Below are 62,224 nucleotides of genomic sequence, written 5' to 3' on the forward strand. Positions count from 1 at the left end.
TGCATGTCAAAAAGAAGAGACTCACAACACAACGTCAACAATCGTTACCCTATGCACAAGTATAAAATTTTTCATTCCATTATTAAATTTCAAAACCCTTAAATTTCTCGTGGCTGGAAAATCACATACCCTGGCCGTTAATCGAAAACTAATAGTAGAAAACTGTACAAAAAATATTAGAAATTGGCTAAACGGCTAAATCATATTTTCAGGTGAAATATGATCGCATAAAGCGTTTCCGAAAGCAATTAGTTGCTGTTACGAGCACAGAGGAAGGATCTGAAAAAAATTGTTTACACACTTGTGAAAACACGCGGCGTTCTTATTCGATAGGATAGATACAAACGAGAGATATGCTGTATCTATGTCGCAGCCAACTAGCTTAATTAACCGTTCAATTAACAGCCTAGCCTTTTAACTAAACGGCGCCGTTTAACTAGCGGCTTGAAAGGTATTCAGCCGTAGCGTTTGTTACAACATTTAATAAACTGGCTGGCTAATGCTAAGGCCATTCGTACCAACGTCATTATTTGGCAGAAATAAAAAAGGTGTAATATATGACAGAAAAATTATTTATTTTAAAATTAAATTGTACAAGTCAAATTCACAGTATTATCGTCACTACACTCTTGAATTGTACTTGTTGTTTTTCATGAAACTTTGGAAAAAACCATCAAAGTTGTGGTTTGCTGACACCATATTGACAGTTTGAAGAGTTTCGTTTCGATTTTGTGAGTGGCAGATAGTGGAATTAAATTTAAATTAACAGTCAACAGATAGGCAAGTAATTAAATGTCATCGATCCAAGTCATTTGCCTAGCTATTTGATCAACTGGCTGAACATCTTTCACGCCGATAGCTAAACGGCGCCGTTTAGTTAAACGGCTAGGCAGTTTTAATTGAATGACTAACTAAGCTAGTTAGCTGCGACATCTATATTTATTGCAATACTTTCAGCGTTGTAATTAACCAAATTTTATAAGAAAGCTCTTGTTCAGTTTTTGCCGTGCATCACCACTATGTGAAAACAACTGCCCACTAGAGTATTTCGGAAACAATTCGAATTAAACTTGGAAAAGAGCGTACCAATTCATAAATGGCTAGCAACTCACTCGCGAGCCTTCTGGCATTAAAGGTATCCATGGTCGGCGGTATTAACAACAGGTTAGGCCTCCTGCCAGTGTACCCACTATTCTATATTAAAAAAAACTGTATCTGGAAATCTTTTGTTAGAAGAATTCACTCACTTTGGTTTGGTTTAAAGTGATTTTTATTCGGTTTCTGTTAATAAAAACGCAGCGTTTAACAGTACAGTGAGTAGATAGGCAACGTAAAAATAAATACTGTAGTAACGTTGCAGGTTTACGATATGACCACAATAATTTAATGCTTGCCCGTGGATTAGGTATTTATTTAGCTTCCAATAAGGCTTGTGAGTTATTTAATGGGGCAATCGAGGTGAAATACGCGAAACGTTATTATAAAACCCAATATCCAGGATATTGTAATGAAAGCTTCTTGGTATTTGCTTTTATACTTACAAATATTTGTTTAAGTGTATCTTTAAAACACTTTTCAGAGAGACCAATATAGGAAGTCTAGAAAAAATTTGGATTCTTTTTTAAAGTTTTTACTGTTATTAATCTAATATATAAAATTCTCGTGTCGCGGTGTTTGTGGTTAAACCGAAACGGCTTGACCGATTCTCATGAAATTTTGTGTGCATATTGGGTATGTCTGAGAGTTGGACAACATCTATTATTCATCCCCCTATGTTAAGGGTAGTCGACCCCTAATTTTTTTTAAATCTTTAGATTAATTTTTTATTTTGATTTTTTTATGATACAGCATTAAAAATACATACAACCCCTAATTTTAACCCCTCTACGATCAACCCCAATTTTTTATTATAAATGATAAACTTGACAAAACGATGTTTGCCGGATCAGCTAGTATTCGTATATAAATGCAGCAACGTAGCAGCAGTAAGCAGTGTTGGCCTAGTGGTTTTGCGTGCGACTCCTCCTTGAGGTCGTGGGTTTGATCCCCGGCTGTACACCAATGAACTTTATATGAAGAAATTCAATATACTCAGTTTTTTTTAAATCTAAACATAACAATACAATATACAGTATTTACAATTTACTTAACCTACATAGTTATAATAATAATCATTAAAAAATAATAAATAAAATTTTAATCATATGTGGTTTGAATGTCATCTTTTCAATTTGTTCTTCTCATTCCCATTCTCAGTAGTAACCCTCGAAGCAGTCGCTCCGTGAAGCCTGTGAAGTGCCCAGGAAATGTATCCCAGAATGGTCCGCTCGCTAGAATGTGCAAGTATTATAATTCTGTGTGTTCTCATGTTGGCATTTTTCACTATAGTAGTTATAAATTTAGAAAGATTATTCGCGGTGCAGACTTGCAAACAGAAAAACCAATTTTTTGTCATTAAGTTTAATATAGTATGTACATATTATATACTGTATGTAATTGTTAATATTTGGTAAACCAGCACTGAAGATTCCACTAAAATGCTGTGTACAGATCTAATTGGACTTCAGGTTTACAAATGTTGTTCAGTATGTATTACTGTATGTATTTAACCAATCTGTTTTCTGTTTCTGTACCTTAAATGTAAAAATAAAATAAAATAAATGGGTTAGTTACGAATTGCATTTCTCAAAAGCTAGAACCAATCTTAAATTAACCCATATTAGCAGTTGTAATTTAATTCCTCATAACGGTAACAGCACTATGGAAATGTACTCACGTTCACTTAATAAATTAAAACTCCATCTGACATCGGGCCATGTCAGACATTTTAAATTTAATAAAGAACTCGTCTCCTGAGTGGAGTATGGGGCATAAATGTTTCAGCGTGTCACAGACAATTATTATGATTTGCTACTAAAATTGTTTGTTTATGTTTAAACACGATGCAAACTCTTTCTCTGGAAAAAATAATTTTTGTTTAATAATACGTAATAATTTATTTATACAGCATATGTAATATAGGCACCACAAGAAAATTCAAGCAACTTACACAACCCAGAACCAATGTCTATTCTCGATATCCGGCATAGGGCGTGATACAAACAAACAAACAAAATGTAATATGAAAAAAAACTAATTATAGTCTATATAGTAAATCTTATAATCTCTCTCTTTAATCGACATTATATCAATTGAATGCCAGAGAAAAAGCTAATGTATGTATCTACCTACATTAATTTTCTTATTTTTGAAGACTATTTATTATTATAAAACAATGTTAGGTATTGTTTAAAATAATAAAATTATTTTTATATGTTTACCTAGTTTCTTATCTGACATACCCAATCATGGGAAACTTTTATTAATTTGCAACACTAAAGCGACGGTGGCGCTACCATTCAGTTCACAGATAATTTCTTCTTCTTCTTCTTTTTATAGTGCCATCTCCTTGCGAAGGTTGGCGATCATCATGGCTATTTTAATTTTGGATGCCGCGCTTCTAAACAATGACAGATAAGTTGGTGGGACTAAAGTGGCTGTGGCCCTTGCTATCGTAAATAACCGTTGGCCGTCGAATATCCATTAGGTACAAGAAAACCGAGTTCTTGAAGAACTCTTAGATTGTTTACCACCCCCGCAAGACTTTAATTAGATAGCTACAATATGTACATATTTATAGATAGATTGTACGACCCCTAACTCTTATTGTACCTAAGTATGTACTCCGGTACTCGGGTTGACTCGTATTAAACTAAGGATCAGATTTTAATGATTGCTTTTAGATATTTAATTTTCCTTAAAATCATTATCATTTAAATTTAAATAGCTGAACTAATGTAATTTGCCACAGCCATTGGCTATGATATGAATTTAAAGTACCGCGTTGATTTATTTAAATGAGGATTTAAATGAATTTACAGCAAAACAAAGAGGCTATTAACGTTTTTAATCCATATAGATTAACGAAGCGTATCACGGAAGTCGATTCGTCATGATTTATTGGGTGTTAAGCTAAAGGATGTAGCGGGTAATGCATACAAAACACGATTTTTGATTGCTATTGCAACATTTGACAGCCATTCCATACTATTGAGTCTATGAATAGACTGGCTGATGGTTGAGCCTATGTCATAAGCAACATTCCAGTGCGTGAAATATTGCAAGCATTTATCTGAAATTCATGGAATTCCCGTGTCACAGTTGCAACCAAACTCCAAAAAGGCCGACATTATATATTATTTATTTATTTCATACTGTTATAGTTAACATTATATACAACAAAAAATAATTATACTAAACATATAGAGAGATCCAGAGATGGAATACATAATACATAATAGTTCAAAGAAAAAAAATCAAAAATAAATTAAATACGAATTATTCGGATGTGTTGTGTGATGGGGTGTGGGATGTGCTCACGATGCATGTGATTTGGATATTCTTAATATTTTAAGCATATTCTGCGATAGCTTAAACAAGTCAAGGTTTAAATAGTGGGCGTTGTATGTCCTACAATAGTGAGTTTTATCAATAAAGATTTTGTGTATGATTTTTTTTTCATAATATTATAATAATTATATTTAATAATAAAGAATAATTATTATAATCTATATAAATAATTATTATAATAATAAAGAATGTTCTTCCTAATTTAACTTACATCACTCTAATCGATTAACTTCTGTTTATTTCAGTAAACAAATTCTCGTGTTCTTCTGTATCTTGCACCAGTCATAATATACAATGATCCTGTATCCGGAACCATTTCCAAACAGCCAGAATTTACTGTGTGTCAGCCTTAATTTAAAAATATGCGAATGATTGCTTAATTGCCCACCGAAATGGGCAATAAATAATCGGACAATAGGGCTTATTGGGATATTAGAGACAAATCGAGAATGGGCAATCAATTATGTTAAGAACATTGGTATTGTGTTAATTTTTTGTTTAACTTATTTAAAATAATAAGGAAGTGGTCATAGTGTTAAATGATTTGAAGCCATTGATTTTGTAATAAGATAGATAGTTTTAAGATATTAACTGAAATGTCTCATGGAAAATCCAAATATAATAAAGCCTTTAATCAGATAGAAAATAATTACATAATTTTAAACTTAAACTTAACACTAGTGAGTCTGTGACACCGACAACCCATCTGTTTGCCCAACTTTGGCAAAGGCCTCCTCCACTTTTCTCCACTCTGCTCTGTTCTGAGCTTTCCTGGTCCAAATTTTCTCAGTTACGGATTTTATTTCGTCTTCCCACCTTCGAAACTGTCTACCTCGTTTTCTTTTATTATTTCTTGGGTACCAATATATGATCTTTTTGTTCCACTTTTCTATACCTCTTATTACGTGACCAGCCCATTTCCATTTGTTCAAAATCAAAAAAAAAAATCCAAAAGTTGCTTATAAGTAAAAAAAAAATATATACTGTAAAGAATATTTAAATTTGTTACCTATTTTATTTGCTGAATATACCTGCTAGCTACGAATTCGAAAGACTACTTTAGTTTAAAAAGTATTGGACTAAAACAATCACTAAAAAATACACTTTCACGCACATACCCTCACTTTTACACCATCACACAAAGCGAAATTAGGTATTACTTAGTTAAATGTATTGAATAATTTTTATTGTTTTTTCTCTTTTGTAAATGTAATTTTAAATTAGTGTAATATTTTGTTAGCTGTAGGATTACGAAATAAATAAAATACACACAATTATAGTTTTAATTTATTACAAGAGGCTACTAAAAGCTGAAGCTACAAAGCTGAAAATTATTAGAAAGATTAATTGTTCGCGGTACCAATACTTTATAATCACAATAGTGTTCGATATATGGAGGAAGGAAGTGTGTATTGTTACTCCAACCAACCTCAACCAATTTAATCACTGACTGGCCAGACAAAAGCCCTAGTTGCTGATCTCAAGAGGATCATACTTCGTTAACACAATTCCGGGTATAACTTCATGACACTGACTATAGCTATAGTCTCAATAAATATTGTATTACGGGACGGGATTTAATCGGAAACTATGGAAACCGTGTAACATGCATGTCCTAATAGATTGTGTGTAATACAAATTTAATGGACTCTTTTGAGCTGTCAAATTTACAATGACATTTAATTATTCGTTACCTCTATTTTAATTTTGCGTTTTAAACCAATATTCTGGAAATTTCTTAGTAAAGCTATTTTAGGACTAACTACCAGCTTTGAAGACACGAAGTACCCGCCCACTCCATGTTACCTTCCTTCACTTAAACTTATAAATCAAAAGACACTTAAATTGACCAATAAAAATCTGAAATGACCTTATGTTTATAAGATTGTACACAAATAATTCAAATACTAAATGTTGTTTGGATACTTAAATGTTTTGTTTTTTAATAATTTTTATGGGCAAATAAAAACAACGAATGAAACGCGCCATTTCAGTTGAATAATTCGACTATGTATATCAAACAAACTTTGAAACTGTTTAGTATTAATATAGTGGGAATATTTGTCAAAGCGCTGAATAAGGTATTCACAATGAAATACACACAGCCAAATTATTTTAATATTAGCCAAACATTATTATTTTCGCTATGGAAATTCGATTTAAGATACTAGGTACTGTTAAATAAGAGTAGCATGTAAATTTAAAGGTCAGTGAATAAAGGGCTTTTATTATTATTATTACACACAGCCAAATGTATTAATCAGAAAATGTTTATGTATCAATAATTCAACTTATAAAGGTTGAACCACCACTGATATTAGGCGACCTTTTAGGTGGTGCTAATGTAAGATTATCAAAAATGAAAAAAAAAATAGTTTTTTTATGTATGAACGGTAATTAGATAATTAAATAAATAATAATAAACAGGGTTGCGTTTGCATTATATTATAAAAATAAACGAAAATCAGAAGATCTGTTAACGGTGAATAAAAAACATAAAATATATTGTTTATGTATAACCTATTAAAACGTAATACTCGACGTAATGCGAAAGCTTTGTAAGCAATAAATAAAACAACGAAAACGACTACAATCAACGTCGTCGAAGAAAAACGTTATTTTAATAATAAACTTTATAGGTGTTTATAATTTATGGTTACAATGCTATTAATCTGGGGCGTAAAACTGTTAAGGTGCTTTCACATTGGATAATAAAGATAAGGGGAACTTAAACATGCAATTTAAAAGTAATATAACTTACAGCTTTATTGTTTCTAGCAAAAAACACATACAAATTATTAATTACGTTAAAAATTAAGCAATGAATGAAGCCTGTAATTACAAATCAAATAATCGTAATTTATAGCCTTTAAGTTTAACTTTAAGAGGACGTTGGTGTGCTGACTTCATCACTTGATGTTATTTTAACGGGATGGGACACTGGCGTGCTGACTTCATCACTTGATGTTATTTTAACGGGATGGGACACTGGCGTGCTGACTTCATCACTTGATGTTATTTTAACGGGATGGGACACTGGCGTGCTGACTACATCACTTGATGTTATTTTAACGGGATGGGACACTGGCGTGCTGACTACATCACTTGATGTCATTTTAACGGGATGGGACACTGGCGTGCTGACTACATCACTTGACGTCATTTTAACGGGATGGGACACTGGCGTGCTGACTACATCACTTGATGTTATTTTAACGGGATGGGACACTGGCGTGCTGACTACATCACTTGATGTCATTTTAACGGGATGGGACACTGGCGTGCTGACTACATCACTTGACGTCATTTTAACGGGATGGGACACTGGCGTGCTGACTACATCACTTGATGTTATTTTAACGGGATGGGACACTGGCGTGCTGACTACATCACTTGATGTCATTTTAACGGGATGGGACACTGGCGTGCTGACTACATCACTTGACGTCATTTTAACGGGATGGGACACTGGCGTGCTGACTACATCACTTGATGTTATTTTAACGGGATGGGACACTGGCGTGCTGACTACATCACTTGATGTTATTTTAACGGGATGGGACACTGGCGTGCTGACTACATCACTTGATGTTATTTTAACGGGATGGGACAATGGCGTGCTGACTACATCACTTGATGTTATTTTAACGGGATGGGACACTGGCGTGCTGACTACATCACTTGATGTTATTTTAACGGGATGGGACACTGGCGTGCTGACTACATCACTTGATGTTATTTTAACGGGATGGGACACTGGCGTGCTGACTACATCACTTGATGTTATTTTAACGGGATGGGACACTGGCGTGCTGACTACATCACTTGATGTTATTTTAACGGGATGGGACACTGGCGTGCTGACTACATCACTTGATGTTATTTTAACGGGATGGGACACTGGCGTGCTGACTACATCACTTGATGTCATTTTAACGGGATGGGACACTGGCGTGCTGACTACATCACTTGATGTTATTTTAACGGGATGGGACATTGGCGTACTGACTTCATCGCCTGATGTCATTTTAACGGGATGGGACACTGGCGTGCTGACTACATCACTTGATGTTATTTTAACGGGATGGGACATTGGCGTACTGACTTCATCGCCTGATGTCATTTTAACGGGATGGGACATTGGCGTACTGACTTCATCGCCTGATGTTATTTTAACGGGATGGGACACTGGCGTGCTGACTACATCACTTGATGTTATTTTAACGGGATGGGACATTGGCGTACTGACTACATCACATGTATCTACATTCTATTTTATCAGGACGGGATTCTGGCGTGCTGACTACTTCAATTGATTCCTTTTCCATTCGGGAGCTTAGAACCGAAGGACATACATCTTCCATTGATTTGCTTTGTAAAATTGGTATAATATATTCTAGACGATCCCTTCTTATCGTTATAATTAAATGTAATGTTACGTTATATATAAAATATTCACAATTATTGAAATTAAACAATAAAATATAATTTATAAGACAAACATCCGTCTATTATCGTTCATGCTGCAACCTTGGGTTTGTTTCAATTACACAACACGTTACAATTACGTTGTTTCAATTACACAAAAATACCTAAATAATAAAAATATTGTCTTTAGTCAATATATAACGAAATAACCGGAAATGATACACACGTATATATCATTAAAAAAATAACGACCAATAATTTCACCTTTGACAAATGCCTTTATACACCCACACGTTAGATTAACATATCAAAGTTTTATTATAGACAATATGTAATTATGAGCACGTCAGTTACAAGTAAATTATTGTATCATGATTTGTAGATACAAATTATAGCGCCCTGGGGCATTGCTTTGTGCTACTTAGATGTACGTTTTGTATATATGAACTTTGAGTACTCGAAGAATAGTCTTGGTTTAACAGGCATCGCTAAGAACGCTGGCAAGCTGCTACTTGTGTGGACTGTGTACTACTGTAGGATGCTACTTCTGTGGACACGTAAGCCCCGTCTCACCACCCTCGGGTTAGCATAAAAGCCGCCTACCACGCTAGCAGCCGCAGAGCAAGCGGAAATATAAGAGCCTTTGATTTAGTTTCTTTTGGAGTAGAGGTTCAAGTGCATAGGCGTTAATTAAAGCTTTTAGACATCTGGTAGACAGTACCGGTGACCCCAGAGCTGGTGCTTTCCTCACTCAACGAATAAGTTACGCAATACAGCGAGCTCTCAGCATTAAAGGTACCCTGCCACAGGGACCAAAATTTTTGAAATTTATTCCAGTGTTCTATTTATTAATGTTTAATTAATACGATGTACTAAATATTCTTTTATATTATTAAAATACTAGATCTCGTATTAACTAACGCAAAATACTCATCGATATGCCAGCAATGGCTTTCAATGGATCACTTGGACAAGCTGTTTGTTTGACAACTATCCACGAAATTATAGTCCAATGTCGTGCCGATCAAGTCCTTGAGCAGGTCAACTCTTAAAACTCAAATTCAAACTCAATATAACTCTATTCATATCGGTAAACAACTACACTTATGAACGTCAACAGAAAATATGTTAAATTTATTGAAAATTTACATTTACTACCTAGTAGAGTGGGCAAGAAGCACTAGCAAGAAACTCTCCGCCACTATTTTTAATCGCCAAGTTTTAAGTCATACAAATTGTTTGAACTGGAGCAAATCAATCCCAAGGATTAGGTTGATTTAAATATTCATCAAATTTATAAAAAGCTTTTATTCATTTAAGTTTAACTTACTTCATGTAAGTCCGCTGTCATCAAAGTAAACTTTCCCATGCTTCTTTAGCAGTTGTGTGTACATGAGGTGGATTGACAATTATAACTTGTTAGCGTCAATTTGATTTTTGTCAGTCGGCTCAATAGAACACCAAACGTTCTTATGCTGCAAATATGTCTTCACACTTTAATATGTATTTCTTTACTGACAAGTCATAAGTGTACAATGTGTTACCTATATGACTAAATGAATTTTGAATTTTGAATACGAGGCAAAATTCTCTCTTCCTATTCGTCTATATTGAGATGGCAGCTACCTCAGAGAAAGAATTAGTCAAGCTATTCAAAGGGGGAACGCTGCTAGTATCTTCGGAACCTTGCCGCAAGGGACGCCTTTAAATAATATATTTTAGTTACTATATTTTAATGTTAGTTTTTGTTTTTAGTTAAGAAAATTGTTAATAATAAAGTTTTTCCATTATTCTATCAATCTCAAACATTTTTTGAGTTATTTTTGACGGAGGGTTCTCTTCATACAACTTTTACTAGAAAAGCTACGTTGATTTCTTCAATTCCAAAGTCGTCAAGTACCTATTCCGCCAATATAAATTGTGTTCTCACTTTTCCGATATTTCCAACTACAGTGTAGTACACTGCAATCACGCTCTGCTACCTGTGTGAATGTACGTGGATGTTGTAATAAAAGGAATGTTTAGTGAATATAATTTATTTTGAGAATAACCAAGTACAAAATTTTTTGCATAAGTAGTAGAAAAAATAAAAAGGGCCTTGTAACAAAATTAGAAACAAAAAATGGCTTTCGTTCTAAAATACATACTTTAACACTAGCTTAATATATAGGTCTGGGCCTGGGATTTCTGAATCTGTTTCATGATCATTTGTCAATCTAATAGGCAAGTAGGTGATCAGCCTCCTGTGCCTGGCACATGCCGTCGGCAATTGGGGCTAAGGCAAGCCGGTTTCCTAACGATATTTTCCTTCGCCGTTCGAACAAATTAATGCGCACATAGACAGAAATTTCATTGGTCCACAGCCGGGGATCAAACCTACAACCTCCCTGAGGTTCGCATTTGAATCAGAGTCGCATGCTGAAGCCACTAGGAAACTTAAGCACTAGCTAACTTAATAATATTATAAAATATTTATTAATTTACAGCAAATAGTCAAACAATCTAACCTAACCTTACCGAACTTACATAATACATTTTGTAACTTACAAATTATCTACTATTAGATAATGAAACATTTTACATTTATGCCACAGCCTATCGAAATCTATCGCAAAAGTTAAAAATATGTTACTAATTCCAGCTCCTTAAACATCGATACCTAGATTCATGAAAGAATATTAAAAAAATATGTTTTATAAGATGTATTATTTGACAAAACTAAACTATTTTTGTTCTATTTTTTACATACTTTTATTCTATTTCTATACTTCTATTAGGAATGTATGTGTTAACGTAAAATTGTAAACACCGTTAGATTGTAATCTATCTCGCGAGATTATAAACTGTCGAAAGATTGTGAACCTCAGCGTACTGCTTACAATTTAACGTATTATTATTCGGTAGATTGTACTACACTAACTTAGTTATCATTCAAACTTCTTTGGCCAATTACAGATTAATTTTACTTCCCAACAATTTCATATAACTACCGAATAATAATACGTTAATTTGTAAGCAGTTCGTTGAGGTTCACAATCTTTCGACAGTTTACAATCTCGCGAGATAGATTACAATCTAACGGTTTTTACAATTTTACGGTGACATATGCATAGCGAAACCAAGAAACTCTTTCACAGAGGCTCTTATCTACCTATGTATATTACAATGTAATATCGTACAGCTATAAAACTAGAATCAAATAAAATACAATAGAATGGCCTCGGGCTGTTAATACGGCGCCGAAGTCTCAACATCGAAAACGTAATAACCTATTACTCGATTGAGAAATGTAATAAATTGTAAAGTCTATAGATATTTTGTGATTGCTAACTTTATTAAGAGTCAATTTAAGCTTTAAGTCATAAACTTTGATGTCTAATTTTTTTTATTAATTTGTTTTGACATTGTTTAAAAGATTGACAATATTTACACATACATATAAAAAACAGTTTAGATAAGTTATTAGAAAAATGGGAGTCTTATCTCTAACAAGCGATTTCTTTCAGGTAACTTTAGTATGGAATAATAAATAAGAAACACCAACTGAAGGTAACAAGAAGTGCATAAATAATTAACAAAAAAATAAATATACCAACTAAAACTAAACTAAAATAAAAAAAAAATGTTACAGTTCATATATATTTCATTGATATATATAAGTAGCTAATTACTCGCCGTCTACTGAGCTCGTCTCATATTTAGAGGTAAAGAGTTCCAGCAGGACACTGCGTAGTAAAGAAGGAGTTATAGAAATCCGTTTTATGAGAAGAAGTATCAAGAATTACATGAATATTATGATTAAACGATGCTGATTTTTTTTTTCATTTTTAACATAAATTTCGTTCATTTGTTTCTCGCTTGTAAATTTTTGTATATAAAAAGCTTGATGAGCTTAAAACTCATATTTGAGTCACAAACAAACTTTTCTTCTTTATAATATAAGAAAATCAGTGGCACTACAACCCTTGAGTGCATCGGATTTTATATCTTTTTTTTTTTTTTATAAAACAGGGGGCAAACGGGCAGGAGGCTCACCTGATGTTAAGTGATACCGCCGCCCATGGACACTCTCAATGCCAGAGGGCTCGCGAGTGCGTTGCCGGCCTTTCAGGAATCGGTACGCTCTTTTCTTGAAGGACCCTAAGTCGAATTGGTTCGGAAATACCTCACTGGGCAGCTGGTTCCACAAAGTGGTGGTGCGCGGCAAAAACTGCCTTGAAAAACGCTCAGTTGTGGAACGGCGGACGTCGAGGTGATACGGGTGGAATTTCGTACTCTGCCTCGACGTCCGATGACGAAACTCAGCTGCAGGTATTAATCCGAACAACTCCTCTGAACACTCTCCATGGTAAATGCGGTAGAAGATGCAGAGAGACCCCACATCTCTACGCAATGCCAAAGGATCAAGCCGCTTGGAAAGGGATTGGTCATCGACGATTCGAACCGCTCTGCGTTGAATACGGTCAAGTGGAAGGAGCTGGTACTGGGGAGCCCCCGCCCAGAGGTGAGAGCAGTACTCCATGTGGGGCCGAATTTGCGCTTTATATAGTTGCATGCGGTGGCCCGGAGTGAAGTACCGTCTCGCCTTGCTGAGCACACCAAGCTTTTTGGAGGCTAATTTAGCCTTTCCCTCCAAGTGACCGCGAAACTGAACGTCGTTCGATATGTCAACGCCATTGCTGGCTGTGGCTTTAAGAAGAGTGTTTTCGAAAAGAGGAGTAGCGACAAAGGGTGTTTTTTTAGCGGAAAACGCGCAAACTTGTGTCTTCTTGGGGTTAAATTGGACTAGGTTTAGTCTGCCCCAGTCTGAGACTCCACGTAGAAGAGTTTCGACTTCAGACACAAGTTTGTTCCGGTACTCATCGACAACTGCCCGAGAAATACCTGCCCGGCCAGTGTAAAAAGTATCCCCAGTGCTGTCATCCGCATAGCAATGAATGTTGCTAAGTTGCAACATATCGTTGATATGCAGAAGAAACAGGGTCGGGGATAGAACACAGCCTTGTGGGACCCCCGCGTTCACGGGTTTAAGGTCGGAGCATGCTCCGTCGATGACGACCTTGATGCTCCGATCGGCCAGAAAGCTGGAGATCCAATCGCATAATTTCTCGGGTAGCCCATAGGCTGGAAGCTTCGAGAGCAGTGCTCAATATATATATCTGTTGTATATATTGTATTTATTATATTATAGACTGTGTTATCAACCTTCTGTACCTGACATACCATCGATTTGTGGTATTGGCCATGTGATATTATGTTTCAAAGCAATTATTTTATCATATATATACTTATTTTACAAGTCAATAATGGTGTTACTATAAATTAGATACAGATTTTCTGTTTACAATTGCAATCAATATATGTATATATGTTTATGTTCGTAATTGGGAAATGCCCAAATACGAACATAAACATACATATCTATTGGTGGACAGCCGGGGTCTGAACTCCGACCTCCCTGGTATTCCCGTCGTAAACCCTAGACAAGGCTCTCTTTATAATATATTCTCTTATTTTTTACACAAGAAAGTGACTAATACAAAACACGATACATAATTCAAAGTAAATATGGCGGTCCTTTGATTAATAAGCGATCTTAACCAACCCGTAATAATAACATTGTGACTATAATATCTATTTCCTGGTTAAAAGTGGTAACATAGTGTAGTGCAGATAGTTTCCGTTAATCGCAACCTGAATCAGTATAAACCTCACAAACAGTTCCGAATAAAACCAGCATCTTAAGCTGTTTCGTAAATTAAAACTAATAATTTCTCCAAGTTCCTTTCACGAATTCTGCACCTCTCATCAAGATTACGTAGCATTTCCAATAAAGACCATCATTACTTCACAAAAGACTGCAAATTCAAAACAGAGTATACGAATACCGGCATTTTGCAGTCAACTAAAGGAGTTTACGGCAAAATACGAAATAGCAGGAACGCTTTCTTCTTTAAATGTACATTGAAAAATAAACTCTAATAGCCTGTAATAGAACTTAGAACACTACGCTTTGAAATAAAGGGTCAAGTCTATCTTTCCGCTTCAACGTACAGAGGAAAATAGCCTTTCAGTGATAGAAATAAAGTTGATTATAGCTTGACGTTGGAGTTAAAAAGTTGCGGTATCGGTGTAAATTCAATGTGAATCGAATTCTCGGCTTCTCATGACTCTATTTTCGGCGATTGTAAATGCAGTTACGATGAGTTTGTTTTGTTTGATCCTTTGTTTTAAACTGATTTTCTACTTCTTGAGAACCTGACAAAACTTAAAGAGCACCCGTTGATATTTATACAATTACTTTACTTACTGATGTTATATTGTTTATAAATAACACGGACAACTTACAACTTTTTATTGATTAAATTAAAACTTAAAAAGTAGAGTAGTCTATTAAGATATCGGGCACCAGTTGATTTTAGGATTTGTATATATTTCTGTAAACGCAGTTGCTTTTATGGTGAAGGAAATATGGGGTATCATCGCAACTGAAAGAAAAATTAAACATCAAGAAAAATTATTATTACTTACAATTATGCAATAGGACATGTCAATATAAAAAAAACAAAGGCGCTTTTAAGGTTTCAGCCTCAGATTTCTGTATCTGTTTCGTGATCATTTGTTTTTCCTAATAGGTAGGTATGTAGTAGTGGCCGACCGCGCTGGTGCTGGGCGGACGACATCACAGCCGTCGCCGGGGTCACCAGGCCGCGCCTGACCACGAGTGGATCCGGTAAGAGGAGGCCTATATCCAACGGTAGATAAACCAAAACCTGAAAATGCAAGTATACGATGGTTCCTAAATGTTACATTGTATTTTACCTACAGTTAAAAGTTATTTTTTTAGGATCCATATAGATGAAACTTCAATGTTCATAATTAAGTTATGTACCTAAAGGTTATTGTTACTAATAGGTATGCGGTCAACCTTTTATGCCTGACACACGCCGTCTACTTTTTGAATCTTAGGCATGTTGGCTTACTCACAGACGTCATTTATGAGTAAAAAGTAAGTTTCACATGTGATTAATTTTATTTTTTCGCCCGATACCTCCCTAAAAATTTCTTAGCTGATTTTATAAGTACTATTAATGCAAAAATTTAGATAAATAATAATGAACGACAAAACGTTTCTATAAACATAATTTATATCAAAGGCGGTGGTCAAAGATAATTTCTCGAAGTTTGTATCACCAAGGCGGTAATTTATAGGAGAGCGTAAATTCTATAATCGCAAACGATTTCTATACTCTCTGGTCTGCCGTCATTTATACAACAGAAGCAATACACATATTTTTATGTAACTTAAACTTATTATAAGATTAAAGGCTTTATTTTACCTTTTACAGAAACAAAGATTGAGCTTGCTTGACAGCAAAAGTGTTTCACATTACACAAGTGAATTTTTTATAACTTCTTCCAATGCGAAAACAAGATTTTCCCATATTTTCCGCATGAATATTTGAAAGGTCACTTACTGAGTGGCATTTTTAGATTTCTTTCAAACAAAGGGATATTAGGATTGTCTATCACAGTGTCGTGAATCAATTGTAGTTGTACTATTGTATGATAGCATCACATTATCATTGTAAAAAAATGGTTAAAAGGAATATTAATAATATCCATAGCGCAAAATTATCTCCATCATGAGCATACCCCACATACACACCTTCACATACTTGCCCTCGTTTTTACACAACACAACCAAGTACCACTTAGTAATTTTTATTTGTTTGTTTCCTTTTGTAAATTTTTGAACCTTTTTGTAGTAAAATGTATTATGTATTCCATCTCTGACTATATTTTCAGTGTAACTGTTTGTTTTTATATATAATTTATGTTAGCTGTAGGATTACGAAATAAATAAGTAAAAAATTAATAGATTGGAAACATATTACTTTATTTAAGTTATTAAAATAGTACATTTAAACGTACTAATTAATATTATGTACCACGGAAATTTCTAAAACTTCTCTCAATGATTTATATAATTGATTGACTAATACAAGTATTGGCCTGTATTCATTAATTGGAGATTAATTAATTTTTCAATATTTTTATTTAGTCTCTTTGGAGGGGATAATTATGATTACTGAAAGAGATTCTTATTGCATTCTGACTCTGAATCTAAGAATATTAGATTCAGAGTTGAGACGTGTGACTCACATTTATTAAACATGGATACGGGATTTATATAAGTATCGACTCTAAGGGTGAGATTAAGATGTATGTCAAAATCCATTACATTTGAACGAATGGGTACTTTTTTATTAAATATAAGTTTAGTCATAATTTCGACAGATTAAATTACATTTTTCGTCTGTTTCTGCATAGAATTTTAATAAACAAAAATTTTGAATTGTATTCAAAAACATCGTTATTTTTATTCATATAAACTAATGCCTTTTTATGAAGTATTAAAATAATTTAATCAACTTAACTATATTCAATGTTACTCGTAATATTAAAACTTATAAAATAAACCGCATTATTAATATGTTATATTGTTAATTTAGTTATTCGTAGCAATACAATGTTTTACAGCGTAATAACAGTGTTAGCTCAAGGGAAATTAGTTTTGAGTTTACACCCGTTCATAAGTTTTGCTACGTTCAACACATAATTCGTCTGTCTTAGTTTAAGTTTGTAGTTAAATTTAATCTCTGTTTTATTTTCAAGTTAATGTTCATTTGGTAATTGGATCTTGTTTGGAACATTTTATGTTATTGCCTTGATAATTTTATTGAGGCATTCAGAACTTTAGCAATATCAAAAGTTGGTAAGTAAGGCACAAATATGACTAATAATTATTTTATTCCCATTTTATGAAAGTTAATATTGACAAGTGTATATACGTAAGTACGCAATTTCAATTACCTATGTCATTGGGTCTCTTTTGCTTTTGAATAATTCAAAAAATGTTTAAGTATCACATCAAAAAAAATGGCGATTAAAAAGAGTGGCGTAGAGTTTATTGCCAGTTCTTCTCTCCCGTTCTACGCCCTTGATTTGAGAACTGGCAGTAAATGTAAAATTGGAAGCATTAATATGTATTTCTTTACTGACGAGTCATAAGTGTACATTATGTTACCTATAATTTGCATAATTCTTTTTACTTTTACTTTTTTACTTTATCATATTCATTTGCGACGTTGCGCACTTGCATGTTGTAGTCGCTACTCAAAGGTTGGCAACCACGCCTAGGCATCAGGGAGTAGGAAGGATTTTTAAAGCGGTATCTTGCTTTTTATTAACATGAACTATTGGATCATCATATCCCACGAGAGTTAGGGCTTAGCAATGTACATATGTGAGCACCATGTATCTACATAGTATTTTTTTTAATTGATAAATAGAAAACTAAAACAAATTTAAAAAGTTTGGTCCCTATGGCAGTGTATTATGGCAGCATTTTCTCGCTGTATTAGCGAAGTCCGGTACTTCGGTACTTATTCATTGGGTTCAGCTCTGTGGTGACCGGTCTTATGTACCAGGTGCTAACTTCCATCCTGAAATAGTCTTCTTTAATAATTGTATGAAATTAGGTTTGTTCTGATTTAATTATCAATGGGACTAAAGCTCAAGAGATTGAAAGTTAATGGATGCATTAATTGAAAAAATACTTTTTTAACTGACCTTCAGTTCTAAAAGATTTTTTTGACGGTTAACTGGAGTACCAATCATTTTAATAGTTGTATTCATTTATATAAATGGAGGTAACAAGGCAGGAGGCTCATCTGACGTTAAGTGATACCCGCGCCCATGGACACTCAGATTGCCAGCCTTTTAAGAATTGGTACGCTCTTTTCTTGAAAGTCGAATTGGTTATTATTACTAAGAATAGTATATTGGTAAATGGGCGATGACGCGATTTCTTTACGAGTATATATTAACTATAGGTAGTATTTGTATAAATGAAAGTAATTTGCATATGTAGAAAGAATTTACGATAACAGAACTAAACAAATAAAAAGTACATATATTGGAGAATTTAAACCCAACTTCAGTGAACTAAGTAGGCAAAACACTAAAATGCACTAAAACTTCCAAAAGCGCTAATTGTCAATTAGTTGAGTCAATTCTAATCCAAGTTTGGACAGTCTAGCGTTCAGTTTGCAACCGAATCCTTACGGGGTACAGAGGTCAATTAATTTTCCTTTACTATTGAATTAGAAGTTCTACTGACGCTGCGATTAAGTTCATGTGGATTTTATTCAGGTATAGTCAGCGAAGACATGAAATCTTTCCTTATATATTATATCATAGTATATTAGTCTTTGGCATATTGATATGGATTATATTATGGCAACAAATCATTTAATTGTTGTGCAGTTCTTCATATATAATACTTTCATTCCAAATTAGAAGTTATTATTCCAACTAGAAGCAAAATACTTATGTCGTGGATTATTTCATTCCAGCAGCCTGTCTAGGCTTTGGATAGTTAGATTTTCTTAAAAATAAGTACGGTTATGTATATATAAATTAGATAATAATAAGATTCGTTAACTAGTGTAATATGTGTTACCAAATCCATGGTCGAGAGTGCTTTTACATTTATATACATATAACAACAAAACCAATGATTCAAAATTTCCAGAAATTTAATAATAATAAAATAAAAAGCCTTTATTGCTGTTTAGCTAAATATAGTGTATATGTGCCTAAAGTAATATAGTATTTATTATACTGATTATCTATCGGGAAACGGTTATTTATTAATTTACAGCTTGTTCTTCGACAAAGGTATCCTCTAAATTTTACCGTAGTGTTCCGAAGCTACATTGGATCCGCTACATTATCAAGAAATTTACCGGTTACAAAAAATTCTTTGGCGTAACAAGATAAAAACCTTTTCAAAACTTTTATTTTACGTTTAGAAAAACAACACTAACAATAGAAAAAACTAAAATGTTGACTAAAGCTAACTTCAGTGTGTCGGTTTGAAGTGACGGTGTGCGAGCGCATCGTAAAAATTTACTCTCATCTTTTTTCCCTAACACGCCAAAAGAACTTTAAAACTCCAAAAGCCCAGAAACCAGAACCTCTATAAGGTCGTAGCGCCACTGGTATATAAATATATAAACCAAAAACGGCATAACAATCAATCTCGACATAAACAGTACTGTCTTGTAGTCATCATTACTTCAGTTGAAATACTGTTCTTCATATTTAATACCCAAGTCGTAAATATAAAACGTGTTTCTGAGAAATATATTCAATTGTATATTTGGACCTTTGCGATGTTTCGTGATTCAACTTCGACCTATGAGTTCTCAAATGAGTCTGCACTATATTTAAATTTAAATTTCCGTTGCAATGTTACACTATCTTCTGTAGATGGCAAGTATTAATAGGCTTTTTTTTTTAATTTTTTGAAATGCAATACTGGCTCTGTTCCATACCACTTCCTCTTTTTGTTAAGAGGTTAAGGTGAAGCGTTATCAAGATATCTACAAAAGTTTTCGAAATAACGCCTCTGTTTGGGGCTATAAAATTTGAATTACATAGACAAATTATCTAAATATAATTTAATTTATTTATTTAAAAGTAGGCTTACATACATATTGTAAAACAAAACACTTAGATAATATACAAAGCTAAAACAGATTACATAGATGAACAATATATATATGATACAGAAAACATAAGTATCAGGCTATGTTCAGATGGCAAAAACTTGACGCGCGTTTTCAAATCGCGCGACTAGACATTGTGGTATTTTCATACAACTGTTCACATGAGCGCGCGTTAACGCGCGTCAACGCGCGTCAACGCGGCGCTCAGAGAAAAAGTCTCTAGACGCAGGTGATCGCGCGTTGACGCGCGCTTTGATATTAATGTAATGTCCGTTTGCCGTTCAGATGAGCGCGCGCTTTCATCGCGATCGCATGTAATTTTGTTAATTTTCGTAATTATATTTTGTTCTCGCATTTAAAATAAGTGAAATTAAAGATATTGACATCGACTTACTAATCGATGAAGTAGAAAAAAGGCCAGCAAGTTGGAATATAGTAAATTTGTATAAAAAATATAATATAATTTAATTTTTTTTTTCAAAATTGGATAAACCCAATGTGTACGTTTTCTTTTTCTATATTTTTCTTTATAATATAACCACAAAATAATAGCCTCTTCCACGTCCATTTTCTACGTTCTACCGAACTAGACTGACGAGTACTCTCGCAACGCGCGTTAGCGCTCTTCAAATTTGATCGCGCGTTGACGCGCGTTAACGCGCGTTACATGTGAACATAGCCTTAAAGACAAAATTAAAATAAGAGAAATACAAAAAGGAAATTTAAACAAACGATAATTCGTACTTAATATGTGCATTCATTTAATGCACATTAAATTTATACGTTTTGAAGAAAATGATTCTCAAACTCAAACTCACAATATCTTTATTCAAGTGGGTAACCAAGTACACTTTTGAATCGTCAAGTTAAATTAATCGTAAATTTACATTTACTACCAGTTCGCAAGTCAAGGGCGTAGAGCGGGTAAGAAGAACTGGCAAGAAACTTTCCGCCACTCTTTTTAATCGCCAAGTATTGTCATACAAATTGTTTGAACTGGAGCAAATCAATCCCAAGGATTAGGATCATTTAGTAGTCCTCAAATTTATAAAATTTATAAGATTCAAGAATTTATTTCTTTTGGTTAAAGTTTTAACATACCATTATATAAATGGTTAAAATAATAATTTTCACACTTAAACGTAATATTTTCTGGTCTTCGTCTTGAAGATTTCACAGATTTTAATGTCAACTCCAATGCGCAGATGCGATGAGAAGTTGGAAGAACTGATCGTGGTTGGTAACACATAAGGCCGTTCCCCAACCAGATGGACCGATCAAGTGAAAGACTCATCGTTCTCAAAACTGTACAATGTCATAAGAGAGATGCTGGACAGAAACCAGTGGAAACAGATAGTCCGCTTCAGAGGCTTTCTTACTGACCATTACGATCAGACATAAGCTGCCGATCAAAATGAAATGAAAATTTGAAATTTATTGCATTTTTTGACAATAAACTTTATGCTATCTATTATTGTGAGAGACTGGTGCTTGAAAAAGGTTGGGAAAACCTGTTATTACAATTCACCAGTCCCTCTTGGACATAGTGGTAAAAAGTATTGCTAATAAAAGTTTTAAAAACGAACAATAAATAATTTAGAATTTATAGAAAAAAGTTAACAAAAACACAAAGTCTAGTTTATGTGTGTGTGCGTATGTGCATTTGTGAGTGTATGTGTGTGAGCGTGTACAGTAATCAAAGAGAGATTGTTAGCTCAATCATCACACCTTTCCATTGGCACATATGACTAATTAGGTAGCCTAAAAAAATTAAGTTCCAAAATACCGGCGACATAATAATTGTTTTAAAAATTTACTTCACAAAGGCACTTCCTTGCATACTACGTAAATAAGTCTCGCAATAGATACTAAATCACTTTCTACTTTTACTTTAATATTAATTATTTTATTTTAAATTTAATTGAAGTAAAGGCATTTCGTAGCCCCGCGGCGGGGTCTTATACTAACATAAAAAGATTGATCTAACGCGGAGATAGTGAACGTCAGAACTCGTCAGAGTGAGTTTGAAATGTAATTGTCAAGTTAACAGACAGACTGATGGACACCAGTATATTCTTTTTAAGTTCTTCCGAATTTAAACGTAAGCCTACTTCAGACAAAATATATTTTAACTTTTTGTGTTGGCTTCAGCGTGCGACTCTCATACCTGAGGTCGTAGGTTCGATCCCCAGCTGTGCACCAATGGACTTTCTTTCTATGTGCGCATTTAACATTTGCTCGAACGGTGAAGGAAAACGTCGTGAGGAAACCGACATGCCTAAGACCCAAAATGTCAAAGGCGTGTTTCAGGCACTGGAGGCTCATCACCTACTTGCCTCTTAGATTTAAAAATAATCATGAAACAGATTCAGAAATCTGAGTCCTAAATTTTGATGATTGATTTATTTTTATTTTATATAGAGGAAATGTCACTAATAATTGAAGACGTTTCCTAACTTAGATTACGTGTCTATTGTTATCCGGAGGTTCGAGTACGGGCGAAATAATAATTGATTTCGTTCATAGCAATTAATATAAATGAAATCCTCACCTATATGGAAATTTTTTCTACATCTGCGTTATAAAAAAATTATAAAAAATAAAATAGCCATTATTAATATAATTAAAGTTTATGTTATTATTACATTTAATACTAGTATCTACTCGACTTCTGACGAGTGAAATTCTTCCATTGTCTCTTCATCTTCGCAATAAATTTCCAATCTATCCCCGCTATCTCATTTATTTCATCTTCCCACGTTTCTGGTGGGAGTCCTCTGCTTTTTCTTCAAATTTTTTTATTCATTGGTCTTTAAATTCGGAAATTAAAACTATAATAATGTAAATACATAACATAATAACTTAAATAAAGTGAAACAGCTAAGTTACTGCTCACTACTACAAAATACCGTTAAAGTTATTGTCGTTTCTACTATTCTTTTTGTCTATACTAATATTAAAAAGAGGAAAGATTTGATTTTTTGTTTGTTTGAAATGAATAGGCTCCGAAACTACTTGCCCGATTTCAAAAATTCTTTCACCGTTGGCAAGCTACACTATTCCCGAGTGACATAGGCTATGTTTTATTTTCATAAAAAATAGGGATGCTTACTAAAACTTAAATAATCTAACCCAAGGTGTAAAAAAATAAACAAAAAACTTCCTTCAATCGCGTGCGCTGCGAAAACTATTAATGATAGAACAAAATGATGTAAAACAAGTTTTCAGGACACATCACTATCTATAAAAAATGTCGCGATAGCATGTCTCTATCTTTTATAGTTACGTCACAATAAGCGTCCTTTTATTATTATTTTTTATTAAAATACCACCGCTAGAAAAGGCTCTTTATTCGTACCTAGGAATGGATACTTATCAAAATAAATACCAACGTTTCACATAAGCTACAATTTAATGGCATAACCACCAATCAAATATAAAATCCTTAATACATAAAGCTTCAGCTTAGACTGACTATGCTCAGTAGGTTTTTGAACATGATTGACATAGACAATTGATTTTTAAAATTGAAGTTCGTCAGATTTAAAAATGGAAGCTATAAAGGCGCGAGCGGGCCGGACGCCGGACGCGGCTTCATCAGATCCGTATCAGGACAGACGCCGCGAGCGGATTCATTTCCGTTCAACGGTCGCATTTTGAATTTTAGAATTCCATTTGATTTGAAATCGGGTCATTCGATTTTAGTTTCGATAGAAACATCATATATTTGCTATTGAAAATTAAACGCATATTGTGTTGTTCTAATATAATCGTATGGCAAATTATTCCTTTTTTTGCAGATTAAAATTTTCAAAGCGTTACCTAGGCCCGTATTCTAGATCGTCTACTAAAATTTAAAAATTTCATGATCTTTCATACCATTTATTTCTGTATGAAGTTTGTCATGCGCTGTCAAATGACAGCGCAACCTTTAAATACTATATAATATAATTAAATTGAATAAAGAGAAGAGGTCCTTCAAGAAAAGAGCGTACCAATTCTTAAAAGGCCGGCAACGCACTCGTGAGCCCTCTGGCATTGAGAGTGTCCATGGGCGGCGGTATCACTTAACATCAGGTGAGCCTCTTGCCCGTTTGCCCCTGTTCTATAAAAAAAACGAAATAAGTCTGTATTATTTTAAATCATTAATTCATTTTAAAATCTACGCGTGTCAAGAAGTGGTTAAAAGCTTCGTGGTTCAGCATTTGTTTCTTGAGGCGAGCAGTGAGGTCGAACATTTGCCCCTTAAGTTAGCATCTAGGTATTTTATGAGGGGTTTTTGTATTGTCCAAAACAGTTCGGTAACGAAGCATCATTGCAGAGGCGAAAGAACCTGGATTGAAATCAAAAGAAAACCTAAAACCAATCAGACTAGTGTTCTACGTTGGATACCACATGGGGGACATAGGAAAAGTCAAGTTAGTCAACAAGTCTAGCTCTAAAAATGTCTGGCAATTTCTTTGGAAATAGACTAAATGTGTCATAAATTAAAGAGTTTTAAGTAATATTTTACGAAAAACGTGTACTAAGCACCGATTTTTTTTCATGATTATACTGACGAAACCTTTTTTTACAACTTCTTTAATCTCTTTATCTATAGAAATATTGTTCAACGATGTACTCTACAATCCATCTACCACTTCACGAACATGTGCACGCGTGCACATAAATAAGTGCGTATGAAATTTATTCTCTCTGTTAGATGTGTATCTTTATCTATGGTTAGGTGGCTATCTGTGTCTACACACGTTCGCTATTTATGAACCTGTATGCGTGAAAACAGCCATAGTTTAACTTAAGCACAGTGTTGCCAGATAAACCTATATAAAAACAACATTTAAGCATTAATTATTATAGTCTTGTGTCTTTCGATTGGTAAAGTGCCTTTAATTTTAAATTTGACATAGACAATAATTTGCTGTTTTAACTGTAGCAGTTTCACCACAGACTTTAACATAATTACGTTACCACATATATACTTAATAACTTATACTACTATGTTAGTGCCTAGTATAGGATACTGAAGAAAACTAGGATAAAAATGCTATTATAAAATAAAATTTTATTTTTTTGAAATAAGAACAGAGATGGCAAAGAAGCATCATTGCAGAGTTTAAAGAAGCTGGAATGACCTGGAGTGAAATCTAAAGAGCTGCCTATACTGATTTATACAGAAACTGCCAGAGTCCCGCGATATCAACAATAGAATTTAATTATTTTCATCATTATTTAATAAGTTGGTAAAATGCATACGTGTGACTAAATCCTCCGATGCTAAGTGCTCCACTACGTTAAAAGATAATTTGATTACACTGCGTCTGCTAGGCTTAACTAAAGGAATACTATATAATATATGTATAACTCGTGTCACTTAAAATCGAGGAATATGTAGGCACTATAGTTTTAAAACTTGTGAATACTATACTATACTTACCTTGATACAAAACTTCTGCGGTTTCGTTTCTTTTACAGAAAATAACTTGTATAAACACACCCTTCACTCATTGAACCAAGACTCTCACAGGATTCTCACAGGCCATCCAGGTGTTTCTGAAGTCTGGATTAAGTGAAATCATTTGATGCCGACATAATTCTCAAAAGAAGAAAAAACCACTGCCGCTACAACCCTTTCTTAATAGGCAAGTAGGTGATCCATCTGTACCTGACACACGCCATTGTTTTTTGAGTCTAAGGCTCTTCCAAGAACATCGTAATTATTTCTTCACAAAAACAAAAGTCTATTGATGCCAAGCCGTGATTCGAACGCACGTACTCATGGAACTAATTCTCAGAAGAATGCTTATAAATAAAAGAACTGTGGACCAAAATGAAATCCCCCCAGAGCGGGTAGCCAATTGAGACGTTCGAGCCGTCATTGTGACTGGAGGAAATTTAATACAGCATCTGTCTGTCCGGTAAGTGCTTCAGTTAAAACGAAATATTGGAAATAATAATTGAATTTCATCTCTTTGACTTATTGTCCCCTTTGTTGAGCACTAGCTTTTGTGTCGATATAATAGCCATACTAATAACTTTAGATGTTAAATATTGGTACAACTTTTTAATTCAACCGTATTAAATTAATATGTATACGAATAAAATATAGGACAAAGAACAACACGAAATTTGAGAAAATACGATTCATGCAAACAGAAATGGATAGACTAAGCTCCAGGCTTAACATTGAGGTCGAGTGTTAAAGCGCCGTACACAAATAGATTTAGTTTCTATAATAAATTATAATCTATGAGTACACGGGGTACGGAATTAATATTGGTCTACGAGCCATAAAATTTTCGATATTTGAATTTTCAACAAAATATTTTTTTATTTTAATTTAATTAGGAATTTTCTATATATAGTATAGTAATGAGTACGGTACGGTACAGTATACAAATAAATTGAGAGGTTCGAAATCAATACTGGTCTACTTGCCATTCAATATTCGATAGTTGATTTTTTAATAAAATAATTTCAAAATTGATTTATAGATTTTAATTAGGATGTTTATATGCATAGCAAGTAGTGGTATATGTTTGTTACAATAATTATTACAGTAATGAGTTTGGTACAGTATTTTTTTGTACAATTAAATTGAGAGGTTTGGTATTAATACTGGTCAAAAGTCCATTCAATATTCGATATTTGAATTTTTAACAAAAGAATTTCCAATTTTATTTATACATTTTAATTAGGATGTTTCTATGCATAGCAAGTAGTGGTATATTATGTATGTGACAAAAAGTATTATAGTAATGATTATGGTACAGTTATTTTTTATACAAATAATTTAAGCATAATTTTCAGGTGACTCCAAATTGTATGAAAATTAATTTTTACAAAACCGAAACAAATGGAAAACAGGTGTCAAACAGTGCGGTGCACTGAATAAACGTTATCGATGATATCGTTTCGAAAAAAGAGCAAACGTATCGACAATATAGCACGTTGAGAATAAACAGTATGGCGGACGTGCGTGATTTACGCGCAGCGCGGATATTGTTGAAATCCGCGTCGATAGCGCTTTTGTTTCGCCGTCTGCTTTCTTATCGCGTATTAGTGATGTGCCACACTAGTGTCGATGTTTTTAAAGAAATAAATTCTGTTTTAGATTCATTAAATTAATATTTCTCTTTAGATTTATTATATTCCATTTTAGATGTTTGAATAATAATAATTAAACAACATATGCGTTTCAGAACATAACAACCCCGACCTGACCCCGGCTATTAATAACACTTATAGACCGTCAATGTCACACTTGTATTAGTGAGAAACCACTTTTTACCGATACATTAAATATATGGTATTTGTTTCTGACCGTAAGCTTAAATTCATGACGACTTTTTATAAACTCTGGACTAATAGTATAGTGCAGTGTTTGTTACCACAGTAAATAAGATACATCATAATTTTCACAATAATTTCAATCTTAACCAAAAACTACTTTTTGACTTGCAATTTCTTCGATACAAAAACATAACTACCATCCCAGAGTTGTATGCTACTCTATTCTGATGAAGTTGCATGAATCTGGTTAGCGATGCACCTTCTAAGTTCTCATGTAACTTTTACCTATTTGATACAACATGTGTGATAATGGAGAGCATAAATAATTTTATATAGCCGCGTACATAAAGTTATCGACACTCGTACATCACTATTAAAGACAAAATGCCTACACCCGCGGTGCTGCGAAAAGGCAAAATATTAAACGCATTCCACCACACCGATGTAAAGGTGAATTTATTGGTTTTGCCTCTATAATCTTTGTTTTAAATCTGTTATGTAATGTTTGTAAAGGCATAATGGGAACATTTTATGTATGTGATGAAGCGAGCCCCCCGGCGGGACAAAAGACAGACTGAATCGGCTCTGCTGATAACTTTTTTCACAAACCTAAACCTAAAATAATTGGTGCAAAACCGGTGTCATTTAAGCTGAAGGTTTAATTACTGTAATATAATTGTTTTAAATTATATTTACAATTTTCATAACCTATATATAGTATTAATAATAATTAATAAATAGAAAATTAAAACAACATTAAAAAGTTTGATTCTGTGGCAGTATACCTTTAAACGCTGGCAGCATTTCTCCCTGTGTTGCGAAAGTTATTGGTTGAGTGAGAAAACCCACCAGCTCTGGGGTCACCGGTACTATTAACCAGGCGGCAACTTAATTAACGCCGGTGCACTTGAACCCCACGGCTTAAGAGTCGGGACTCCAAAGGGCAAATGGCGATGCGCAGTGATTCAGTGTCCTCAAGGGTAGGTATTTATGAAATAATATGTTTTAATTAATATAGCAGGGAAGGGAGTATATGATATACAAAATAAATCTCAAAACCCCGTAGAGTTAGAAAATATTTTTTTAAAAACTAAAACATTTCTTGTACAAAAGTAAAACTCATTTACATTTACTACACAATTATTATTTCAATTACAACAGTCACGTGAAAATTCACCATTAAATGTAAAAAGGAAATGAAAAAAAATCCCAAAATATTGCTTTCATTAAGGCGCTTCAGACAAATAACCAGTTTAACAAGATATTTATACAAATAACGGCCTGAGGCTACAAAACTCCTATTTACAAACATAAATGATTCATTTTTTGCGTCCTTAAAGCCGCCATCTTAACTGAGGGTAATGACGTCAGACAACAATGACGTCATAAAATGGAGTGAAGCCTAATAATAGCCTTAAAGCCTCACCTGAGCTTTTACTGTGAGTTCTCGAATGAAATTCGAAAATAGATTAATTAATGGAAGTAGTAATTAGGAGGTAGTATTTTAATTAAATGTAGTTGCAAACTAATAAAAAAATGACCAACAAATAACGATATATTATCTGTACGACAAAAACGTATAAAGAAATTATTTTAAGAAAATTCATATTAATTCTGTACTGTTGAAAACTTTTTTTTAAATCTCAATATTAATTTTATTAGCAAAATAAAATCATTTATTTTTGGTACAATGGAACATGGTATTTATTTATTTCATGTATGAAACCGTTGCCGAGTTTATTTTTTTATTAGAAAATCCAATCTTTCCTTAGTAGGAATATTCCTTTAACAGGTAGTTATTTTTATGATTGCAAAAATATGGAGATCAGAGAGCACTCGTAAAAGTTAAGTGTACTTTTAAGATATGACATTAAAGGTTCTTTAATATTTGCATTCATTTTTGTATAATTATTAATTAACTTTTCTACGAGAGATGTTTATCTTGGCTTTGCACCAACGGACAGTGAAGGAAAATATCGTGTTGGGACTGGCAGGTCTTAGACTAAACCACCGGTGTGTACCACAGCTATTAAGTGTATTATATTAGTCTATTGTCTGACATGGAAAGTCAGTTTTGTATTTGGATAAATAGTTTATTGCATTAGTGTTTATAATTTTATATGAATAATTAAATAATTATATAATAATATTTAAGAGCATCTTAACTGTTCAGATTTCATCATTTGAACATAAACGAACTACTGACATGGATCCGGTGTGTGCTAAATATTAGCAGCTGAATAGCAATTTTAATTATATTTTAATCAGCTGTTGACACGGTTCATATGTGTTCCATATTTTAATAGCTGAGGTTGCGCGATACACCAACTAGTCTAGTCGATAAGTTGAAAATGGAACAAAATAGAGATACTACTCTTAAAATTATGTGCGATAGCTCATTGGATCCGGAATGACGTCTAGAAAAATGTGCTAAAAGCGTGTATTAGCACATAAAAAATTGCAAAAGTTATAGACCATTAAAGATGAAAAAATAATGGCATTTAGTTTTTTGCCAATATTTAATAAACTATTAATATTTAAGAAATTTCAAATAAAGATTCTGAAAGAGGAGGAAATTTCTAATAAAAAACTCCTGACTCCCAGAACTCTATCTCCATTATTTATAATGTTAATTTAACGCTGAAAATAGGTCTGCGGTTGACATTTTTAGGATTCGCGCGTGGCGTCAAAAGCGACTACGGCACATTAATTAATTTATTTAAGGTATTGAATATTTTTTTTTAAATTTGAAAAAATTATGGTGTGTTCTGAACACTATAATTAATTTATTCCCGTTGAAAATTTTACTTAAAGTTAATTTTTCAACAAGTTAAATAATTGTTAACTAACGAAATTTTCTCGAACGACCGTCTTAATTGTAAGTGAAAAAAAATGTTTAAATAATGGTCGTAAAAATATTTCGCTTCGTAGAGCCTTTCTTACATACATACTTAACAAGATCGTGCCATAAAAGTTAAAAAAATATTTATACTTTGTTTATAACAATTTTTTTACTTAAACAAAAACTTAAAAATCCATCCAAAAAAAAATTTTTAATTTTAAATAAAAGTAATATTCATGGTAATCAAAAAATTTACAAAAAAAATTTTTCTATACTTTGTTATATATGGTTGTTTTTGTTAATTTTAGAAGTTTTAGAAAAAAAATAAACAAAAGTTGAATATTTGTTTATAACAAATTGGTAAGTTAATAAACAATAGAATTGTTGATTAAAAAAAAATTTTTTTCTGTTACTTTATAGAAGACTGTCAATTATGATTTTTAGGAAAAAAAAATTTCTTAACTAATTATTTAAACAATAGAAAATTAAAAAAAACGATTATAAACAATTAAAAATTGTTATTAAGGAAAATTTTTTTTTTTAAAAAACATAAAATTTTTAATGTAATAAAGTTGTGTTAAAATTTAAAAAAAAAATATTGATTTAATCAATTTGTTTAAAAAAAATTTATCAACAAATGGCGGGAATTTTTTTTTTGCAAATCAATAAATATCTTGTATTAATAAAAAAACTATTATATGATGATTTAGAAAAAAAAAATTTTTTTTAACATCATTACATGGATTTTTAAGTTTTTGTTTAAGTAAAAAAATTGTTATAAACAAAGTATAAATATTTTTTTAACTTTTATGGCACGATCTTGTTAAGTATGTATGTAAGAAAGGCTCGAAGCGAAATATTTTTACGACCATTATTTAAACATTTTTTTTCACTTACAATTAAGACGGTCGTTCGAGAAAATTTCGTTAGTTAACAATTATTTAACTTGTTGAAAAATTAACTTTAAGTAAAATTTTCAACGGGAATAAATTAATTATAGTGTTCAGAACACACCATAATTTTTTCAAATTTAAAAAAAAATATTCAATACCTTAAATAAATTAATTAATGTGCCGTAGTCGCTTTTGACGCCACGCGCGAATCCTAAAAATGTCAACCGCAGACCTATTTTCAGCGTTAAATTAACATTATAAATAATGGAGATAGAGTTCTGGGAGTCAGGAGTTTTTTATTAGAAATTTCCTCCTCTTTCAGAATCTTTATTTGAAATTTCTTAAATATTAATAGTTTATTAAATATTGGCAAAAAACTAAATGCCATTATTTTTTCATCTTTAATGGTCTATAACTTTTGCAATTTTTTATGTGCTAATACACGCTTTTAGCACATTTTTCTAGACGTCATTCCGGATCCAATGAGCTATCGCACATAATTTTAAGAGTAGTATCTCTATTTTGTTCCATTTTCAACTTGTCGACTAGACTAAACAGCTCACTAGAAAAATACCATGTATGTGTGAATAGGTTTAATTAGTATTTAAGATATTGTTTTATAACAATAAATCAGATTTGAATATTGCTCTGTCTTGTTCATTTCTCACTTCCTCTCAAAGTGGCGAAGACTACTTCAAGTCCTTAATTATCGTGGTGAGCCTGCCCGGTAGCTTTGAGATAATCCCATCACCTCGAACCTTTGATCCTACCCGTAGGGCTCCGTCTGTTACCTTAGGTCTCTTGGTGCAGACATCCCGTACTTATTTATATATTTATATATTCACTATTTATGTGTTAGGGTACGTCTGTAGGGCTTAGGGATCCGTAGGGTTGTTAGGTTCTTACGTCTCACCCTCTCATATATTTAGTCATCTAGTGCAGCTTGCTTATACATACATTACATATACTATTCAGATACTCCTGACATTAAATACATATAAACTTTAAACACACTTTCCACAGTCCACTAACTAGCAAGCTGTTCATTAACGTTAACTATACATAAATAACTTTAAAGCATACAGTAAAGCGAAAATGCAAAGAATTGTTTTTTTATTCGGTGGACGATAAACGACAATTATTATTTAAAGTCGTAAGACAATTTAAAATCATCGTTACGAAACCGGCATGTGTTGAAAATCTACATCCGACAAGACGTATCTACAATTTAAAAAATGTACACAAAACTTTGTTCCTCCATGCCCCAAAGCTTCATACCTATAAGAGTAGGCACAACTCAATGTCCTACACGGTGTAAAGACAATGGTTCTATTATATTGAGTTAACAATGAACTCCTGATTAAGCGCCGATCGTAAATTGTTTCGTTAAAAGCTTCCTAAGGCTTTTACTACCCGGGAAAAAGCTAAAAACTGTTTAGAGCGTCATATAATAATGGAAGGCGTCTTGAAATCAGTTTAAGCTTTCCGAGATGCATAGTTACAATAGATGAAGTATGTTCAGAAGTGGATTCAATAATTGAGATGTTTTTTTTACCATAGAAACATTAAGTCCACTAGAATAATGAGGTACTCAGAGTTGTCATTTAAATTATCATTATCATAATGATACATTTTATAATTTTCCTAAAATCTTTAGTAATTTCATTTTAATATTTACTAAATTACAACTTTAAAAGTATTATAATTTGTATTAATTTCAGAGCCATACCACACACATAATTGATTTTGTTCATAAATAAGAAATAATTTTTACGTAACGAAACGTAAACGTAAAACGTAAACGAAAAATACGAGCTCCTTCAACTAATCATACAAGGCAAAGTGGCAGCTATAAGGAGACTTGGAGGTTGAAAACTTTTTCATTTCTAAATCTGTATTCCAAATAAGAAAACAAATGATAAATTAAATGTAAGTTTAAATATGTTTGTGACATTTGTCTGAAAGGCCTTTATCGTCTGCTAATCAACTAGGCGTCTATACATTGGAAGCATTGTTCATGAAAATGATTTACTTTTGATAGCTCCATTATGAAGTCTATATTAATAACTTCGCTTAGAAATTGACGCGTAATTTGGTGAGAATTAATGGATAATAAATTTTACGATTATTACGAAAACGTGAAAGGTATAATTGGGTGTGAAATTCTTTAAAGCATATTTACTTATACACTTGAAAGAAAGGAAGAAAAATCATTTATTTCACTAAAAATAAAGTACTTTACACACTTAACAAAGAAATACAAATTTTATAATGCCACACTAAACAAACCAAAAATTATTACAATTAAAACAAAAAATAAAATTAAAAACAACTAAAAATCATCCTCTTGCAGAATTCAAACTGAGTTATCATCAAAAAATACTTTATCAATACTAATATAAATCGTTGATAAGCTATGTTCGATAATAATTATCAACTGATACCATTGTAGACTTTTAATTATAGTAATAATTACTGATCAAAGCGTTAATCATGAAGATCCTTTTATTGATTTTATTCGTAGGATTTTTAGAGGTTTCAACTCAAAAGCAAACATTTGAAGGATACAAAGTCTATAAGATAAATCCAAAAACTGGAAATGACGTAGAATTTATAAAGAAATTGCAAAACAATGGTATTGGTGAGTTGTGGGAAGACCAAGTCCATGTTAACTATGAAGCAAGAGTTATGGTGCCACCGGAAAATTTACAACTTTTCCTAGAAAACATAAAAGAAGAAAAGATAGACGCTAAAGAATTGATAAGCGATATGCAAAGGTATGTAGAACACCCTTTCTTTAATTTATATATAATATGTCGGAGCAATGGCGCTGAAACTAAAATTGGAAAATAAAATAAACCACAGAACAGTTTTGAACAAATTTGACTTTGATATTATAAATTATAATGACATTGGCAGCTTGTACCGGCACCGTTGCTCTGAGATACATATATGATATTTTAAATGATGCAATTGTTTATTGCAAATGTAATAGATTATCTCAAGTCATCTGTTTAATAGATCATTTTTCTTCATAGGTAAGTCCTTCTGTACCGGACGAACGTCGTCGAGATAAGATTTGCTGATTTAGTCACAACTATTCACCGTATGAGCAAATGTTGATAGTTTTTACTAATAGATGCCCAGATACGTTAAAAGAGGAAGAAACACTATATGACAGTGGTGATGAAAATTTTGAATTCATGAATTTTATAAATTGTTTTATGATTTACAGGATTATAGATAATCAACTATTGCCAGATGCAGTATCTCGGAATTCAGCGAATACCTCCTTACTTTCTATGACTTGGGATCGTTACCATAATTTGGATGATATTAATAAATGGCTGGATGAGTTAGTGATTACCTATCCAGGAATCGTAAGAAATGTTACAATGGGAACATCATTTGAAAATAGGCAAATAAGAGGAATCGTTATTAACTATAAGCCTGATAGAAAAGAAAAACTTATTGGTATGTTAGAAGGGACTTTGCATGCGAGAGAATGGATTTCACCAGCCGTAGTAAATTGGATTATTAAAGAACTTTTGACAAGCACAGATCCCGTAATAAGGAGTATGGCTGAGAATATAGAATGGCATATATTTCCAGTGGTCAATCCTGATGGATATGTATACACATTTACTACTGTAAGTATATAAAAATATTAAATTATATTTAACTAACCCGAGTAGGTATAACCTATTTTGTGGATATGTATACGAATTAAAACAAAGTATATATAACTGGACATTTATACAATTTACAGCTAAAGCATACAATTTAAATCAATAGCTAGCTATGAATATAGCATATATTATATTATATTATATTATATTATATTATATTATATTATATTATATTATATTATATTATATTATATTATATTATATTATATTATATTATATTATATTATATTATATTATATTATATTATATTATATTATATTATATTATATTATATTATATTATATTATATTATATTATATATATATATATATATATATATATATATATATGCAAAAATGTCACAGATTTTAAACGTTTTTGTGGGTGGTTTTGAGAATGGTTTAGCGTTTTTCAAAATTAGACGTTTTGTTTTGTATTTAAAACGAGTGTACAGGACGTCTATCAGGTTTGCTAGTACATATACAATAAAATTGTGAATTTTATTCTATCTGCGATAAACTTAACCAAGTATCTGTTTGGTAAAAATACATGATGACTCTTTCTTTAACATTTAGTATATTTAATTAATTTTTACAGAACAGAATGTGGAGGAAAAACCGCAGCACTCGTAATTTCACATCATGCGGTGCTGTGTCAGACGATATGAGCAATGGAATTGATCTTAACAGGAATTTCGACTTTGCTTGGAGAAGTGAGATGTTTTTATTACTAAATACTTAAATAGACATCTTGACTATTGTTGAAGTGAAACTTCATTAGGCGCATGTGGGTAAATACGGATGTAACGGAATAATAATAATCAGGGCGAATTACCTTATAGAAATTATATTTTTAAAATTAAAATTTCGTAGAGAATTTATGAAATATTAATTAGTATTTTGTATAAAAAAAATAATTTATTGAAATCTCAAAATATGACGAATTGTAAATTATAGTAAATTATAATGCCACGCGTTTTTATTACTTATCGATTTTTTTTTTTTAATTATAATTTGTATTAATTTTCGAAATTTAATGACAATTAAATCCCTCCCTCTAAGTCTCGGAAATCTAAAGTTTTAGATTTGTATAAATATATGAACAAGAGTTAAAAATTAGTTGCATAGTAGTATTAGCTTCTGACATGTGTACTTTGTACGCACGCACTTATTTTTGATGGCCGTCGGTACCGGAGAAAGAGGTTTCGTTTAAAGAACACAGAATGCTGTCTAACTGAACGACCAGTGGTAGAAGAGGCATCTAGTATTATTACTAAATTGAATAAAATTCTGATTACATTTGGAAATTCTAAAACGCGCCTTAGGTAGATGTTATAAAAATGTTGTAATATTGAATATATTAAAAAAACATATTAATACAAATACTACCTTCCTATAGGTAGAAGGTTTTAAGTTTAGTTTTTTTTTTAATTCCAGCCGTGGGATTCTCTAGTGATCCTTGCTCAAATACGTTTGCGGGTTCTGCCGCGGCGTCAGAACCAGAAACTCAGGCTATAGAAAATTATGTTCGGAGTATCAAAGATCAAGGGAAGTTCATCTACTACTACTCCTTTCATTCCTACACACAGGTTATAATAGTACCCTACAGTAATGGGACAAGTGCTGATGTGTTGCAAGCCGATAATTATGGTGACATGGTAATTAAGAGTTTATTAACTAGTTACACTATTACATAAATAAGCAAAAAATATCCGCGAGGTATAGGCTTTTTGGGTTGCTTGTACAGGGTGTGAAAAAAGCTCTGTATTCTAAATCTCAGTCATAACTCATAATATATGACTGACTAACATATATCTTTATCATTAAAGGGAATTTGGGAACCTTTTATCTTATAAAATATATTATATAGCCGCAATGAATAAAGTCATAATTCAAGCACTGCCTACAAGATACGGTACATAACGGACCGTACTTTTATTACGAAATGTCGAGGCACCACTGCCCGCGAAGTGAAGGAAAAAAGAGTGCCGCTTCTTGCTTTTCTCGAAGCAGTTTAGGCCATTTTCCTAACTTAGTTGTGAATAAAACTAGACGCCTGAATTTCAGTTAGGGATTTTATACATGTATATTGTATAAGTCAAGGAAAAACTAAAATATTTTGCAATTTCGGTCCGGTATTATACATAATTTTATTTTTATTTTTGATAGCATCGGTATTTATGTCTTAGTGTCAGCCAACTACACATTTAATGAGCGCATATTGTGTGCTCTTAGAATTGTTTGGTTTGATTAGGATTTGTCGTATTAAATAAAACACTTCTAACCTCACTTATCTTTACCGGTGGCGTTAATACTTAAATACCGACATTTTTTTAATACAAGTTTTTAGATGAGCAAATGTTACTTGATGCTAAACTGGTTTTCATACAAATACATGAGGACTTAGTAGACGAAAACTTTTGTTAATGTGGTTTTATTATTAACTTTTTAGTTTGAAATAGCGGCTAGAGGAGCGGCGAAGGCCAAAGAGCGGTATGGTACAGTCTATAGAGTTGGAATTGCAGCAGACGTATTATGTAAGATTCACATTAATTTAGTACCTATACCAGCGTAGAGTTATGCAGTGTTAGAGGAGTTCGACCGAACAGAAAACCAATTAATATTTGATATATGTATTTATTTAGATCCTATTTCACCATGCCTACTGCTGATAGAGGATAATTTCTTGTTTTTTTTATTAGTATTGATAGTATCGGAGAGTTTATTGCCAGTTCTTCTCGTCCGTTCTACGTCCTTGATTTCAGAGGCAGTAAATGTAAAATTAGAGGAATTTAATATGTATTTCTTTATTGACGTTCATAAGTGTTCATTGTGTTACCTAAATGAATAAATGACATTGAATTTGAATTTAAATCTTAACAGTGTCATATTTCCAACAAATTTGCTTTATCTTTATACTAAATTGATGTTTCGATATTTTAGATTTGTCTTAAATTTCAGATGTAATGAGTGGAAGCAGCTTCGACTGGGTGAAACAAGAGACTGGTGTTTCAGTTAGCTACCTTATCGAACTACGAGACACGGGTGATTTCGGTTTCCTTTTACCCGCCTCACAAATTATTCCCAATAGTTTGGAAATTGTGGACAGCTTAATTGAAATGGATAAAGTAACAAGGCGACTAGGATATTACTCGGGAGCCAGTACATTTGTTTCCTCCTTAAGTTTAATAATTGTGTGTGTATTGGTATATGTATAAAATGGGGGTTTATATTTTTATAAAACTTATTATCTAGTATTTGTTGTATTATTTATCTGACTTGAATCATACTTTCCAGCAGTCGTAGTCAATGGGAGGATTGAAAATTAAATTTTATTAAATTTAATTTAAAAATTATATTGATTACGGTATCACTGTAAAATATTTCCCAAATATATAAATCAACTGATTAGTATTGATAATAAAAGATAAAAAGTCTAATTGTTAAGTTATTTAGGAGTAGTTGTTCGAGGTAGTCGACAAAATGATATTAAAAATATTATTCTTAGCGGCAGCAATTGCAACAGTAAACGCTGGTATAAGTTATAAAAATTATAAAGTTTATAAAGTCACACCAAGGAATGATCGTGAAGTAAAAGTATTGACTGAATTAAAAGATCAAAATGAACATATGTTTTGGCTTAATTATGTGAAACAAGATGTCGAAGCTAAGATAATGGTTGATCCAGCAAAACAAAACATGTTTGAAAAATATCTATCTGAAATGGGAGTTAAAGGTGATTTAATTGTGAAAGATGTGCAAAGGTAAGAACTGTTTATGTATAAGGGTAACAATTAATGAATGTGTGCGGTGTCATATTATTAATCGAAGTAATGAAACTGTTAATTCTGGATAAGGAAAATTTTCCCTCATACCTTGTACCGTCGAATTCGAGTATTACAATTTTACAAACATAAAACCACTAGAATCAGATTACTATTTCTACTTGCCAAGTTCTTAGTAACATCTAAATAAAACTTCACAGTTTGATGGAAGAGCAAATAAAACGTCCCGTAACAAGAAATACTCAGGAATACAACTGGGACTTCTACCAATCCTGGGAGGAGATCGAGAAATGGATGGAAGATACAGTCGCCAAATACCCGGATGTAGCAGAAATAGTTACAGCAGGAACGAGTAATGAAGGGAGACTAATAAGGGGTATGAAAATCGCCTTCAAGAAGCGAGAAACACCCGTGATTGGTATGATTGAATCAGCACTACATGCTAGAGAGTGGATTACTCCCCCAACTGCGACATGGATGATAAATGAACTTCTAACTAGTACAGACCCTGCGGTCAGAGAATTGGCTGAAAATGTCGAATGGCATATCTTCCCTGTTACAAATCCAGATGGCTATGTTTATACCTTTACCAATGTAAGTATTTAATCAAAATTTATTGCAATGTAACTGCTATGCTATTAAGGTATTCTATATGACTGAATGGTTAATTCATAACGATAATGTCTAATCGAACAATGGAAATTTTGTAATCACTGATTTTAATACTATAACCCTTGAGTATAAGGCAACCACATTTCTGATATTGTTTCAATTTACATTTAAGGCAAATTCTTCTAAGCCCGAAATAATTATTGTATCGGCAATGGACCCCGAATCCTGAATGTTAAAAAGTATATTTTTTAATCAAAAGAATAGTCTTTTACATTTTAATGTACATAGGTACATAAGTGCAACGGAGTGTAGAATTTTGGCTCAAATAGTATTTTTATTGCAGAATAGAATGTGGAGAAAGAATCGCAATAAGTCATTATTCACAAACTGTACGCACAGAAATGTCGATGATGATCTTAGCAATGGCGTGGATTTAAATAGAAACTTTGGATTTAGGTGGAATAGTAAGTATCTGTAGTAAATAAAAAGGACCTTGGACCATGAGCCAATGAAGATCATGGCAGCCGGTGGAGGGTTATCTCTATTGATACAGGCCATCCACGTGGAAGGATGTACAACTTGCATGCACCATTAATTTAGTGTTTTTATACTCAAGATACTCTTACACTCAAGACAAAATACCAGATCTGTATCTGCGATCAGATGCTACGCACTTCATTATCTGGTTGATGGTCCGTGATTCTCACGAGCCGTTCCGTCTGTCGTTTTCTGCTTTTCTGGATAAATGCAGCATATATTGGCAACCAATGTGACAGTAAATGTTCTGGTTAGGTTGACATTTTTATATACATAATATTAAATGCTGTGTGATTATTGGTAATTAATATAATAAGTATGTTATCGCGATAAGATACTTATATCAATGCTTATCATAGCACCATCCAAAAACACGTTCCATTTGTACAAATTACTACCAAAATACCAGAGATTTGATATCACATATCTTATTAGTTTCGTTTTTGGTTTTCTTTCTTTCTACAAATAGCGTAAATCCGGCTTTGACTGAGTTAAATAACGCACTCCCGGGTCTTCTGGTAGTGTGGGTTTCTATCAGCGATGATATCAATCATAATTTTCCTGATTTTGAGTGATCATGATTCCACTGATTCCTGAGCTGAATAGAGAATGTGCGCTCTCTTATTTTACAGTTTATAACTTTGGAGTAAGGAGTAAAACTGAAGTAATAAATATATTTAAAAAAAAATGTTCATAAAGTATTTTTATCCTTAATCCATATTTTCTTCATGAGTCTTCAGTTGATTTGTTGCTTGAATATTATGACAACTTCTAGGCATTATTATTTGAAAAGACTTTTATATTTTATGAATAAGACACATTTATGAGAAAGTATTAGGCTTTGAGTCATATTATAAATATTTTTGAAGTTATACTTTATTTGGTGTATTAGGGAAAAATTATGAGCGTAAATTTTTACGACGCGCCGTCACAAAAAACCAACACCCTGAAGTTTTAAATGATTTTTATCTACTTACGCTAAAGAAGTATAACTTCGAACGCGTGTACAATATAATAAGTACACACACGTTTTTTTTTAGCAATTGGAGCATCAGACGATCCATGTGACATAACCTACGCTGGTCCAATAGCGTTTTCGGAGCCAGAAACAATGGCTATAGTGAACTATGTGAAAGGATTACAAAACAGAGGCAACATGGTGTATTATTTCTCGCTACATTCGTACTCGCAAATGTTATTGGTACCCTACAGTGATGTTGGCGGTGCTGGCGTGCTGAGTGTACCGAATTACGGTGATATGGTAAGTCTTATCTTTAAAGTTTGCATGCCCTTAATTGACGTTTTGAAAAAACATATTAAATTAGGAATCTGTAGAGTTTTATACGAAACACACATAGATATCGCTGTCATTATAGATTGGTATAAAAAAAATCAGTGGCTCTACAACCTCTTTAGGTCTGGGCCTCAGATTTCTGTATCAGTTTTATGATCAATTGTCAATCTAATAGGCAAGTAGGTGATCAGCCTTCTCTGCCGGTTTCTTCACGATGTTTTCCTTCACCGTATAAGCGACTGTTAAATGCGCACATAGCAAAACAGTCCATTAGTGCACAGCCGGGGATCGAACCTATGACCTCAGGGGTGAGAATCGCACGCTGAAGCCACTAGGCCAACACTGCTCTATAGAGTGGTATACAAAATAATAAATGGAGGTGTTTAAACATAGATTAGTGTACCAATTGAAACAATTGACAAGACCTAGAGAAACTGTCTTACTAATATTATGATTCATTCAAAAGTTTGGGTATATATTGATCATTCATGGCCAATGCTTAGATGACATAAAAATACAACACAGAGAAAATATAATATGAGTATTTTTTATTACTTTTAACTAAGTATTTATTGTATTCATTTTTACAAAAAACTTCCAAGCGAAATTAGAGAATTATCACTGAATAAATTCAAAATTCTCGTTAAACGTAAATTAATCAATAAATATTTGACGATTATTTAAATGATTCTAATACTTGGGATTGATTTGCTCCAGTTCAAACAAATCACTTAAAATTTGGCGATCAAAAAGAGTGGCGGAGAGTTTCATGCCAGTTCTTCTTGCCCGCTCTACGCTCTTGACTTGCGGACTGGTAGTAAATGTAAATTGAGAATCAATTTAACATATTTCCTGTTGACGTTCAGAAGTGTACTTGGTTACCTATATGAATAAAGTTATTTTGAGTTTAAGTTTGAGGCAAACTTAGATCTATCGTTTTAGATTTAGGTTTCCTGCAATTATTAAGAAATTATGATCACTGGACATACATTACTGTTTTACTATTTTCTTTACAAATAAGTACATTATTAACCAAAATACACGGCTTTTAAATGAGATAAAAATAATGTATTTATTGCAATTTAGCAAATAAATTACTTTTTTATTTCACATTACAGTTTGAGATTGCATCAAAGGGAGCTGAGAAGCTTCAAGCAAGGCATAACACGACGTATCGAGTTGGAACCTCTTTGGATATTTTGTGTAAGTATTTCATATATATTTAACACCAGTACGTATTTTGTCATGCGACCGAGAAGATGTATTTATTAGAAAATTAAGGTGTAGTTATTAAGTGCCAATAAGAAACTAGAAGGATGTTACATTGACTATTTTTATTTCAAAAAAAAGACTTTAATTTACTTTTCTTCAAAATTATATATCTATATCTATAATATGTCAAAGATTTGAAGCGATTAATTTTAGTCAGTTATCACTATCGACGTCCGACTTTTGATTTTTTTTTCAAATAAGTCAGTATCTACGATCAATCCAACGCACTAGTGTCAAATTGACAAAATGACATTGACAATTTACAACCTGTAAGATGTCTATGATATTGCGTGGTGTTGCCATGCTAATAAAACAAATGACATAGTGTTCTCTAATCACATTATATCTGACAAATATATAAAACTTTGGTGCGTGTTATGATTGTTTAAGCGGAATCGATTATTGGAAGTTTTAAGCTATTGCATAGATTTTATTGCGGGCTTTGAGCGCGGTGACCGAATCGAGAAATTCCGTAACGAAAAAAACCTAACACACGATGACGTAATATAGGTGCGGCAAATACGCATTGGAGTGGGACAGAACGCATACTGCGCATTCCCATCTCTCTGACGAGATCGGTGATGTAGCGTGAGCGCGGCCAGTGCAGCCGGTACGCGTTAGAGTGAGACAGACTATATAGGCGTGTTAGTCTGAGTCTGGTAGAGTGGTAGATTGAATTAATATCAAAGAAAAACAAATACTTACTGCATAAATAAAAAAATTATAAATAATTATAACTGCATAAGTTGATAAAAAATGCTATGCAATAGCTTTACCGCGGCAATCCCAGAGTGCCACACTTTTTTTTTTGAATTTTTTAAATCGTGTGTGTTATAGGTATTTGATTATACTTCTCTTGACAACCTTCTTTGCCCTTTAACTGCCTAATTTACGTCGTAGGTAATAGTTTAACAAGCGTATGATTAATTCATCGTTAATGGATAGTTAATGCTTGTTTTTATAGGGAGATTAATTATGAATGGAATGTGAACGAATATTCGATGATTGCCATTTGACGTGCCGTGTCGGAGCGATTGTCATTTCCTATTTATTTTTTTCATGGCGCTTGTAGAAAACCGAACATTTATTCGTAAACGTACTATAAACTTGTAAATATTGTGCTTTGCTAATAATATAAAAAATATTTCTCTACGATGTCTATCCAAAAATTCGTTGGTTTTAGGTATCAAAAACACATGTAAAAAACACTAAATAGATGACAAAAATATGCTGACGCTAGTCAAAGCATCTAAACTGTTTACTTTGACCTTATTTATTTAAATATGAAGTTCGTTCTTGAGACTTACAATTTCCGCCATTTCGAAATAATATCCGACTATTCCCTGATATAAAAATGTCCCTCAAATCCATACAGATCTAATAATATAAAGGAATGATTAAAGCTTTTTTAATTCCATATAAAATATAAACAGAATATACAGGGTTGGATTTAGAAGTCTGTAGGCCTCGGGGCAATAGTGGAGGCGCCTTGGACCCAAATTATTTTCCAAATAAAATGAACAATTTTTTCAGTCGAGTTTTTAAATCAATTATTTACTGTGAAACCAATTAGATTTTTTTATCATTTAACAAACATATTAAAATATAAATACAGATCAATGATTTCTGTTAATATTCAAGAACAATATAATCATCTTTGTACAAAGTAAAGCTAAAGGAAAAACAGCGAAAAAAAATATCAAAAGATAAGTTGTTTACTAGTGTTTATTAGTCGGATTTTAAATAAAAAAATACAAAGTCTCTATTGTGGGGGCTTTAGGGCTGTATCCCGGTTGCTCTTTCCTGAATCCGACCCTGACACAATATATTAAGTAAAATTTTACTTCTGTCATGTAGAGGGAATTTCAGAATATTCTTTCTTTTGGTATCTTACAATTCTTTTATTTTACAGTACATTATGTATTTAGTTTTAGCCATATATCAAATTTGTTACAGATCCTGTGACAGGTTCCGGATTCGACTGGGTCAAAGGGGGTGCGAATGTACCAATTGTACTTTTGTATGAGTTGCGTGATGTTGGCGAGTTCGGTTTTCTTCTCCCACCGAGGTTCATTCGACCCAACTGTGAAGAGTTCATGGATTCTATTATTGAGATAGATAGAGTCACTCGTGCGTTGGGTTATTATCACACGAGTTCAGGGAATATTTTAAAATTAAGTAGCGTTTTGATGGCGGCTGTGTTATTCCTGCTGGTGTAAATATTATAAAAAGTAACATAAATTGTTTTGTCGAAATTGTTGTGTTTAATAACCTCGTATAAATAATTCTAATCGTGAAGAGGACTAACGATATAACTACTTAAGCCCGAACTCATTAACCTATCTCAATCCATAATCACCATAGTAATCTTAATCCAAATGTGCCATTAACAAATCGACGGATTGTAAAGCCATCTGTCGATACAAAATATCCATGGAAGGTCGTATCGGTGTCTGTAGATAGACCATTGTATGAAAATGACAGTTGACGAAAGACAGATTTGAACTTTTTTTTAATTATTAAAAAAAGTGATGTACACTTTTTTTAATAATTAAAAAAAACTGTTTGTTATGTTTTAAACATACACATATTATGTATATTTTAATGTTATTTGTACGGTTTTATTTGCTTTATTTGGTTTACATTGATTATCAAAATTTGATATTTAATATGAATAAAATCTCGGTAAAATGGCATTTTATCCGTCGCCAACAATGGATTGTCTTCGTAGGGTTTGGTTATTGGCATGCAGATAGGAGATCGATCGACTGTCACGGTCTGATCTCAGTTTGTTTTCAATCTGAGATTGTGGATTGATAATTGGGTTCGGGCGTTAGACATTATGAGATACCACCAATTTGCCTATGACTCCCGAAGCAATTTGAGTGTCCATTGAGGGCTAGGGGGCTTAATATTGCGTAAACTTCATACCCATTTGTATCCATTTCCCAGTCAGCTTGACTTCAAAAATTCGAAAGAAGTTTGCAAACGTGTAATTATTTTTTTCTCAAAAAAATATATGCTTAGACAGGATGATTGCACTCATCGAAATATAGATATGCTATAAAAATTTGTAAATAATAATTTAACGTTATTAATTTATTTCGTAATCCTACAGCTAAAAAACATTATTACATACAAACAATTACTCTAAAAATATAGCCAAAGATGGACATAATATTACCTTCAAACATTTTCAAAAGGGGAAAAAAACAATAAAATAATTCAAAACATTTTAACTAAATTACCTAATTTGGCTGTGATGTGTGATGGTGAAAAGTGAGTATGTTCGTGAAGGAGTATGCGCTATTAAACAAGTCAAGGCTTAAATATTGGTCATTGTATGTTCGGGCTGCGCGATACAAACATTGTAAGTATTACATTCTTTATTCTTCGGCACTCAGTTGCAACCCCGACTTTAATGTTGATATTGTATATCGCTCACTCCCAAGGTTGCTATCAGCGCTACGGATATTGAACTATATCGAAATTGCATACACAAAATATCGGCGCTGCTTCATCCTAGTTTTACGAGAATAAAGATCTCACCTAGTTTTGTACACTTATAGTTAAATACACTATATATATGTTAAGGTAAAATTTTAAACACCGTTGGATTGTAATCTATCTCGCGAGATTATAAACTGTCGAAAGATTGTGAACCTCAGCGTACTGCTTACAATTTAACGTATTATTATCAGAAATATGGTGGCGCGGGGCATATTCTGTTCAACCAAGCAGCGCGCGAGGTGCGATCCGTTTCACAATTTGACGGTTTCACTTCGATAGATTATAATCTACCGAATAATAATACGTTAAATTGTAAGCAGCTCGTTGAGGTTCACAATCTTTCGACAGTTTACAATCTCGCGAGATAGATTACAATCTAACGGTGTTTACAATTTTACGGTGACATATACATAAATGAGAATTACATTATATCTCATACTTAAGATATGAAATTATCTTAAATAATCAGCCATTTATTGTTCTAATATTGTTTTTCAACTGATATTATCAGACATCATCGAATCGCTTACAAAATGTTCGCTACGATTTCGCTTATTTTAAATGTGTTAATATTAACTTCGGCTTATAAAAGTTATGAAAACTATAAAGTGTATAAGGCAGTACCGGAATCCGATACGCAACTGCAAATCTTAACTGATTTGAAGAAAAGTGGATTTGATTTATGGACGGATCTACCGATGATTGGAAAGGATGTTAGGATAATGGTGTCTCCAAGTCAAGAAAACGATTTTGTTGACTACATGAAAAGCGTTGGACTCGACATAGCGGTTGCTATAACAAACGTGCAGTCGTAAGTAAATATACTATATTTATATCTAAAAAACGTCACGTAAATGTGCAGCGTTTTTGTCGAAAAGGTAGAGAGCGATTGAGAGAGAGTGAGAAGGGTGAAGAAATACTAGTAATACTACTAATATTAGTATTCTATATTTTATGCAAAATAATTTATTGCAATCTGAAATGACGATTTGTAAATTAAAATGCCACGTATTTTTATTATCGAAGAAATAAATTAAAAAAAAATGATTAATATTTGTATTAATTTTCGACACTTTTAATATTTTAATGACAATTAAATTCATTAAATTTCGAACATATCTTCCTTTTTCCCTCTAAGTCTCGGAAATCTAAAGCTTTAGATTTGTATAAATATGAACAAGAGTTAAAAATTAGTTTGCCAAAGAATTTTCACTTCTGACGTGTACTTTGTACGCACGCACTTTTTGAAGTGAAACTTCTTTAGGCGCATGAGGGTAATTTTTTTATGTAATTGGAGGCAAACAGGCAAGAGGCTCACCTGATGTGTATGTAATAAAACCGCCCATGGACTCACATTGCCAAAGACTCGCAAATGCCTTGCCGGCCTTTTAAGTTATTGAATACACTTGGGATTCATATTTATTTATTTAATATATTAATATAAAAATCTCAGCAGTGTTGGCCTAGTGGCTTCAGCGTGCGACTCTCATACCTGAGGTTGTAGGTTCGATCCCCGGCTGTGCACCGATGGACTTTCTCTCTATGTGCGCAATGCGCATTTAACATTTGCTCGAACGGTGAAGGAAAACATCGTGAGGAAACCGACATGTCTTAGACCCAAAAAGTCGACGTCGTGTGGCACTGGAGGCTGATCACCTACTTGCCTCTTAGATTTAAAAATGATCATGAAACAGGTTCAGAAATCTGAGGCCAAGACCGAAAGATCTTGTAGCGCCAATGATTTATTTTTTATATAAAAATCAGCCAACAGTTACTTAACTCACATATTTAAACAGACCTTATATGAATTGACCAAATTACAGCCTAACACAGCTTGACTTATTAAGCCACATCAAGCCTTCCCTGGGCCGCGGCCCCGACCGAATCGGCCCTTCCTTTCACGACATATTCTAAAAGTAATGCGGTTTAATAACCCTAAACAAATAAAATATGTGACGATTTTATGAATTAACTCTTGGTACACACAAATTTTCGAAATACTCAAACTCAAAATAACTTTATTCATGTTTAACCAAGTATACCTTTTTTTTATGGCTCTGGCACGGTTTGTTCATTAGCCAGCGTCAAGTATAAGATTTTTTAAATAATTCGCACTTGTAATTTGCCATCCTCGGCCTAGAACGAATTGCTACGTTCTAAACGATCACAGTCTCCTTTCTTAGGTAGCATACTCACTGCTTTCCTTAGAAATTCGATCGTGCCCTCCATGTACGGTTTAAGCACTCGCCCGGTACCGCACAATCCTCCCAAAGGCCGAGAACAAATTTAAATTAAATTAAAACTTGCCGTCGAACCGGGAATCGAACCCGGTACCCCTCACCTAGCTGCCACTTAATAAGACCGCTAGGCTATGAGGCCCTTCCATTAGTATACTTGCGAACGTCAAAACAAAAGATGCTAAATTGATTCTTAATTTACATTTACTACAAGTTGAAGATCAAGGGCTTAGAGCGGGCAAGAAACTCTACGCCACTGTTTTTAATCGCCAAGTTTTGAGTAATACAAATTGTTTGTAAGGTAGCCATAAATATTTGAACTGGAGCATATCATTCCCTTTGGATTAGGATCATTTAAATAGTTTGACGACTCATTGGTCTAGTGGTTAGTACCCCTGACTGCGAATCCATGGGTCCCGAGTTCGATCCCCGGCTGAGACGAAAATCGATGTGATGAGCATTTGGTGTTGTGCTTAGGTCTTGGGTGTTTAAATATGTATTTATATGTTTATCTATCTATAATATGTATGTATATCCATTGCCTAGTATCCATAACACAAGCTTCACCAGCTTAGCATGGGACTAGGTCAATTGGTGTGAATTGTCTTAAAAAAAAAAAAAAAGTTGTCAAATTTTTACAAACCTTTTGTTTAATTACGTAGAATTTTTAGTCAATCATACTAATTTATATTTGGAAATAAAACTTTTTGTAGCCTCATAAACGACCAACTAAAACCAAGTACCACACAACGCAGTAGTCTGGGGTCCTTAACCTGGACGGAATACCATACTCTAGAAAAAATACATGCATGGCTTGACGAACTTGAGACAATGTATCCGAATATAGTGAGCACCGTTACTATTGGTAATGGAACAGAAGGCAAAGCAATAAAAGGAGTCATAATAGATTATAAATCTGGACGAAAAGAAAATCCACTCATAGGAATGATTGAAGGCGGTATCCATGCAAGAGAGTGGATCTCACCAGCTACCGTAACAGGAATTATAAAGGAGTTTTTGACTAGTGACAACACTGATGTAAGATTCATGGCTGAAGCATTCGTATGGCATATTTTCCCTGTGGTCAACCCAGATGGGTATGCATATACGTTCACAAATGTAAGTTGGTCTTTTTCGTATAAAAATTGTGTAGATTTTTTATATGCAATATATTAATACTATTACATTTATTATATATAAATTTTATGTTAGTTTGCGTATGCTTCAAAAACTTAAAAAGTTCTGCACCGATCGAGCTGAAATTTTAGTATGATATATAATCCACATCCAAGGATTGTTTTAATCTATTTTTGTTATCATTTTTTTTTGTTTTTTTTATTTTTTCATTTTTTTCCTACAAGTATTGCAAAAATATTGTTTCTCATTTCTCAAGCATTTAATCACCATGTGCTACAACGAAGCGTGTCAGGGAACAGCTAGTTATTTATAAATAGATAATTTCAACGAAGTATACGCTATTATATTAATATTTTCGATTCGTTTTAATTATTATGAATGCAGTTTACAGTGAGTTTTAGAGATTAAGTAGTCAGATTTCTTGGCATGGATGTAACAATAATATTCATAACTAAATATGACGTGTGTGTTAAAAATTAACCCCTTTATTTTACATAGCTTATTAACTAGTAATTTGACACGATGTACATAACCAACCTAGAAATTAATCTTTGAACCGAACCCAATTTTCTACAGTGTGTAGACTAGTATTTAAAAGTGGTTATACTATAAACCTGAAATAGTTATATAAAGTTTTGCAAGCAAATAATATCGACGTCACGATTATGAATAAGTTTGTAAGTAATCTATTCCAGAATCGCATGTGGCGGAAAAATAGAAATACACTTTACTCCACCACCTGTGGAATCGATGATGATTTGAGTAACGGCATTGATCTAAATAGGAACTTTAATTATGTTTGGAACAGTAAGTAATACGTTACCAAAATATATTTGTCAAATCGAAGCAAGTATAAATCCAGATTTGACTTAAATATATGTACTCACTGTAATTGCACTCGCACTTAGGCTTTTGCAAAAAAAGGGCCCGAGTTTTGCGATCACACCAAGAGCATCCAATGAAGTATCCAACAAATGGACAGCTTCTCACATATTCTAGATTATCTTGAGCTTACGATATAATGTTCGGTATTGTAAATGCTTTTTTTTTATAGAACAGGGGCCAAATGGGCAGGAGGCTCACCTGATGTTAAGTGATACCGCCGCCCATGGACACTCTCAATGCCAGAGGGCTCGCGAGTGCGTTGCCGGCCTTTCAGGAATTTGTACGCTCTTTTCTTGAAGGACCCTAAGTCGAATTGGTTCGGAAATACTTCAGTGGGCAGCTGGTTCCACAAAGTGGTGGTGCGCGGCAAAAACTGCCTTGAAAAACGCTCATTTGCGGAACGGCGGACGTCGATGCTTCTGTTAATACAACTTGTAGGTATATCGTTTTGGATAGGTTTGACAGGTTTGCAACTACCAACTAGGTGGCTTCTGCGAGGTATACTCGTCTGCTTTGCTCGTATGGTGATGGAAAATATTGTGGAGAAACCGGCATGCCTTAGACCCAAAAAGTCATTGGCAGGTGTTAGGTGTAGACAGCTTCTACGCCTAACTTGCCTATTAGAAAAAACAAGTTATGACGAAACAGATACAAAAAGCTCAGGCCCAAACCTTAAAAGATTGTAGTTGTTTATTTCCTGTAATAACAATATTATTTTTAAGCCGTGGGTGCATCTTCAAATCCTTGTGATCAGACATTCGCTGGTCCTTCGGCTGGATCAGAACCAGAAACACAAGCAATTATGAATTATGTGCAAAAGATTAAGGGAACTGCAAATATGATTTATTATATTGCGTTTCACTCTTATTCTCAAATGGTCTTGATTCCATACAGCCATGTGGGTGGAGCTGATGTTTTGCAAGTGGAGAATTATGGTGATTTAGTAAGTATAATAGTAAGATAATATATATTCACCCTCTTATATCTTCATTTCGTAACATACCTTAGGTAATAGTACATAAATCGTTTATTGGCAAAAAAGTGATACAGATTAATAAATTATAAAAAAAAAACTCTCAACCAAATAGGCATGCAAATGTCATATTAATTATCATAACGTCATAATTATCTAATAATTTATTTACTAACCTATGCTCACATCAGTTCCTAAGACCTTATTGTTATGAAGCCATTTAAGAAAATATATATTGATGAACTGAATATAAAAAAAGCCTTTAATTACTTTACACAATTTTCTTACTTGGTCTTACTTTTAATCTTTGTCTAATTATAATAATAAATGATATCATATTTCAACTATTAACTTAATACGATTCTATTATTAACTCTAATATTGTTCAAGTTCGGTAAGGACTCTATATTAAAAGCCTCTAAGCCTAGTCTGAATTAAATTACTATTATTATTTTTTAATTAAAAAATTCGTTATTATGTTAGTGGTATAATATGACTAGCATGCGATGTTACGATACTGTGGAAAAGTTTTTAATTACATACAAAGATTAGCGTGAGGTAACTTTACATTTTGTAAAATATTTGACGAATATGAAGGATTTTTTTCGGCCGTGCAATTTAACCTTGATTATTGCTATTTCTTTGTAAGGTAGCTTTTCGTCTACTTCACCGCACAGCCGGGGATTGAACTCTGGACCAGGTTAGCGCATCGTACGTTTAACTAAAGTATGTGTTAGTTTTATTAAAATATTTTAGTACAACATATTTTATGTGCAATATATTATACTGTACACTTACATTTAAATTTTTCTAGTATGAAATAGCGCAACGTGGTCTCGACAAATTAACGGAAAAATATGGAACTCAGTACGTAGCGGGAACTTCCCTAGATATTCTTTGTAATATATTTTCTATGTTATGATTATTTTATGCTATTTCGGATACTTTTTATATACTAAGTATAGAGAACTGAATATAATCTAATATATAAACTTTCGTGTCACAATGTTCGTTCCTATGCTCCTCCGAAACGGCTGAACCGATTCTTATGAAATTTTTTAGTAAGTCTGACAATCGGCTACTATCTATCTTTCAAACCTCTAAATGTAAAGGGTGGTCTAGATAATTTTTTGTTTTTATTTTTTATGAAAAAGCATACAAAAATACATACAACCCTTAATTTTTACCCTTCTAAGATCAACCCCTATTTTTTATTATAGTAGATACTTATTTTTATTGAACTAAAAAAATGTTTCCTAGAAATAATATACATGTCAAAACGAAGTTTGCCGGGTCAGCTAAAAGATAATGATATACCGAATTAAACCGGTAACCGAATTTAACAATTATTTTATCATTATGTTGATCCAAAGTTTGTGTAAGTCTTTATATTAATTAAAAACAACCTACCATGCATTGAACATATTGGAAATGATAGTCAACAAGGTAAGTAGTACTGTTGCGAAATCTCCACGAAGCAAATATAATTTTGTTTTACCAATAAGCTTCCAATTAAAATATTATGTTTCTAACTCATTCATAAATTAATGGTTGGATATTCCAGATGCAGTAACAGGTTCAAGCTTCGACTGGGCAAAAGGAGTTGCGAAAATACCTATAGTGTACCTTTTCGAACTTCGGGACGTTGGCGATTATGGCTTTCTTCTCCCCCCGAATCAAATTATCCCCAACAATGAGGAAATTATGGCGTGCCTCATTGAAATGGATAAAACTACACGAAACTTGGGCTATTATTACTCGGGCGCGGCGAATGTTGCAGCTTCTGCTATTGTGATTTTTACTTTTGTATTGGCTTTTGTTTATTAAATAATTTAAAATTGTAGTGAGTTTGTTTCTGATAGTATAATAAATATTAACCTCTAACTTCTCATAAAAACTAGATTAGTCTAATTGCACTGTTTTACATATTATATAGTATACATCTGTCTCTTTTCGTCACATGGTATAGATAATTTGACATAATTAGACATAACTGAACACACACACTTTTAATTTATATTAACTTATTACTATTATTATTATTTTTTTGATTGGACAATTCACACCAATTGACCTAGTCCCATGCTAAGCTGGTGAAGCTTGTGTTATGGGTACTAGGCAACGGATATACATACATATTATAGATAGATAGACATATAAATACATATTTAAACACCCAAGACCTAAGCACAACACCAAATGCTCATCACATCGATGTTTGTCTCAGCCGGGGATCGAACCCGGGACCCATGGATTCGCAGTCAGGGGTACTAACCACTAGACCAATGAGCCGTCAAATTATTTTATTACTATGTAGTTTAAGAAAATTATAAATACTGTATATTTGATCGTTATGTTTAGGTTTTATTTAAATAAATTAAAGCAGCGTAACACTGATTTACAATAAAATATATTTTCACTCGGACTTCCAAAGAACGCCAGTTCTTATTTACTTTAAAAAAGTCAATAACAAAAGTAAATCAACGCAAGAATTTGAAGAAATAGGATGTTTAGGTAATTAACTAAGTGATTTATTTGTACGACAGTGCGCATGGGAATTCGTTGGACATAAAAAATACATTTAGTTCAAAGAACTTTGATCGGTTTTTGTAAGAGGAAGCTAGTACTATTTTATTAATAACACCCCAATATCATTTGTTTAATTAAAAACAAGCCGAAGTGGAACTAATCAAAATCTCAAATTGCGAATTCCCAAAAATGTTCTCTTACGAACTATGCCTTTGTATTTCTGAGGGTGCGATATACGAGTATAAGTAGATAATATATTTATTTACTTAAACGGGAGTTAGGTTCGGTGGCGGGTGTTGGTATTACTACCAAAACTGACGTTTTACAATTTATTGGCTACAAGTGTAATATCGCTTATATTTACATAATAGGCTTTACATTTCATTTGCGTTTTTTTATTTTTTATGCAAAATAATAGCCAATGATGGAATACATATTATGAAGAGTCAGTGGAATACATATGATGCGCCGTTACATAATATTTACAAAAATGTTCAAACATTAACAAACGGGAAAAAACAATAAAAATTATTCAACACATTTAACTAAGTAATACCTAATTTGGCTGTGTTTTGTGATGGTGTACTATTATATATTATATAACGTAGCTAAGGTTAGGTTACATAACTCGGGTTTTACTGAATTACGCCGCGGTTTTGTAAAGGGGTTCTCAATGTTATCCTCATACAAGTTAATATAAAAATAAACCATAAGGCCAACCGGATAATATGAGAGGTAATAAATAACCCCACCCCTGACGCGGTGACGCTTGACTGAAATCAGATGTCACACAGCCACAAATCATAGTCCACACCTATTTCACTTATTCGGAACAAAAAACGTTGGAGTAGATGATAGCCTAATTAATCTATTTTTATTACCATAATGTCTTCAAGCCTTCTATGTCTGACACATGTCGTCAACTTTATTGGGTTTAAGATATACCTATTTCCTCATAATATTTTCCTTCTCCGTAGCGAGTGTTGAATTTGCACATAAGCAAGTCTGTTGGTGCCCAGTCGGGATTCAAATCTATGACCTCACTGATGAGAATCGTTTGCTTTGTCTTTGTAAACACGTAGCGGCAGCAGGAGGACGGATTGTGATAGGTCTCATATCATCATAGATTAAATATCTCAAATAACTATCTAAAAATATTGGCCCCGTCCTCCAAACAAAAAGCAAAAAACCTGAAGCAGCCGTAGAGCTGTTTGAACTATATTTATATTAAATATAAACATAGTTGGAGTCTTTCTTCCAACTTCGATTTTGAACCCTTTGGAGTAGATACTCTCAGACCGTGGGGTTCAAGTGCACAGGCGCTAATTAATTAAGCTGGCGCCTGGTAGATAGTACCGGTGACCACATAGCTGGCACATTCCGCTCAACGAATAAGTATCGAAATACAGCGAGGAAATGCTGCCAGCGTCAAAGGGACACTTCCGCAGAGATCAAATTGTGTTATATTTTCTGTTTATTAATTATATATTTTGATTATTATTATACTATGTAGGTTAAGTTTACAATAAATAAACACACCAAAGTGTTAATTTGTGATCAAAGTCACGAACTTTTAAAATAAAACTAAAAGCACTCAAACGATTTCAAACTGATTTCTTTATTCATATTTAAGCAATAAAAGTTTACATTTAAACACAAAATAGACATGGAGGCGAGCCAACTCTTAATTGGCAGCGATTTTAATGAAAGCCGTCTCCACAGTTTTCTTTAGCCAAAGCGATTTCAATTTATATGATAATATTTCGTAATGATCTTTTTTATTGTTTTCTCTCTTATTCTTGCGTAAAATTAAATTATGGAAAGGATTTAATGGATATATTGATTTTAATGGCACTTTTTGATATATTATAATAATGTTTTGTCTAACAGACCTCTTTACTTCACGGGAACATCCTCTCATGAATATTTTGTTTTTATTTTTGGTATTTTCGTTCTTTGCACTTGAAGCACATGTGCTATTTAAAGATGTATGTTAAATTGGTGGTAGAACTGATCCAATAACCGACCGAACCGATACTGACCGGTGACCCCAGAGCTGGTGCTTTCTTCACTCAAAGTATCGCATACAGTGAGGAAACTTAGTCAGTATTAAAGGTACTGCCATAGGAACTAAACTTTTTAGATTTATTTTACTTCTGTTTTTATATATTTTTAAGTATTTCATATCACATTTTTTAAACAGAACAGCCTTGCGATTCTGTAACTCACTTTTCGAGCTCGCACAGCGGTTATCGCAGCGGCGGTCACGCTCAAATCAGTCGTAAAGCAGTCATTTTACGATTGGGCATTCTGATAAACAATAAACTACAAGGGACCAAGGGATTCCTACAGAATCGCAGGGCTGATGTTAAGTGAGATGTGGCCTTGTTATTTAACCGCCACTTAAATGAAGCAATATTAAACTGTCTAGGGAAGATGGAATGGGGCAAGGAGTTCTACTTCTTTACTGTTTTACAAGTAACGATCCAAATAGTGCAGTGCGCCAACTAGGGATGTCATCAACGAATATGTGAAACTCTAACGTGCTTCATCAGCGTTATTTGAATGGAAATGACGGAGTTTCTTTGTCACTATTGTATTATCGGTTCCATGCTGTTCTAAACTTAATACTGCAATGACCCAAAGTGATTGACCTCAGAACTAGATTTGATTTAGAAGAATTGTAATGGAAACTATTCAGTCTTGGACTCTTCTGGCTCTAAGAATTTCGAGTGGGAAGTCAGTTTATGCTCGCATTAATAATTTAGTAACTGTCAGTAATAGGGAGTTAAATGATACTTTAAAATAATGATTAGAACTAGTGTCGTACGTAAGTGATTATATAACTTGAACACTAAGTAGCATACACCATTAACAGATCTCTGTATGTCTTGTTAAAAAAATATACACAATACAATTTAATAATATTTCACATTTGTAATTTTTTATTCTCGTGTTGCGCCATTACCGCTACTACCACTTTCACTTCTTTATAATGGGTAAAATCCAAGGTACACGGTGTGTTGGTAGAAGGAAGAAATCGGTATTGCGACTGTGGAGGAGTTGCTGCATCTGGCACAGGACGAGACATGCTTCAAGAGACTGACGGTCAACCTCCAGTGATAGAGTGGCACTATAAGAAGAATATTTTTTTCATTTAATTCTGAAACATAAACTATAGGATAGACAAACAAAACAACAGCACAAATACAATACAACAGTAGAAATTCCTTTACGTAACAAGTAAATATTTAAAAAGGCCGTACTTAAAGTTCTAGTTTTACAACCTTTGCTCAAACGCTTTAAAAATTCTGTTATCGTAGTTTCTGATCTTTCTTAATACCAATACAAATATATGATTTTGCCGAGATCAAAACCAGAATTTTCTTAAACCAAATAATCTTAAACACAACCTAAAAAGTTCTATAGAAACACTCCAATATTACACTCCTTTTTCGGTCGCGTTAAAAAGGAAATACCTGCCAGAATCAATAAAATCTCTATAATTAGCTCAAAGTAAATATTTTCTTAAAAATAACCAATATTTTATGACCTGTCACCGGTAATATTTATTAGGAAGTTTAAACTGTCTGGAACTGGTCAACTAATATAACTGGACCTACGCCAACTAGTTAAACGTGTGACGGTCTAGGTCAAGTTTATTGGTTATTAAAATTATTTTCGGTGTTACTAAAGTTTATGTCTAAAGCATTGATATATAAAAAACCCAAGATGCACAATCAACGTCTAAAAAACGTCCTCAAAAAATGAGCGCAACATTCTAAATTGTGCACTCATTTCAAATAGTCTCGCGTCTAATAAGTGGAGTCGATGTTATTTATTTGTGTTTTTTTTTTATAAATAAATTTATGTACTTTTGAACTTTTTTGTGTGTAGTTTTTGACAAATATATTTACTAACAAATTATTTTTTAATTTAAAGAAAAAACTTTTTAACCGGATTAAAGTTATGTATTATTATAAATTTCCAACTATTTAACATCCAACACCTTTTGTCTTTAGTCACCGTGACCACGCACGCTATAATGCACCCGAAAAGTCGGAAAAATTTAAAATTATGTTAAATAGTTGTAAATAAAAAAGTAATGTTCGACTCCACTCAATACCTTGTCCTACCGACCACGGTCGGTCGTAAAATTTTATTGCTTTAAGTACGTATACACTGCGTTGTAATAACAACTTTAAGCAATTCGCGTAAGGTTGATTTTGCAATAATATATTCTTGTAACATATACTGTTATAGACATACTGTTATAGAAAATGACAGAAATAGTGTTTCGGGACACTTTCGAGCGTTACTTTTATTCGAGACTGTGCATCTTGGGTTTTTTATATATCAATGGTCTAAAGCTATTATAACAGCTATAAACAAGTGGCATAGTCGTTTATTAATGCATTTAAAAATGAGTTTTGAGCTTTTCGATAAAATGGATGAAGCGGAAAACGGAAATCGATTTGTATTAATTAGTGTTCTTTTTTCAAATCTATTTAATTTGCGATTTATGTTACCGACAAAGTTTGCCTTTCCGTTAACATAGATAGTCGATTCAATATGTTATATACGAGTCATCATATATTATTATATCTGGTTTAAAATTTGCCTTTTTCCTTACAATATTTTCCTTCTACCGTATGAACGAGCAACTTGGTTCTCTACTGGGATTCAATCGGCGGAACTCATGTTGTACAGTCACATAGTCAGGATAGCACTGTTCTGTAGTTCGGTTCTGAAGCACTGTACATAAGTAATCAACGTAGAGTGGTTCGAATCGTCGATGACCACTCACTTTCCAAGCTTATCCCTTGGCATTGCATAGAGATTTTGGAGAGTTGCTCTGTATCTTCTATCGTATTTACCACGGAGAGCGTTCAGATGAGTTGTTCGGATTGATACCTGCAGTTTCATCATTGGACTTCGAGACAGAAATACGAAATTCCACCCGTATCACTTCATGTTCCACAATGGAGCGTTTTTTAAAGCAGTTTTTGCAGCGTACCATCACTATGTGGAACCAGCTGCCTATTGAAGTATTTCCGAACCAATTTGACTTAGGGTCCTTCAAGAAAAGTCCCTACAAATTCTCAAAAGGCCTACCACGCACTTGCGAACCCTCTGCTGTGTGTCCATGGGAGGTAGTATCGCTTAACATCAGGTGAGCTTCCAGCCCGTTTGCCCCCTGTTATATAAAGTTAAATATATAACATTTTTCTATATCTAGTATATAAAATTCTCGTGTCACAATGTTTGTTCCCATACTCCTCCGAAACGACTCGACCGATTGTTATGGAATTTTTTGCATTTTCAGTAAGTCTGAGAATTAGCTACTATCTATATTTCAAACGCCTGAGTGATAAGGGGTGTCCACCCCAAAAAAAAATAGATTTTTATACAAAAATTTTTTTTATTATTATTTATGATACAGCATACAAAAATACATACAACCATTAATTTTCACCACTTTACGATCAGCCCTTATTTTTTTGTAAATTAAAAACTATTGACTTGAACTCTGAGGTATGTATAGAGAAAAATTCACTGAACAACCTTTCATTTTTTCAACATTTCATTCTGGATAGAGATAGCATAGCATAATGTTCAAAGTTGGCATGTACTACAAAGGTAGGCTAAGTAAAATCTCATAATGGAGAAAAGAAGTTCGTGGGGGCAGCTAGTTACTTTATATAATATTAAATGTCTACACTACTTGCTTTAAATATCTTTGATTCTAAGAAATAGCTCATGTCTCGTTATGGGAGAGTTAGAATCGTTTGGAAGACAATTTATCACCCGCTGACAGTGAATCCTCCCCTTAGTTTGACATTCATACGTCACTCTGTCAACTTTGGTGGATTCGATCTCCGAAGGTTTGGTACAGGTATTAAGCGGAAGCGTTATACTAAATTTTACCGAAATTAGAGATGCATGATAAAACCATGATGATTATCATGATAAGGAATGTTTTTTTTTTAAATTTATCATGATATTTATAGTTTGATGATCCTCCTGGGTTACAAGAGTCGCGAATACGTCATTAGCATCTTAAGAAGCTTTTGTTCAAAAAATATAAAGCACTAAATAAATTTATAATAAGATTAGAAGGTTTTTAAAAAATATTGTATTAATATTATAGAAGTCGATGTTATTAGGATTTGCTTTAATTTCATATTTCAATACTACGTCACAGTGGTCCCACAAAACGTGTGTAATGAAAATAATAGATTTATTCTCTGTCAAATTATAGAATTAATCGCTACTATTAAGCACAGTATTAAGTATTAGAAATAATATGTATAGGTTTCTTCAACGACTTGTTGCATTCTACAACTGAACCGCATTATCTAGCTCGGCGCGTGTTTACTACACTTAAAGTACATGAGTTTTGTATCCCAGCCGGACACCAATTGTTTTGGAATTAATAACACAGAAGACATACATACCTACACGCTAATATAGCTCATTAACATATTGTATTATTGTATTGCATTGTAATTAATGAGCCGTAGGATTAGCTTTTAGTTTATATTTTAAGCTTGGTAATTGTACAACTTTTTAGTGTTACATGTAATTTTATTTTTGTTGATTGGGCTATGCACTTCTTGCACTTTACCTTTGTATTTATTTCTTAGGTTTTTCCTTACTACGTTGCCTGGAAGAAATTGCTTGTTAGCGATAAGGCCGCCCGTTGTATCCCTAATAATTGATGTTATAAGTTTTTATTTGTAACATAGTTTAAATAAATAAATATAGTTTAGCGTTCATGACTTAAACCAACAACCAAAACTTTTTTTGTCCCAAATTCTCGATCGTAAAGGGAGTACTAAACGTTCAGTAATTATGTCTGTGACTTCCTTAATGCTTTGAAAAATATTCTGTTAATTAACTTAAATAAACCCAAGGAGTCATTAGCGGTTTGCCTAGAATTTATTCGCTTGCATGTGTTTGTTTTGTTTTTTTTATTTATAAGGAAATATAAACAGTGTCGAAGTAGATTGGAAATATAAAAATACTTATTTTTTTGTTGGTTTGGTGAAATTCCGGTAGACTAATGTCAAATATTTTTTTATTCATTCTTTTTTTTTTTTTTTTTCAATACTTTCGTTATATTCTCATTGGCATCGCCAGCTACTAGAGAGTCAAATAATTCAATAATTAATTTGTAAAAAAAATCTTATTATGGTTTAAAATTTTATGTTTTACATTCCCCTACCCCCACGTAAGTTCGTTCTACCATTGATCTTTCTGTCACTGTGTATGGGAGCATTTAATAATATGTCGTAATTTGCAAGAGATGAGCAAGCCGTCATGCTTGAGATCCACAAATTCAACGGCGTTTGAAGGCTGATCACCTCACACATCACACACCACAATCTAAATGGTTGTAGGGCCACTGGATTTTTCGTGTCTATAAAGAACGCCACGAACTAAACTATTTACTTTACTACAGTTATTAACGACATTATCTCTCTATTCAGATTCTAGATGTCAAAATACTCAAACAGGTCACGTTTATGGTTTATATTATAGTTGCATAGTTAAAAACTGACTGTCAAAACTTTCTAGAGAGAAAGTCTATTAAAATGTCAGTAACAAAGGCCCAACCACATGACAATTAAATTGGGAAACTTGTGATTCGGTTCGGATATCTTCGTAATAGTTCACTTGCCTTTAGTTCTAATGTTCGAACTTGTTGCGGTCAGACTGCTTCACATTAACTCGTTTCGGGGAATAGGAGAAAATATGTTCGCCAATTACGTATTTGTTGATATAATTGTAGTATAATGGAAATCATCGTGAAATGTTGCACCTGAATTACGTTTTTCAGGCATAGAAGGAGAAAGTTATTGAAAAAAAAAATGAGTTACACTAAATTAAAGTACCAAGCAATTATATTATTTGAAAAAAATCGGACATTTAACATTCGTCTTTAATAAAAAATAAATATTAAACACCCAAACTTTATAAATGTAGTGTTAATAGAATTGTCATTGCAAAATTAATTTTACTGTTTACACTAATTAAAATACTATGGTATTTTGTTTTTAAACGAAAAAAGATTAAAATCATTCAAAACGGTCCACAAAAGGAGATAATTGAACCAATCTTAGTCTTTTATTTAGAGCATTTAACCTACAAATCTGTTTTATTTATTTCCAATACACAAATATACAGAATTTAAAACATACGATATTTACAATATGTTTAACCTACATAGTAATATAATTTAAAAAAAAAAATTTTTTGTCTCTGTGGCAGTGTACCTTTAATTGGCAGTATTTCTTTGTTG

The 62,224-nt window shown here is 32.9% G+C and overlaps 3 protein-coding genes across 3 annotated transcripts; 2 read left to right on the plus strand and 1 right to left on the minus strand.

Moving 5' to 3' along the window:
* Positions 1 to 7,330: 7,330 nt before the first annotated feature.
* On the minus strand, positions 7,331 to 8,572 carry LOC125054630 (endochitinase A-like). The gene has a single exon (XM_047656639.1). The coding sequence runs from the start codon at positions 8,570 to 8,572 to the stop codon at positions 7,331 to 7,333; it is 1,242 nt and encodes a 413-aa protein (XP_047512595.1).
* A 25,367-nt stretch (positions 8,573 to 33,939) lies between these two features.
* On the plus strand, positions 33,940 to 44,904 carry LOC125054631. Its single transcript, XM_047656640.1, has 12 exons — positions 33,940 to 34,258; positions 34,717 to 35,131; positions 35,747 to 35,861; positions 36,586 to 36,806; positions 37,601 to 37,685; positions 38,110 to 38,360; positions 38,611 to 38,912; positions 39,134 to 39,527; positions 39,889 to 40,009; positions 41,123 to 41,343; positions 42,495 to 42,579; positions 44,605 to 44,904. The coding sequence occupies exons 1-12, from the start codon at positions 33,975 to 33,977 to the stop codon at positions 44,865 to 44,867; spliced, it is 2,757 nt and encodes a 918-aa protein (XP_047512596.1). The 5' UTR covers positions 33,940 to 33,974; the 3' UTR covers positions 44,868 to 44,904.
* Positions 44,905 to 46,689: 1,785 nt separating this feature from the next.
* On the plus strand, positions 46,690 to 53,230 carry LOC125054626 (zinc carboxypeptidase-like). The gene is made up of 6 exons (XM_047656633.1): positions 46,690 to 46,969; positions 49,109 to 49,514; positions 50,228 to 50,339; positions 51,140 to 51,360; positions 52,205 to 52,289; positions 52,955 to 53,230. Exons 1-6 carry the CDS (start codon positions 46,692 to 46,694, stop codon positions 53,215 to 53,217), a joined length of 1,365 nt encoding a protein of 454 aa, XP_047512589.1. The 5' UTR covers positions 46,690 to 46,691; the 3' UTR covers positions 53,218 to 53,230.
* The last annotated feature ends 8,994 nt before the right edge of the window (positions 53,231 to 62,224 follow it).

Source organism: Pieris napi, chromosome 12 (assembly GCF_905475465.1).
Source record: "Pieris napi chromosome 12, ilPieNapi1.2, whole genome shotgun sequence".
NCBI lineage: Eukaryota > Metazoa > Arthropoda > Insecta > Lepidoptera > Pieridae > Pieris > Pieris napi.

Excerpts from the sequence above, each read along its gene's own strand:
- LOC125054626 (XM_047656633.1), top strand. The coding sequence starts at position 46,692 with ATGTTCGCTACGATTTCGCTTATTTTAAATGTGTTAATATTAACTTCG. Across the intron at positions 49,515-50,227 it reads ATGCATATACGTTCACAAAT|AATCGCATGTGGCGGAAAAA; the intron begins GTAAGTTGGTCT and ends AATCTATTCCAG. Across the intron at positions 52,290-52,954 it reads AACTTCCCTAGATATTCTTT|ATGCAGTAACAGGTTCAAGC; the intron begins GTAATATATTTT and ends TGGATATTCCAG.
- LOC125054630 (XM_047656639.1), bottom strand. The coding sequence starts at position 8,572 with ATGACATCAGGCGATGAAGTCAGTACGCCAATGTCCCATCCCGTTAAA.
- LOC125054631 (XM_047656640.1), top strand. The coding sequence starts at position 33,975 with ATGAAGATCCTTTTATTGATTTTATTCGTAGGATTTTTAGAGGTTTCA. Across the intron at positions 35,132-35,746 it reads ATGTATACACATTTACTACT|AACAGAATGTGGAGGAAAAA; the intron begins GTAAGTATATAA and ends TAATTTTTACAG. Across the intron at positions 41,344-42,494 it reads TACCGAATTACGGTGATATG|TTTGAGATTGCATCAAAGGG; the intron begins GTAAGTCTTATC and ends TTCACATTACAG.